This window comes from Eptatretus burgeri, chromosome 11 (genome assembly GCF_056783735.1).
Source record: "Eptatretus burgeri isolate ZD-2024b chromosome 11, Ebu_testis_v1, whole genome shotgun sequence".
Classification (NCBI taxonomy): domain Eukaryota; kingdom Metazoa; phylum Chordata; class Myxini; order Myxiniformes; family Myxinidae; genus Eptatretus; species Eptatretus burgeri.
The window spans coordinates 96453907-96525995 of record NC_140971.1 but is presented as its reverse complement, the minus strand read 5'-3'; the positions used below and the strand labels follow the sequence as shown (position 1 = coordinate 96525995).

At 43.9% G+C, this 72089-nt stretch overlaps 1 protein-coding gene across 1 annotated transcript; it reads left to right on the top strand.

Annotated features, from left to right (window-relative positions):
- Window positions 1–25388: 25388 nt before the first annotated feature.
- Window positions 25389–53246, top strand: GOT2 (glutamic-oxaloacetic transaminase 2). Its single transcript, XM_085847526.1, has 10 exons — window positions 25389–25691; window positions 41088–41244; window positions 41448–41576; window positions 42200–42259; window positions 48055–48216; window positions 48569–48673; window positions 51333–51483; window positions 51905–52070; window positions 52171–52321; window positions 52463–53246. Exons 1-10 carry the CDS (start codon window positions 25618–25620, stop codon window positions 52583–52585), a joined length of 1278 nt encoding a protein of 425 aa, XP_085703652.1. The 5' UTR covers window positions 25389–25617; the 3' UTR covers window positions 52586–53246.
- Window positions 53247–72089: the final 18843 nt, after the last annotated feature.

The window sequence follows — 72089 nt, the reverse complement described above, 5'->3', positions numbered from 1 at the left end:
TTTGGGTCTTCAGGGTCTTTTGGGTATTTTGCATCTTTTGGGTCTTTTATGTCTTTTGGGTCCTTGGTGACTTTTGGGTCTTTTGGGTCCTCAGCAACTTTTGGGTCCTTGTGGACTTTTAGGTCTTTTGGGTCCTCGTGGAGATTTGGTTCTTCGGGTATTTTGGGTCCTGTCTTTTGGATCCTCATCTTTTGGGTCTTCAGGGTCTTTTGGGTCTTTGGGGTTTTTTGGGTGTTCAGAGACTTTTGGATTATCTTGGTCCTTTGGGTCCTTGGGGTCCTTGGGACCCTTTGGGTCTTGAGCATCTTTTGGGTCTTCTTGGTCATCAGGATCTTTTTGGGTATTCAGGGTCTTTTGGCTCATCGGGAACTTTTGAGTCCGCAGTGACTTGTGCTTTCAGGGTCTTTTGGGTCTTCTCAGTCTTTTGGATATTTGGAGCCTTTTGAGTCCTCACAGATTTTTGGGTTATCTGGGTATTTTGGGTCTTTTTCTTGTGGGTTCTCACGGTGTTTTGGGTGTTCGGGGTCTTTTATTGTTGTTTTTTACACTGTCGAGGCTCGTATGAGAGTGAACACACATAAACACAAAACAAGGGGAGCAGGAAACAAGAGGGGAGAGATAGGAAAAAACAGTGGGGAACAGAGACATGAGGAGGTCTGTGGAAGGCAGAGGGATGGAGCGGTGTACACAGGGTAAACTGTTGTTTGTTTTTAAAACCGCCATCCCTAGATCACCCCCTTCTTATTCTTATTTCCTCTGTAATCTGTCTTTAATGTTCTTTTTAGCATTCTGTTGAGCCAACAGGCACATGTTTGGGTGGGAAACCAAAGAACACCACCCCTGACCACAAGGAACCCAGCAGGTGAGGTGGCAAGGTGATTTTTAAAGGTTAAAAAAACATCAATATGGCTGCCGAATCACGTGACCGATGACATTATCAAAAAATATTTTGTGGAATATTTTATCCCTCGATGACCCTCAAAAATTTTCATACTGATCGGATGTAGCGTTCTACATATGAAATTATGACATCATAACGAAGGCTCCTATGACATCATAAAAAAATCACACTCATTCCCCATGAGGAGTACTTGCCATGTGCTAAGTTTCAATTTTTTCCTTGGTGCGGTTTCAGAGAGGTCCAAGGTTTTTCTGTTTTACCAACATGGCTGCCACACTATGTGACCTATGATGTCATAATTATCATTAAACATTTAACACGAGCAGTCGCACCAATGGTAAAAAATTTGCTTCAATCCGCCAAGCGGTTGCAGAGAAGAACATGCAAGTTCCGTGTGGACAAACAAACAAACGGACCCAAACGCAACACCCTCTCCTTCGACGAGGGTAATAACAGGAAAGATGGAAACAAAATAATGTTTCAAATCCATTTTCTACCGGTCGTACTATAAATACCACCCAGAGACAAACACTGCTCGGACATCTCCGGAGATAAACACAGTCCAGAGACAAACACCGCCCGGCGCATCTGGAGCCAAGCTGTCTGGAGACAAACACTGTTCGGACATAAACACTGCCCGGACACATCCAGAGACAAATTTTCGTCAGGACATAAACACCGCCTGGACTCGTCCAGAGAAAAACTCCCGTCTGGACATAAACACCATCCGGAGACAAACTTTCGTCCGGACATAAACACCGCCCAGACGCAAACTCCCCTCCGGACATAAACACTGCCTAGACATGTCTGGAGACAAACTCCCGTCCAGACAAAAACACCGCCTGGACACGTTCAGAGACAAACTTTTGTCAGGACATAAACACCGCCCGGACACATCCGGAGACAAACTCCCGTCCAGACAAAAACACCACCTCGACACGTTCGGAGACGAACACCTCCCGGACACGTCTGGAGCCAAGCTGTCCAGAGAGAAACACCGCTCGGACACATCCGGAGACAAACTCCCATCCGGCCACACCCGGAGACAAACTCCCATCCAGATACATCTGGAGATAAATACCATCCGGACACGTTTGGAGACAAACCCCGCCTGGACATAACCACAGTCCAGACGCAAATAGAGATAACCACCATCCAGACATAACGACCGTCTAGAGAGAGAGAGAGTGAGACAGAGAGAGAGAGAGAGAGAGAGAGAGAGAGAGAGAGAGAGAGAGAGAGAGAAAGAGAGAGAGAGAGAGAGAAAAAAAAAAAATTTCCACAGTGCATAACCATGGTCTACCGACCACCAACCACAGGATGATTATACAGTGATCACATGGATTTTAAACACATTCAAATAAACACCAGTCCTGAAGAGTCTGTTTCTGTCTTGATGAATTTATCAGCAGAATAAAATGTCCAAGATGAAACTTGAAGAAAACATCCCATACCTGTGACCTGAAGCCAAATGAAGACGATGAATGAATAGGTGGTGAAAACTCAAAAATATTTTGGCAGAATTATACATCTTGAGGCATAGCAAAAACGAAAGTGAGAGTAAACACAAAATATATCAAGAGGTTAAAAACACACAAGATCAATCACACAACACCCCTTGACGAGACCCCCACCAACAGCACTCCGTACACACGCACACAATCACCCATCAATGCTCAAACTACCTAAAAGTCCTGCCAACATCCCTCAACCCCTCTATCTCCATAACTTCCAGGTACCTATCTAATTCTAATTTAAACTTATCTACTGTTTCTGCTGCCACAACCTTTCCAGAGAGACTGACCATTCCATGCATCAACTACTCTTTGAGTAAAAGTCCCCTGCCTTACTACCATCTTCACTCTCCTCTCCTCCACTCTCAGGCTATGGCCCCTGGTCCTATTACTGTCGTCTGTTGAATAATTCATCTACATTTATTTTATCTATACCTTTAATTATCTTAAACATCTCTATCATATCTCCTCCTAACCAGCTCCTTTCTCGTGAATAAAGCACTGTCTCCTTCAGCAGCTCCTCATAGCTAAGTCTAGCTAGGCCCGGAATCAATCTAGTGCTCCTGCGCTGAACCCTCTCTGTGGCATCTATGTCCTTCCTTGGTTGTTGTGACCAAAACTGCACACAATATTCAAGATGTGGCCCTCACTAAATTCCTGTACAATGTTAACACCACCTCTTTTGATTTATAATTAATTGATCCCCCTCCGAATACAACCTAAAACCCTATTTGCTTTACCTATAGCTGCCTAAAATTGTGCTGCCTGCTTACCTCCCATATTTATTAACACCCTAGATCATTCTCCTGTGTGACATGCTCCAAAATTACCCCTTACATCCTGTAATCTCTATTTTCATTGTTCTTTCCCATCTCCAACACATTACACTTGCTCAGGTTAAATTCCATCTGCCAATCTTTTGCCCAATCTATGTAAGCATCAATACTTTCCTGAATCTGATAACCACACCCTCTACTATCCACCTTACCTCCAAGCTTTTCTTCATCTGCAAATTTGGAAAGCTTGCTCTTTACCCCTTTATCCAAATCGTTGATGTAAATAATTAATAGTTATGGTCCGAGTACTGATCCCTGAGGTACACCGCTACTTACATCCTCCCAGCAAGACATCCTCCCACTTACAGACACTCATTGCTTCCTACCAGGAGTACCAGGAAGCCAGTTTGCAATCCAATTTGCTACCTGACCAGCCACTCCACAAGCCCTCACTTTGGCTAACAACCTCCGACGTGGTACCTTATCAAATTCCTTCTTAAAGTCTAGATATACTATGTCCACTGCCTTTCCCTCATCCACCCAATCAGACACTGCTTCATCGAACTCTAAAAGATTTGTTTTACAGGAACTACCTTTGGTAAACCCATGCTGATTACCTTTAATTAGTTTGTATTTATTTAAATGGTTCCTCATCTGGCCCTTAATTAATGTCTTCAACACCTTCCCCACAACTGAAGTCAAGCTAACAGGTCTATAGTTTCCCAAGTCTTCTCAGGATCCTTTCTTAAATAATGGTGATACATTTGCTACTCTCCAATCCTCCAGTACCTGTCCTGACTCCAGTGAACTATTGAAAATACCCATTAATATCTCGCTTACCTGCTCAGCCACCTCCCTCAATACTCTCGGGTGCATATTATCTGGACCTGGAGCCTTATCTACTCTTAGATTTCCCAGCTGTTTCTTTACTTCCTCCACTTCAACCTGTATCTTCTGTAAAAGCCCTTCCTCACCTCCTTGATAGATACTCTCAGCTATTGGGAATTCATCTGACTGTTCTTGTGCAAAAGTTGAAGACAAATACCTGTTTAATCAGCCTGCCATCTCACTTTCCTCACTAACCACTCTCCTGGTCCCATTTCTCAATGGGCCCACACTGGTCCTAACCTGTTCTTTTCCCCTGATACACTTAAAGAATGGCTTGCTATTGTGTTTAATATCCTTAGCCGTGTCCTTCTCATACTCTCTTTTGGCTTGCCGAGTTATTTTCTTGACTTGCCTCTGTTTACTCCGATAGTGATATAAATCTAACTCCAGTCCTGTTATTTTAAACCTAATAAATACCTTCTGCTTCTCCTTAATGGCGTTCCTTATCTCACTGCTCAACCACCCTGGTCTTTTTCTGTTTCTAGTTTTACACTTCATTGGAATGTATACACTACACACTCTGCACTCGACACATTTGGTCCTTGAAGGTTTCCAATTTTCGGATGCTGATTGTCGTGTTGTTAGAGTCTCTCAATCCACATCACCCAATTCTCTCCTCATACCCTCAAAGTTTGCCTTCCTGAAATCTAATAACCTTACCCTTCTATCCTGAACTCTAACCCTTAACAGAGTCTTTGCACACAATGTTATGGTCACTTGCTCCAAAGTGCTCCCCTACCTCCATATCCTCCACCATATTGGGATCGTAACTTAAAAGGAGGTCTAACACTGCACTCCCCCTCATGGGCTTATCCACAAACTGGATTAAAAAGCAATCCTGGACTAAAACTAGGAAATCCTAATCTGCTCTGCCCTTTCCCTGTTCCTGCACCCAATCTATCCCTGGCAAGATAAAATCCCCCATAATCAATACTCTTCCCTTACCACATGCCCTTTTGAATTCTTCATGTACTCCTCCTTCCTCCTCTTCCTTCCCACCCAGAGCCCTATAAATGCATCCTACCAGTATGTTGCTGTTTTTAGAATCTTTAATCTCTACCCATACAGAATCTTCTACATTAATTCCCTCCTTAATATCACCTCTTTCTCTTGATGCAATGCTGTCCTTAACCCAGATTGCTCCTCCTCCTCCTCCTCCTCCTCCTCCTCCTCCTCCTCCTCCTCCTCAGAGTCTCTCCATCCTATCACACCGATACACCTTGTAGCCTTCCAATTTTGTCCTCCAGTTACTCTCCTCAAACCATGTCTCACTACCTGCAACTATATCGTACTCCTCGATATCCACTTTGGCTTTGTAGATAGTTTCACAATTTCAGTGCAATTTAGAACATTTATTCACACAGAAGACACATTTAATATGCGTGCATAGCAGGTTCTGAATAGACAAACGCATTCCAGATCTCTCCAATATCAATGGAGAATCTTAGTCTTTATATCGTTTCAGTAAGACACAGTTTTTTTTTTTTAATCATTACTGGCACTGGTGCCAGTTTGTGTGGTCTTGACATCTTCCAGGCGAAGTTTATCTTTGGGTCTCCATACAGCCCCAGCTTGACCTGGTTAAATGGTTGTAACATATATTTCAAATCCAGACATGTTAATCCTTTCTTAATACAACAAAACGCACAGAATGCTAGAATGACGTTGTGGATGCATTTTTAGTATAATGGGTTTGAGGGTCATAAAACAAAGCCGAAGCGACCATAGCAACATTCAATAAATGTTGTAATTGTACTGATGACTTAGAGTTTGCTTCCACAACATCAAACACCAACTCTAATGGTCATTAAAACAGTTTCCATCCTCAAACTGGGAAGATATATTATCTTGAAGCGACTAGAGCTTAGTGAATACATCTGGATACCTTCTTAAATCCACATTCCAACTTGCTTGTGTCTTATATAAGAAATTCCTTTCGATAATTATGAAATGATAGGCAATTCTTCTTATATTCAACTTACTGGCAAAGTTCAACCTGTTTATACTTTTAATATACAGGTGATTTTTCCATACAAAGGAGAAATATAATTATATTTATTCCAAATGGATACATACTTAAAAGAATCATATCATATTTGAGTACATTTTATTTCAGGTTTAATATTTAATTTTAATACCAAGTTTCAACCATCATCAATTTATTTATTTCATCACCTTCAAACCCATTATGATAGAAAATGTATCTACAGCTTCAAACTCTTCCATCTTATTATTTAACGTTCTGGCATTGGTATAGAATACGTTTAACTTTTCCCATCCTGAAATTCTATTTTCTTGCCTCGCCTTACTAATCACAATTACATCATCAGTTCCTTCCATAATACCTCCCCCCACCCTCCACTGACCTAAAAAAAAGCCTGAATTCCTTCCTCAATTCCCACTGCAAACCTTGCTGCCCCTTTCCTATTTAACATATGGCCATCATTCTGGAAACATTCCCTTTGTCTCTGAAATGATTCCCACTGCTTCTTAAATGTAAAAACATTCCTCCCCACACCATTCTTCCAGCCATTAGTTGATGTCTATTGCTCTGCTCATAATTTCTATATTGTTTCCTAATCTTGGGATTATCCCAGAAAACATTCCCTCACAGCCCTTTGCTTTCAGCCGCTTACCCAATATCCTGTATCTATTTTTCAAAACCTCTGAGTAAACTTTCCCTTTATCATTCACTCCTGGGTGTACCACAACCAACTTCTTCCTGGCATGATCCCATACAATATCGTTTACGCATCCTTCAATGTCCCTAACTCTTGCTCCTTCAAAACTACACTTGAATTCTGTGTCTACGATCCTTCCTGCAGAATGAAGAATCTACATATTTAATCTTCTCATCACCCACAAAAGCTGTCTCCCATACCTCATGTCTACCAATTTCTATTGCTGCACATACACCACTCCCTACACCCGCTGTACCACCACTGCCTGCACCCGGTGCACCTCCATCAATGCCTTCACCTGCTGCACCATCACCACTGCCTGCACCTGCTGCACCATCACCACTGCCTGCACCCACTGTGTGGTGAATTGAAGGTCATGACGTGTGATCACATGTTGCCCGGCTCGAGCACAGAAGAGATAAAGCTGAGGTTCGGCTCGGTCGGGGGGATTGTCCCAGGGGCATTGTCGTTTTATGTCGGCGGCTCACTTGGTGCTCATTGAATGGTGAGAATACTGATTTATATATAATACTGATTTATTTTGCGGTGATTAGTTGCGCGTGTATACCTTACTGCTTATATACTCCATGCTGCATCTGTATTTCCTGGTGTGCCCGTAGAAGCGGCTCCAATCAAATGGAATAAAGCCTACACTCTGAAGGTTCTTCTCTCGTCTTCATTTCAATTTATTCCATTTGGTTTTCTCGGCTCTCTCAACCAACGATGGACAAGATCTACAAACCAGAGAGGTTCGACGCAGACCCAAACGCGACTGACTCAGAAATGAAATGGTCGCATTGGTTCCGTTCCTTCTCACACTATCTGACCATCATCGAAGAGGGAGCTGACAAATTGGCCGCCCTCGTGAATCATGTCTCGCCCGGCGTATACAGGCTCTTCTCGGAGTGCGACACTTACGAAGCAGCGATCGACGTGCTGCAGGCGCTCTACGTGAAGCGCAAGAACGAGGTATACATACGACATCTTCTCAACACACGCAAGCAAGCAGCCGGGGAGACAATCGATCAGTTCCTGCAAGCTCTGAAACAGCTGGGAAAAGACGGCAGCTTCCGGGCCGTAAACGCCGAGGAACACCGAAATGAAGCGACCCGGGAGGCATTTATCCAAGGACTTAGATCAGCCCACATACGGCAACGCTTACTAGAGAAAGCGCAACCCACTCTTGAAAAGGTAGTCGATCAGGCTCGAGCGATGGATACGGCTCAGCAGCAATCTGAGTCATTTGGGACACCGATGCTGCTAATGAACGCTGCTACGGTGGGAACTCAAGGAACCCCACTGACACAGACACAGCCAGACACAGGGGATGGAGAAACACCCGAGGAGCCGGATACCCAGACCACGTCAAACTCCTCAGCAACTGCTCCGGTTGGTAAATGCTTCTTTTGTGGGTACAAAAGACACCTCCGCCACAAATGCCCCGCCAGAGATGCCACATGCATGAATTGTGACAAGAAAGGGCATTATGCCAGGGTATGTAAATCTACTCTAAGGAGAAATAAACCCACTTCTGCGGCTCTCTACTCGCAAAAGAAACTAACTGCAGCCTCCCCGGGGAATCTATCCAAGGCTATCATCAACGTACGAATTAACGGGCATATGGCTGAGGTACTGATTGATACCGGTAGCTCTGAAAGTTTCGTCAACAGCTCGCTCGTGAAGGGCAGGAAATGGAAGATCCACCCGACAGACAATACGGTATGCATGGCCGCCACATCACTACAGTCCCGCGTACGAGGGTACTGCAATGTTGAATTGGACGTAAAAGGGTACACGCATCGGGATGTAAGGGTACTGGTGCTTCGTGATTTATGCGCAGATGTAATTCTGGGTCATAATGTCCTCAAGCAGCACACGAACGTCGAAATACCATTTGGAGGAAGCAAACCTCGTCTAATTTTAAATGCCTTGACTACCGCAGAGGTAACGTCCCCCCAGCTGTTCGCTAACTTGTCGCCGGTCTGCAAACCGATAGCGATCAAATCGCGGCGATATACCACTGCTGACATGAATTTCATAGACGAAATATGCCGCGCATAGACGAAATGGTCGAACGCGTGGCCAATTATAAGATATTCAGCACCATCGATTTGCGAAGCGCCTATCATCAAATTCCCATCCGAGAGGAAGACAAACCTTACACCGCATTCCAGGCAGGTAGGCGCCTCTTCCAATTCAGGAGGATTCCATTCGGTGTCACGAATGGAGTCGCTTGCTTCCAACGGGTTATGGACGACATCATCTCAGATGAAAACCTCAAAGACACTTTTGTTTACGTGGACAATGTCACAGTGTGCGGTAGGGATCAGGGGGAACATGACATGAATCTGGACAGATTCTTGAGCATTGCTAGAAAATATAATCTGACTCTCAACTACGAGAAATGCGTATTCTCGGCAAGGTCAATTGACCTTCTCGGCTACACGATAGCCGACGGCACGATTAAGCCTGATCCTGAACGATTGCGCCCACTTCGTGAGCTACCCCCACCTCAGGACTTGCAGACAATGCGCCGGGTGATCGGCATGTTCGCTTACTATGCAAGATGGATTTCGCAATACTCCGAGAAAATACATCCCCTAGTGCATTGCAAAAACTTCCCACCAGATGCCGCTGTTGTAACAGCTTTCCACAACCTCAAAGACGATATCAGTAATTCCGTGGTATTATCGATCGATAGCTCGGTGCCCTTCGTGGTGGAAACAGATGCTTCAGATCACGCGATAGCTGCTACGCTTAATCAGTCTGGGCGACCCGTCGCGTTCTTCTCGAGAACTCTCTCTGGAAGCGAGCAGAGACACTCGGCAATAGAGAAGGAGGCGTACGCCATCGTCGAAGCGCTACGTAAATGGAGACATTATTTACTGGGAAACCACTTCATGCTCGTTATGGACCAACGATCCGTGGCATTCATGTTTGATGGGAAAAATAACGGGAAAATTAAGAATGAAAAAATTATGAGATGGCGGATAGACCTAGCTTGCTATAGTTACGACATAGTCTACCGGCCCGGGAGGGAAAACCCTGCTGCAGACACCTTCTCTCGGGTCTACTGCTCGGCGACAATCAGTCGGGCTTTGCAAGACCTCCATGTGTCTCTGTGCCACCCGGGGGTAACCAGAATGGCACATTTCGTGCGCAGACAGAACCTGCCCTATTCTATTGAAGATATTAAACAAATGAATGCTTCATGCCCTGTTTGTGCTGAACTAAAACCCAGATTCTATGGTGCGGCTTCTGGCAGATTGATCAAGGCCACTTCTCCCTTCGAGAGACTAAACATTGACTTCAAAGGGCCCCTGCCGACCGAGACAGACAACAGATACATATTCACTGTTGTTGATGAGTATTCAAGGTTCCCTTTCGCATTTCCGTGCTCGGATATGACCTCGGGCACTGTCGTGAAATGTCTGTCTGACCTCTTCGCTATGTTTGGGAAACCTTCGTACATACATTCAGACAGAGGGCCGTGTTTCATGTCGGCCGGGCTAAAACAATTCCTATTAGAGCACGGCATAGCAACTAGTCGAACGACGGGTTACAATCCACAGGGTAATGGGCAGGTGGAACGGTATAACGGAGTCATTTGGAAAGCCGTAACTCTGGCGTTGAAATCAAGAGGACTGGGCCCCGAGCGGTGGGAGGTTACCCTTCCCGACGCTCTGAATTCCATACGCTCTTTGCTCTGCACGTCCACCAATGCAACTCCTCACGAACGAATGTTTACTCACCAATGATGTTATGTTGACGGCCAATCGGTGCCCAACTGGCTAACCCATCCCGGAACAGTGTTCATGAAACGCCCGGTACGACAAAGCAAGTATGAACCCATGGTGGAAGAGGTCGAACTCATCGATACTAATCCAGAGTATGCTCATGTCAGGCTCCCGGATGGCAGGGAGACCACTGTGTCGGTTCGCCATTTGGCTCCCTCAGGTACTCCTCCCGCAGGTACACCACCATCTGGCACACCTCCCTCTGACATCCCCTCCCCAGGTGTTCCCCCCCCCCCCCAGGGACTCCACCTGAGAAGGGTGACGACGGAGCTACCGTGTTCCACCCGAGAGCGATCGGGGAGTCATCTCCGGCACGAGTCGAGGCTCACCAAGAGGATCGGAAGCCTTCCTCAAGTGAAACCGCCATCTACTCCCGGAGAGGTCGACGAATAATACCCCCTCGCCGACTCAATCTGTAAAGGGGATTATCGGCATCCTCGATGCTCATGCTCCTATATGCTCGTTACATAATATATCGATGCTCATTACCATGCTCCTACAACTCAAAATAATCCTCACTGCTTGGCATGTATGCTTCTGTAGTTTAGATAGTTCGCATTGTTTGAAATGTATACTCCTGTAGCGCTGAAGTAATCATGGTGCGTTAGCTGAGCCTCTAGTTACATTTTAAAGACGGGGAGAATGTGGTGAATTGAAGGTCGTGACATGTGATCACATGTTGCCCGGCTCGAGCACAGAAGAGATAAAGCTGAGGTTCGGCTCGGTCGGGGGGATTGTCCCAGGGGCATTGTCGTTTTATGTCGGCGGCTCACTTGGTGCTCATTGAATGGTGAGAATACTGATTTATATATAATACTGATTTATTTTGCGGTGATTAGTTGCGCGTGTATACCTTACTGCTTATGTACTCCATGCTGCGTCTGTATTTCTTGGTGTGCCCATAGAAGCGGCTCCAATCAAATGGAATAAAGCCTACACTCTGAAGGTTCTTCTCTCGTCTTCATTTCACACTGTACCATCAACATTGCATGCATCCGCTGCACCTCCACTGCCTGCACCTGCTGCACCGTCACCACTGCATGCACCCGCTGCACCGTCATTACTGCATGCACCCACTGTACCACCACTGCCTGCACCCAGTGCACCTCCACCACTGCCTGCACCCACTGCATCTCCACCACTACCTGGCCCCGCTGCACCGTCACCATTGCCTGTATGTTTCATACAATCCTCAAATTCCTTTTTACTACATAATGTCAAACAATTGCCTCTCCAAAAAATATTTATATCTCTTGAATTTAGCTGTAATAAAATGAAAGTATTGGCATTGTTTCTTATCGAGCGACGAGGGCGTTGAAAGTATGATTGACTAAGATAAATATAATTCCAAGAAGAATGTCTCCCTCTTATGTAGTCGCTATCCATGACTATTTGGATATCAAAGATGATGAGGTTCTTTATTAATTTATCCCAATCTTGAGGTGAAGGTTTTTCATCTGTATTTTCACTGAGAATACAAGTTATGTGTTTTTAATTCTTTTTGACATTTTTGAGTATCACAAAATAGTTGTATTATATCTTCAATGTTGTAATCATTTAGTTTGTTTTGAATTTCAAATAAACCGATAATGTCTTCTTTTTGAAGACCCACCTTAAAACCTTGTGAGAGTAGTTGATACTCAGGTTTAAAGCTTGACTTTGTGAAAATTATTAAATTATCATCATCTAAAACGTTTGGAGTAAGGAACATCTTTAAGAGCAAGCAAGTTTTTCCACATCTGCTTGAAACAACTATAAGGCATCTTAATGAATTTGGTATATTTTTATGGTTGATAAATTTTTATCTTATTTTCCCAAATGGGTAAAAAATGAATCACTTCACTAACACTCATTTATATATTTGTAAAAAAATTTTTACAAGCTATTTTATAAACTCTATGTTTTATCCGAAGTTCTGGTTTAATTTCTAAACAATCCATTAATTTATTTATACAATATCATGTGTTGATATTTCCCTGAAAATGACAATCGTGAATAATAAATAACATCAATCCTTGAAACATTACTCTGATTTTATCAATCTCTTCCATTGTTAGAAAAGGATGTATGAGCACCCTCATACTTGATATTCATTTCTCTTATTAATCTTGTAAAGTCATTCATTTTTGGTGTAATTTTGAAATAGTTATGGGCTTTTTTTTATTGTCATGAATGAGAACATAATCACAGAATATACATTGTTTGTAGGCTTTTTCTGTGTTTAATCCCACTCCATCACACACAGGACAATTCATTGATTTATCATAGGTAGTATTAGGGAATTAAAGAGGCTCAACAGCTGGTATATCATTTGTATTCAACATCTTTTATTTTGTATGTTTGTTTTGCACTTAAAGTAAAATCTTCACAACCACTATTATAATATTCATCATTGGTATAAGCATCATCATAATATCCATCCACATTGGTATAACCATCTTCATTGGTATAAGCATCTTCATCATCTATAAACTACTTTTATAACTATAATTTGAATAGAAGCTCACAAAATCATACTGTCTTCTGTGTTTATAGAGATACTATCATTATCACAATCCCTAAAATTTTCAGCTGTATAACAACTCATTTATTCAAAGAAAAAAAGAGTTGAGAATAGTTTCAGCAAAGATATACTACTAAATATGCTCCGGAAAACCATCTTTTTCGATAAAATATGGTGAATATACCACATTGTGATGTCCATAATGATGATTACAAATATTATTAAAAAAACACCTTCTATCCTACAAACACACATTCAATTGGTTTCAACTAATATCTCCATGAGAGCAAAAAGAAAAAATATGTTGCGATGTCTGCTTAAAGGACTTTTTGAAAGACAGACATAATAAACACCTTCAATCATGCAAACACAAGGAAAATTAAGAAGGGATGCTTGGATACTTAATCGAAAATACTAATGAAGCATTTAAAGGATAGATAAAAATAACAACTTTTCGGTTTAAAGAAGCAGAACCAACATCAATAGCTGAAGCAACTGATATGGTAAAACCAACTATTGAAACTAATTTTAAAAAACCTTGAGAGAAATCAATACTTTTAAGTTTTATATGGGAGTAAAAATTAATATGGAAGGACAAGGTGATGAAAATACAGCTTGTATGAGAACAAATCCTCCTGTCATCATCACATCATTACAAGATTTCTTAGTTTGTGATGTTTATGATAAACTTCAGAGATAGGAAATAGATGTTGATGACAACAAAGAAGTTAGTGGATTAAATATTGGGAATATCATTCTTTTGGATGTACAGCTCTTGAAATCAGACCCTCTTAATGCCTCTTCTTTTTTGATTTACCAAGAGAGACAAAGCTTAAAAAAGTGGTTGTTAATATTCAAAACAAAGATAATAAATGTTTCCTATGGTCTGTTATTGCTCACCTACATCCTCCACAATGGAGCGCAGAAAGAGTATATCATTATAAAAAATATGAGAATACCCTAATTGTTAAAGATTTAAAGTTTCCAATATCATTGACAGTTATTCCTAAATTTGAGAAAAAGAATAATCTATCTGTTAATGTATATGGATTAACAGATACAAACAAAGTTCAGATATTAAAAATTTCAAATAACTACAAAACTGATGAAACACACAATGACCTTCTGTGCTACACTTCGAAAGAAAATTTTCATTATGCCTACATCAAAATTTTTTCAAGATTAACTACTTAAGTAGTCAATAGAACTAATAAAACATATCCCTGCAAGCAATGTCTCAACTTTTTTCATACTAAAAGAAGATTAAACCAACATTTTGGTGTATCACATGTCTTTACTTCTTCGGATTCCTTCTTGGTCTTCCGTGTCATTCAAAAATTGTAGTAGACATAAATCAGCCATAATTAATATGCCAAAAGCAGGTTCAAATGTAGCATTCAAAAAGTAAATAAGTTTTTATAAAGCATCTGCTTGTATTGCACACTTTTTTTGAAAAGTATCCTTGAAAACATAGATACTGTTTCTCTAAATCCAAATCAATCGTACACAAATAAATCCCCAAAACATACTCCCTGTGGTTTCTGTCATATCAAATCGTCTGTTGGTGAAAAATACAAGTTAGAACTCTACAGAGGAGAATATGCTCCACAAGAGTTTGTAAAATGACTGGAAAAAGACTAACTATGATGCGACAAAGGATAGTTCTTACTTGATGACTTACGATGCCAACAATTTGTATGGATGGGCTATGTCTCAATCTTTATGGTATGGAAAACTCAAATGGGTTAAAGAGAAACATCATGAAAGAGTTTTACAGAATATCGTTATCTCTTCTCAAAGGGAATGAGACAAAGCAGAAGTTGGGCATTATTTTGAGGTTTATTTGAAATATCCAGAAGAACTCCACAACAAGCATAAAGACCTGCAAATATGCCCCTGATAAGGAAAGTCCAAGAAAAGAATGGCTCAGTGGTTATCAACAATCATTTCTTACTACAAGCAAACTACCAGAAAAAATACTTACTACGTTATATGATAAAGACAATTATGTTATACTGTACATCAAAGGAAGTTGAGACGATATTTATCTGCTGGGTTGAGAGTGAAGAAATTCATGGAATTTTAAAGTTTCAACATAGTCATTGGTTAAAGGCCTACATTGATTTTAATATGGAAAAGAGAACAGAAGCAAAAACAGATTTTGAGAAGGGACTTTTATAAATGAATGAATAACACCGTGTTTGGAAAGACTATGGAAAATGTAAGAAATAAGCAAAATATAAAACTCACTATTTCTTGGAAACAGGCATCTAAATGAATGACAAAACCAAGCTGTCAAAAAGTGGAGGTGTTTTCTGAAAACTTTTGCACTATTCATATAAATAAAGAGAATATTGAAATAGATAAACCCATTTCTATAGGAACATCAATTATTAATTTGTCAAAGTTGTTAATGAACGACCACTTCTACAACAACCTAAAGAAGAAATATGATGATGGAGTTAATCTACTTCATATGGACTCGTAGATTACCCATCCCATGGACGGGTGGCAGAGGTGGTGGTGGTCACGTGATTTTGTTGTCCTTCATGGTTCAGAGATCTGCAGTCGTGATTTCGTTCCTTTTTCACATGCCATTTTTTCCGAATGAGGCTTTGATTCATGAGTGGCTTTTATGGGGTTGTAATTGAAAATAGTCACACAGAGATACCGAATATGTTGTCACAGCATTTTTTTGAAGATGTATTTCAGTAACAGGTGATAATGAGCGAGTATGTACATTTTCACTTGCGAGCTAAAAAGTATAGCGATCCAGTCATCTATGCGAAGTACAATATAGGTGAGTTTCGTGGACCATTGACGCTTCGTCAAAGAAGAGATAATAAACACTTAGCTCCATTAATAGTGTACATTATGGTGAAAAAAGAACAACCCACCATCACTAGTCTGTTCTGTGGTTGGCACGTGATAGCACTGGACCAATCATGTTCGGTGATGTACCTCGGGCTGCATAGCAAATACTCGGTGGCCTCGGCTTCACTTTTAACCCCCCCAAATGTTTTTGTTATTTATTTTGTAATTAGAATGCCATGCCATGGTTGAAGGACGTATTAAGCTGCTTAATACACCTTAACATGGTGTGCCTTTAAAACATGGTAATTCTAATGGATTTTTTTGTGGTTAATTAGCCTAATCAACTCAGGAGGTCATGACGATCATTTTAGTGTTTCACATTCCACATCAGAACACTATAGTAAAGCACAAAAAGCATGCGTCCGTCCGTCCGTCCGTCCGTCTCTCTCTCTCTCTCTCTCTCTCTCTCTCTCTCTCTCTCTCTCTCTCTCTCTCTCTCTCTCTCTCTCTCTCTCTCTCTCTCTCTCTCTCTCTCTCTCTCTCTCTCTCTCTCTTGCACACACACACACACACACACACACACACACACACACACACACACCTCATCCATTCATAGTGGAGTCTTAATGGGTTTACAGGATCTTAGGGGTCTTTTGGGCCCGCTGGGTCCTTGGGGTCTTATAGGTCTACAGGGCTGTTGAGTCTTTTGGGTCCTCTGGGTCTTTTGGGTCCTTGGGAACTTTTGGGTCTTCTGGATCCACAGAAATTTTTGGGTCTTTGGGGTCTGTTGGGTCCTCAGGTACTTTTGGGTCATCTGGGTCTTTTTGGTCCTCAGGGACTTTTGGGTCTTCTAGGTATTTTGGGTCCTCTCGGTCTTTTGGATCCTCGGGGACTATTGGGTTGTCTATGTCTTTTGTGTCCATGGGGATTTTTGGTCCTCAGAGTCTTTTAGCTCCTCGGCATCTTTTGGGTCTTCTGCATGATTTGGGTATTTTGGGTCGTCCTGGTTTTTTGGCATCCTCTGGGTCTTTTGGGTCTTCTGGGACTTTTGGGTCTTAGTGCTCTTCAAAAAAAATGGCCGCCCATTCAAATGTGTATACAATGATATGCTCACAAATTCCGAAAGAGTGAAGTCATAAGCATTTAAAAGCCATAACTTTTATTCTCCAGCGTTTAATGAACTAGCAAGACTGAAAAAGACGCCAAAATTCATTGCTTAAGTACCACATCGGGAGATCGCTAAATTGCCCTCCTCCTCCTCCTCCTCCTCCTCCTCCTCCTCCTCCTCCTCCTCCTTCTCCTTCTCCTTCTCCTTCTCCTTCTCCTTCTCCTTCTCCTTCTTCTTATTCTTCTTCTTCTTCTTCTTCTTCTTCTTCTTCCCCTCTCAAAACAATGTAAGACCCGACTTACCTCAATAACTGTTGAAGCTATGATGATGATTCCAATGCGAGGAAGTTTCTGTGTCTCTGGGCTAGTGAACACAACTTAAAATTTAAAAATAAATAAAATATTAATCGTTTGATTAGGAAAAGAAATGAAATGTGTAAATGTAAAAGTAGAGGGAGTGGGGGGGGGGCGGAGGGGGAAATGGACACTGGATAGAACAATTCCAAAAGTGATATCCAAACCATCCCCCAAATCAAATGAAACAAATATTAAAACAATTTCATGACATAGATGGATTGAATCCACACCAAAATGACAAAATATATGAAACATTAATAGTGGGGCAACTTAGCATAACAATTGTGCATTTTGTGAGAAAAGCAACAAATTTGGCACACTAGTAGCCTATCATATATTGAACAGATTTGGATATTGGGCCATCTCAAATTCAGCTGCTGATGGCTGTGGCAGCCATTTTCCAAAATGGCCTCTAGCGGTTACTATAATTTCACTCTAACATTGGTTTGAACATTTATTAAAAGCTGAATTAAGAAAAACATAACCTGTAGCCACCTCAAGTTTAAAGATAGCCGCCATTTTGCAAGATGGCTGCTAATTATTTGTTGTACCGGACGACTATCTCACTCATCGAAATTGGTTGTTGAGAATGGTTGCAAACGAATCATGGGCTGCGTCTCATTCATATGAATACCGACATCTCACTCATAGAAATTGATCGAGAGATGTCTGATTTAAATGTTCTGAATCAGTGACACAGTCTGCTCTGTTAATTTTCACTCAATTTTGTGAGCACTCTCCCTCACATACACACACAAAGCTGTGCATTCAAGTGCGGCCTTTTTGCACTTGCAACGCTTCAGACAGCTCTTCTTGCACTTGCACGATATTAGCTCATAGCAGGTGTGGGCTGCTTTGGGTAGCTTCGTCCAGTGTGGCTCGTACACCCCCTCGTCATTCTTGACCCAGCCCCAGCTGGATGGAGGAGGCAGCTCTGGCGTTGGTAGCAGTGTTTGACCCCACACATGGCCGCCTTGGTAGGCCACCCTCTTCACATGCTCCTCCAGAGCTGCCTTGGTTGGCGGGATCAGCTGCACGTTCTTCTTCTTCACGAAGAGTTTCTTCCGGGCCTTGTCGATGTCGTTGCATGTACTGGTTTTGTCATAGAGCAATATGACAAACCACTCGATGGTGTGCATGACATCGTCTGGTATGCCACTTGGTGCAGAGGATAACTTCAGCAGTGCGTCTCTAAGTTCTGGCAGAACGGTCCAGATTGTCCAAGCAGTCTTCTTACCATGTCCAGCAAAGCTAGATAGAGTGTCACACCCAATCAGAGCGTGAAACATTGGGAGTGCCTGTGCCTTCTCTGGTCCTAGGCCAGCTGCTATTTCGTGGGCTGCCAGGTACCAAAAACTCTTCCCAGTGCCAAATGCTAGCCACAGTTCATCTTCTGGTTGCAGTCCCTGAGCCACTGACACAGCCAACACCACAACATCAGTGTCAACTGTCTTGATCAGTATCTTGTGGTGACCATGGTTGGCCGCATGGGATGCATGCAACAACATTCGACTGTCAGCTTCTTCGTGGCTGCATGGGGCGAGCAAGGCCAGGTCTAGCAGCGGTCGCTTGCTCAGGACTGCCTCTCCATCAGTGATAACCAGCTGCTTGTCATCCTGGTCAAACTACCTGAAGATAGCTTCTGATAGGAACTTGAACAACTCGGTCTTGTTGGCGTCCACTCGGAGGAAGTTCTGCCAGTTTCCAGGGAAAACTGCTGCTCCGACCACGCGTCTACGCACTCCTTTTCCACGCTTTGATCTTGCACTGCCTTTCAGTGAATCAGCAACGTTGCGGTCCCAGACCAGGTCCAAGCGTGACACAGTCTGAAGCTTTGTTGACAGGTACAGTATGAAGACATCCTGGGCATAGTCATCAAAGTTATTGGCTACCACAGGCTTCAGCATCTGGACAATGACTGCCCCATCAAGAACTAGGCTGGTGGTATCAGGAACCTCTGATTGGGCATTGGAGAACTCTTCAAAGCATTTGAGGAGATCACTCTTCGTACCTAGACGGAGACTTTCTCCATCGGAGAGAGCTGGAGGACACGCTTGATTCTCATGATGAAAGAACTCTTCAAGGTTTCCATCCCTCGTCTGGCAACTGATGTAGAGCTGTGAGAAAAGTGCCACGTTGTTCCTGAGAGAGGCCAGCTGCTGTTTCCCTTTGCTCACACTTCTCGGGGTGGAAGTGCTAAACACCTTCAGCTTGTTCCGATGAATTGCATCATCAATTGACTTGGTCCTTTCCACCAGGCATTCTCTGGTGAAAGCCTGGAACTGCTCTTGGCCAATCTTCTTCACATTCCTGACATTCTCAACTGCAGCAGGACCTGCAATTTTCTTTGTGTCAAGGACAACCAGATCCATGCTCTCTTCCTCAAAGGGGTTGCCAAGCTCTTCTATGACGCTGACAAGGGCACGGACATCCTTGGCGAAAGAGGTTTGCACACTTGGTGGCTGGTCGTGATGACGTGTGTCCTCTCGCCTCCCCATGGGTTGACGGCCATCTTGGATCTCTTCTATGGCCCTGGCAACTTCTGGCCCAGCAATCATCCAATGCAGCAGGACACTTGGGTTATCAGTGAGGCCGACTGCTCCACCATCTCCTTTGATGCATGCGTTGTTCTCTTCTAGTGCCTGGTCGATTGGGATCGAAGAGAACACGTTCTTCGTCTTCTTACAGTGAAGTTGCCAGCCATAAAATCTCTAGCTACATCTGGGTGCTTCATTGGGAGTGCAATCATGTCCCTCAGGTGAACAGGGACCCACCTGGCATGGTGTGTGTGGTCTAAGGCATGGAACCATGGGACCAGTTCCGTCACAGCATCAAGGTACATCGCGAATGAAGCCTGCCACAGAGAACGCACGTAGACCAGTACCAATATCTCTAGTTCCAGCACAGTTGCCCAGTACTGAAAGTTGGGAATGTCTTCTCCTCTCTGGTGACACCATTCTTCGAACTCAGGCAGGTCTTCTGCATCATCAAAATACGTCATACAGTGGCGTTCATACGCACGGTGTTGCAGGATGTGCAGTGCTGCTGCAGTGATTTGATGAGCTCTTCTTGTGCGGGTGATGTGGGCAGCTCGCAGGAAGGAGTCGGCTGTCCCTGGCGTTGCAATCTCAGCTTGCACCAAGGCTTGTACCCAGCCACTTCTACTACCATGTGCCAAGCCAATAGTGCTATGAATGTTTATCATTGGTTTTCATTCAGAATCTGTGTCGTAATAGGACTAATTAGTCCACTTAAAAAAAAAATTCTCAACCAAATCAAATTGTTACTTTCTTTGACTATTATTGGACCTTTATTAGTAAATAAACTTTCACTATCAACCTGCATTCCTCTCCAGTAAAGCAGATATGTGTCATAACAGTAACCAGTGGCGGCCATTTTGAAAAATGGCTGCCACAGCCATCAGCGGCTGAATTTGAGATGGCCCAATATCTAAATCTGTTCATAATATGATAGGCTACTAGTGTGCCAAATTTGGTGCTTTCCTCACAGAATGCACAATTGTTAAGCTATGTTTAGCATAAGTTGTCCCACTATAAGCATTTTATTACATCGAAAAAATTTGCATAAACAAGAAAAAAAATTTTTTTAAAGAAAAATGTATAAACATCGAGGGATGAAATCTCCAAAAAACAACCAAACAAGGTAGGAACGACACCAGAATAGAACACCACAATACGACAACACACTACGACACCACAATCCTCATGTTTTACCATCATGGAAACTTTTGCCATTTTACTTTTGTTGTGTGATTGTGATGGAACAACATCAAAATATTTTGATGCCAAACCACAAGAGGATTGTGGCGCGTATTGTGTTCTATTGTGGTGTCATTCCTCCCTTGTTTGGTTGTTGTTTTTTATATATTTAATCCCTCTATGTTTTCACATTTTTTTTTTAACCCTCACCAGAGGAGAGGGTATTACATTTGGGTCTGTCTGTCTGTCTGCTTGTTACTTGGCGAAATCTTTGATTTTGTCAAGTATGTTGGTCTGTTCCGTTTGTTTGTTTGTTTGTTTGTTTGTCCGGTCGTCTACAGCCCAAACAGCTGGACCAGTCGTTCTTAAATTTTTACACCTGATAGGCAATCTACCTGAGACGGTCCGCGTCCAAACCCCGTCTTAATCGGACTAAACGTCACGACGTGACGTCACACAACGTGAAAACACATTTTTGGACAAAACTCATTGACTAGAAGTCGTAGCGACTTCCGGTTGACGCCAAATTAAACTTCATTCAAATATCTAAATAATTACTAAATGCATCTTATTACAAATTACGCATAGTTTTCGCAAGCGTATGACGTCAAAGTTTTGCCTATTGACGTCATTTAAAAAAAAAATTTACGCTCGTGTGCAGCCGAAACTACTGAAGCAATCGTTCTCAAATTTTAACATCTGATAGCCAATCTTGCTGAAATAGTCTGGGATCAAATCACGTCATAATCGCACTTAACGTCACGATGTTACATCAAAAAAGGTGAAAACAAGCTTTTGAACATAACTCAGTAACCGTAAGTCGTAGCGACTTCCTGTTGATGCCAAAACAAATTCAATGGAATATCTAAATGTTTTAAAATGCATGTTAGTACAAATTATGCACAGTTGTCGCAAGCGTATGACGTCAAAGTTTTTAGCTATTGGCGTGATTTAAAAAAAATTCTATTCGTTCCACAGGTCACAATTCTTAACCGATTTGGATGAAATTTTAACAGCTGATAGAAATCCACAGTGCAAAAGGATATGTGACTTCTGGTGATGTTCAAGATCAGGATCTGGATTCTGCATCACTTTATATTATCGCCCATTATAAACTAATGGGGAATTTTGTGAATTACACATGGCTATTTCTCAAACAGTTTTGCACTTATTATATTGAAACTTATACTGTCTATTTATACATGTAATATTAACTTGTGTACAAAGTTTGATCGAAATTGACCCAAGGTCAAGGTCAGGGTCACCCAAAACATGAAAAACACACATATAAAATAGATATTTTTTGTTTTACAACACATTTCAAACCTGATAACGGGATCGTAAAGCTGGTTGAAAAGCAATGTTCCTAGGTATTTTCAAATATTCTCTACGATCAGAATGAAGGCAACAAGCACCGATGATAAGTTGTTGAATGTCACATGGTGGCTTTAAATGAGTTGTGAAAATTTTCAATCTGCTGCCGTTACCATGACAACGCGCGCCTGATAATTGTTATTTGTGACGTCACGTCATTTTAAAAATGTACGAACAAATAAACACCACACATTCCATGACATTACAGCTTGCACCACCACACGGAAAGGTCAACTAATTCGCCAAGTGTCATGCTAAGCACGATTTTTCATTTGTTATCTTGCCAAAACGAAGTTTTTGCAAGATATGTTAGTCAGCTTGTATGTTTTTTTGTTTGTTTGTTTGTTTGTTTGTCTGCAATCACGTATAAAAAATTCTGCAGAGCACAGTTATCATTGGAAATTTTTGTTACTTCGCATATCAGAGGCCTATAGAGGTCCCTTTCAGTGCACAAAATTTTGAAGGTCAAGGTCAAAGGTCAAGGTCACTTTGGCGCAAATCAGGGGAGTCGACGAAACCCTTATTTTTTGAGTAATTTTGATCGGATCGTCTTCAAACTTCATGCGAATATAGTTCATGGTCTGGCGCTGAGCTGATTAATTTTGGTGGCGATTGGCCTTGACCTTCATATGTTTTTTTTTTGTCTGTAATCACGTATAAATCACTCTGCAGAGCACAGTTATCATTGGAAATTTTTGTAACTTCGCATATCAGAGGCCTATAGAGGTCCCTTTCAGCGCATAAAATTCTGAAGGTCAAAGGTCAAGGTCACTTTGTCGCAAATCAGGGGAGTCGACGAAACCCTTATTTTTTGAGTAATTTTGATCGGATCGTCTTCAAACTTCATGCGAATATAGTTCATGGTCTGGCGCTCAGCTGATTAATTTTTGGTGGCGATTGGCCTTGACCTTCATGGTTAGCACCTCAGGTCAAACATATTTGACCCCAAGGTCAAATTTTCAAGTTTTAGGAACCATATCGTGTAGTACCTCAAATTGAACACCTCGATGAGTGCGTTCAAGATATGTCAAGCTTGAGACATTATGACGTCATTTGGTGACGTTATGAGGCAAAAGCATATTTTTCATGGTTACTCTGTAAAACGATTCTCATCGGAATCTCATGTAGGCAGATATTCCTCAAGGAGTCGCTCCTGGTGGATAGCAGTTCTGTTCACCTCAGTGTGACCTTAAAGAAGTCACACGTGGTCACCTTTGGGCAAGATACGTTTATTTGTTTGTTCGTTTGTTTGTTTGTCCGCACAGAACTTTCGTGTTTTTCTCTGCAACCGCCTGTCGTATTCAGACGAAATTTTCAGCATTGGTGCGACTACTCATGTAGAATGTTTTAATGACAATTATGACACCATAAGTCACATGGGGTGGCAGGCATATTGGAAAAACAGAAAAACTTAGGACCTCTATTTCTGAAACCGCACCAAGGAAAAAAATAGAAACTTGGCACATAGCAAGTACTCCTCTCATGGGGAATGAGTGATTTTTTTTATGACATAATAGGTGTCCTCGTGATGACGTCATAATTGCACATGTAGAATACCACATCCGATCAGTATGAACATTTTTGAGGGTCATCTTGGGATAAAATGGTCCACAGAAAAAAAATTATTGATGTCATCGGTCACATGATTTGGCAGCCATTTAGGTTTTTTTTTTATTTTTTTTATTTTTTTAAATCTTCTCTGAAGTGGCTGAACAGATTTAGGCAAAACTTTACACATATGACCGACCGCCTGTCCATGAGGAACAAAAGGTTCACACATATGATGCCAATTGTCACAAAGTTTGGTAGCCACATTAGATTTACCTGAAAACCGATGAAAACACACACACACACACACACACACACACACACACACACACACACACACACACACACACACACACACACACACACACACACACACACACACACACACACACACACACACACCACTCAATAGATGTCCTGGTGAGGGTCTGCAATCTCTGATTGCTGTTTTTCTTGTTTTAAATGTTTTTTTCTTCTAATAGTGGATAGATATCTATCTAGTTCCGGTTTAGTAAACCGAACGTACAAACGCACAGCACAGCAGACAGTGCCATCGTTGCTGTCGATGTCGATGTTGATGTTGATGTTGATGTATGTGGGTATCTGACCAACGTCATTTTATTGGTACATGGGATGGGTGTTAGTGGTGGCTGACTGTGCCATTCTTTGGTCTGGTATACGTTACCACGTGCCTGACGAGAAAGTACTAACTTCTTTTACTTGGCCTAACCCATGTGGATGCGTTTTGTTCTTCCTGGGCCTCACAACCGTGACCGTACGAACGTAGATCAGCACGGATAGCTGCATTACACAGTACGATTATGTACCGGGTTCTATTCTAATAATAGGGAGGAAAGAGTCGAGGCGGGGTGGGGTAGGAATGGGATTAAGGAGTGGGAGGGGTGGGGAGGGGTGGGAAGGGGAGAGGAGGGAGGGGAGACGTGCAAGTGGACCACAACGTGTTCGTGCTCACGACGTCAGACACTTCACGTGTTCTCAAATCACAAGGTTCGATTCCGCTTACTATGTTTGTCTCCATCCAAATGAAAGAAAAAGAAAAAGAAAAAGAAAAAGAAAAAGAAAAAGAAAAAGAAAAAGAAAAAGAAAAAGAAAAAGAAAAAGAAAAGAAAAAAAAAAAAAAAAAAAAAAAACCATCTCGACGAGGATTCAATTAATTTGTGCATAATTAATAAAAACGTCAAATTACAATTGTTTATGCAAAAGTACCACAGCAGTAAAATGAGCGTCAGTTGGTGAAGTTGTGCACGACCACCACGGAGTTGTCCGTACGTAGCTCTATAACGTCCACTTGAAGCCGTGTTTTTTTAATGCTTTCTAATCCTGTCAACACCGGACATTCCGTGTCTGTATGACTCGTCACCTTCATACCGGCTCAGTAAGCAATATCGACAATTTGTTACGCTGGGCTTAATGAATTTGTCCGTCACGTGACGGAAACTACCTTTTTATAGTCGTGTGTGAGAAACGCCTTCGATTTTCCGTTCACGTTTGAAGTGTCGTCACGGACAGTATTCTTCTTCTTCTTCTTCTTTTTCCTTCTTCCTCTTCCTCTTCCTTCTCTTCGCCCTTTCTCCCACCTCCCTCTCGGCTCCATTCTTCACGCCCGTACATTTCGCCATGGCTCTGCTCTGTCGCGCTTCTATTCCCGCCATTCTGCTCCCTCGCCGTCCCAGCATCGCCCTGAGAGCGAGGTGAGCCTTCTGGTTTAATTACTGATCGTCCCGGTTTTACTAAACTTCATTGTAACCGATAAACGTGAATCAAGGACGCCACGTGATTCACATTGAATTATTCGAGTGAGAACTTCCACACCCGTTGGTGTAATTACTGTTAGATGTGTCATCAAAATGGCTCGAACAAGTAGTCGATCAACCTAATGATCGGTGAGGCGTGACGACGTGCGTGACGACGTGATGACGTGCGTGACGACGTGATGACGCGCGACGCATCAAAGGTCATTTGGAAAGGTCATGATGACCTCCGATATCTTGGCGATACATTCGTAGTAACCACCACCACCACCACAGCAGCTGTGTGTGTGTGTCACAGTCACAAACACATTCCTGCTGCTGAGTTGTCTATTTTTGGGTTTATCTTTGAAAGGTCAAATCGATCTTTACTCTCGAGCTCTGGAGGTGTAATGAGGGACACCATCCTTCATGGGTCCTGTATGTCCTTCATGTAATTGTCCTTATGTTGAGTAGTATAACATGTGGTCCTGCAAGTCCTTGTCCTTATGTTGAGTGGTATTGTTATGGTGCCAGATATCGGTGGCGAGCATGACCGCTCGAGGGAGCAGTAGAGTCGGCTCCGCCGAACACACCGAAATTGCGGTCGTGCTTTTTGGATAAGTCCGAAAGGCACGGGTCCCTTATTCGACCGCGTGGGGTAGGGTCAATTTCCAAACTTCAAGATACCTAATTGCCCACGCGGACAAAGCTACCGGGGAATTCACACCCTCGACGGACCTCGAGCGGAACGAGCCGTTACCGAGCCCGAACCGTGTGTAACCCGAGTGGAGATTACCAAGGCCCGTCGGACCAAATGAACAATTTACAGCCTCGCTATTCCTCAATACACACACCGTGCCAAGTCAATGAAATAAACTCAGAGATGAGCTGGAACATTTAACAAAAGGGATATTTATTTATAATTGGCAGGGGAACATGCAACAAGGCAGAGTTAACCAAATACTGAAGGAATAGCAATTTTTGTACAAGCACTTTTACAGTTTTACTTGGTAGACTGACACCACAAACACACACACACGTACACCCAAAAAGAAACGGAGCCGTCAGGTCTTTATTGGAGGCCTCCAGCTCGAGGAAAGGCAAGCTGGAGGTCAGAGCCTATTCTTGGACCTTCCCACCTCGTGCGGTCTTCAATGATCCGGTGTGGCAGGACTCGAACCCACCACACAATGCCGCTCCAAGCCCAGGCAGGCGATCCTCACGGGACAGGCTCGCAGGCACACAGGCCACAAGAGAAGACGCTCTGTTGGAGGGACCCCAGGAAGGCGACGACTGGCTTCAGAAGACCACCAGACGCCCGAAGACCAGAAGACAACTCTCAACAACTCTACTCTCGTTTGGCCCACGCGCGCTTCTCTTATCCCACGCTCGCACTCCCTCATTGGGCAGAGAGAACGCTCTATGCCCATATTTGTGGCAAAGCCAGAGCGTAACGCTTGTGCCCATATTTGAGGCGAAACCAGCACACCAACGTCCAGAGAAACCCCGCCTCGCACACTGGACTCCACCCACGTACGTGCTGACATGCACACGTGCAATGGTGCCGGTGGATGATGGTGGAAGGAAGCGAGGGCAGGTGTCGTCGTTGTGGTTGTTGGTAATTTAAATCCAAACTATCAAAATAACTCACAGCGCACGTGCAATTAATCACCCATTAAACATAGGACGGGACCCTAACTAGAAACACATACTTACGGATATAGCTGATTTATAGAACCTTTCTGTTGTGTGCAGTAAGCTTCCAAATTCGCAACAGTATAACACGTAGTCCTGTATGTCCTTCATGTAATTGTCCTCATGGTGAGTGGCATGACAGGTCAGGTCAGGTCAGGTATGGGAGCATGCGCCAGAGCAGCACGTCGCTGCATCCAGTTTCCACCGGTACTCCAGGGGGCCTCTCTCTGGCCATCCCCCAGGCAGATGTGTGGCTCATCCCCATCTGCTTGAAATTCCAATCAACCTGCTGCAACCATGATGCACGTGGTCGGCCTATTGGCCTCCTCCACTCATGAGTCTCCCTCGCTGAGAGAATCTGGTGAGCAGGATCAGCGTCAGGAAAATGAGCCACATGTCCTACAGCTGCAGCTGACACTCACAGACAATGCAGGTAACAAATCTCATTTGAGTCTCTCTCAGCAACCGCTCGTTGGACACAAAGTCTGACCAGCGATAGCCAAGGATTCTCCGAAGAGACCTGGTACCAAAGGAATGAAGTCTCTGTCTCAGATTCCTGGTCAGAATCCAAGTCTCGCATCCATAGAGCAAGACTGGAAGCACCAAGGACCTGAAGACTCGGACTTTTTTCCTCCCGCACAGATACCGGCAGCGCCACACCCCATGATCAAGTGAATCCATGACTCCCCAGGCCTGACCCAGACGTCTGTTGACCTCAGGCTCACAGATGGCAGAGACATGAATATCACTGCCAACCTCAGTGAACCTCTTTGTGACATCAACATCCTCACTACAAACAGGTACAGACAAGACACCAGCATCCAACATGTCATTGAAAGCCTGGATCTTAGTTTTGACCCAGGAAACCCGTAATCCCAGTGGCTCCGACTCCTCATTCACGCTCACGGACTATGCAGATCAGTGGCCTCTCTGTCTTGTACGACCAAATCTGGTCTTGTACCTTCTGCTTTTTCTGTGCTTTGTCCCCCTTCCCCTCCCCCCAACAGCCCCCTCAGGTTTCTGCAAAATACACACGGTCCACCTTCAACCCCTTTCTGGTGAAACAACCTCAATCCAGGATCACTGCTCATCTCCACTCATTCGCTCCTCTTTTCCCCACCTGTGAAGTGAATCTTTCCACTACCTCAACATGCTCACCACAAACGGGCACATACAGGACAGCGACATCCAAGATGTCATTGTAAGCCTGGATCTTAGTTTTGACCCAGGAAACCCGTAATCCCAGTGGCTCCGACTCCTCATTCAGCACCTCGAGGGCCCCCAAAAGGATATCTAAAGTCTCCGCAAAGATGACCGCATCATCTGCGAAATCAAGATCAGAGATCTTGACATTCCCAAAGGATGCACCGCAGCTTGATCTCCCCGACATCCTCCCAAGAATCCAGTCCATACAAGTGCTGAAAAGTGTGGGGGCCAGGACACACCCCTGACGAACTCCAGTGACAACTGGAAATAAGTCGGAGATGGTACCACCACATCTCGCAGCAGTCTCAGTACCAGAGTAGACTTCAGACATCAGATTGATCAGTATTGGTGGCACCCCACGAAGAAGACCAAGAATCCTCCAGAGGACATCCCGATTCACTGAATTGAACACTTTACAGAGATCAACATAGGCTGCAAGCAGCCCCTGCCGAAACTCTCGTCTGCATTCGGTGAAGAACCGAAGAGCAAGGATAAGGTCAATCGTTGACCTCTTTGGTGAAAAGCCTGACTGCTCTGGACGCTGGTGCTCAAGCAGACGGTGGCAAACCCTATCAAGAATTATCTGAGCAAAGACCTTGCCCGGCACTGAGAGCAGCGTCACCCCTCGGTAGTTGTCGCAGTCTTGGGGATCACCCTTCCCTTTCCAGAGAAGGACAACAAGGCCCCTCTTTCAGTCAGTTGGGATGATGCCTGTGTTCCAGGCAGAGCACAGAACTGCATGCAACGACACGAGTGTGCACTCACGCACAGCATTTCGTGGACGTCCGTGCACAGCATGCTGCACAGCATTTCTACCAGCCTTGAGAAGTTCAGCATGGATGCCACAGATCCCTGGAACTTTACCCCATTTCAACCGGTTCACCGTAGCCTGTGTTTCCACAAGCGAAGGTGGACCACAGCAGATTGGAGGGTCATCAACAGGAATTGTAACACCCCTGATGTGCAACTCGACAGCTGGTGGATCAGCCTGGTACAACCGCTCAAAGTAACCGTCCCAGCGGGCCTTCACTTCGAACTCCTCTGTCAAGAGACTACCACCCTCTGCTCTCACTGCAGTACACCAAGGGATGGGCTTGGATGAACGCAATGCGCGAATTCCCCTGGAAGCAGGGCGAGAATCCCTTGACCACAGGTGATGCTCTACCCCCTCACAGATTCCTCGCACATAGGCCTCCTTGTCCACCCTTGGCACGCGTACAATTTTATGCCTCAGCTCCCTGAACAGCTCAGCTCTGCCATTCAGCCTGGCCCTGCGACTCTGGTAAATGGTATCCAGTGTCCCTTGAGAGACAAAATTCTTCTTTGCCCGATGGTGAGTTCCAAGACATCCACCGGCAACATCAAGGACGTTGGTCTTGAAGGCACTCCACAACTCTTCAGGACCTCCCAAAGCACCCAGACTCCTCAAATATCCACTCAGCCTGTTCTCAACTCCTCAGCTACCCTCTCATCTTTGAGCTTGCCAACATCCAGCCTAGGCTGGGATGGTACCATTCTCCTGGATTTAAGGTGCAACTTCAGAGTTGCTACAACAAGCCGGTGGTCAGTATTGAGGAACTGAGCACTCTGGTAGACCCTGCAGTTCTGGATCATCCTCCAGCGACCATCAACAAGGACATGGTCAATCTCCTTTGCCACACCGCCAGCGTTGGAATACCAAGTCCAGTGATGAGCTTGTGGGCGCTGAAACCATGAACTGGCCACCCTAAGTCCATGACTTCTTGCAAAGTCAAGGAACTTAGTGTTATTCTGGTTCATAGTTCCTGACCCATGGGGACCAACACACATCTCGTAACCATCCCTTTCAGTTCCATTCGATGCATTGAAATCCCCCAAGACTATAAGTGTATCTCGTCTGGGGCACTGATCAAACACAGACTCGAGCGTGGCGTAGAATGCGTCCTTCACGGTGAGATCGCTCGCTTCACTCAGAGCATCAATGGAGACCAGGGAAATGACACCCAAGGAGTGACGAATCCTTTGTCTCATAATACGCTCGTTGACCGGTGTTACCACAATTATCATTGGAGTCATCTTATTGGACACAGCCACAGCAACTCCTTGGGAATGGTAACCATCAGAGTGACCAGACCAATAGTAGGTGTTACCACCCACCATGATCTCGCGCAATCCGGTCTCCGAACCTCAGAGAGTGCTGCAATACCGATGTTCAAACACTTGAGCTCAGATGATAACAGAGACAGGTGATCATCCTCTCTTGGAGATAGGACATTCCAGGCACCCACCCAAAGGGACAGCCTCAGGTTAACCCAAGGAGACCACCGTCTCGTAGACGACACCTCAGCACCACTACGACACACTCTCCCGCAATCTGACCCGGGAATGTTACCCCGTGGTTTCCCTCCTATCATCAAAGAGTGGGGGTCCCGAAGGATTTTCCCCAATCCCGTCATCCGGTGAGTTGCCTTGTGAAGGGAAGCTGCACAGGAGGTACTCCCACAGAGTGGGCTTTCAATTTTCTTTACAGTTTTGTGTTTTGTGGTATGAAGGGTTTTACGGTAGCTGGAGTGCAAATCCTGCCACCAACTTCCTAATCAGAAGTAACCCAACTGTGGGAGTACATCCGCAGACACAGTTGGGCACTAGATATGGATGGCCGTTGGCTCACAAGGAGCTCCTCCGCCATTTGACAGGTTTTGTTTTTAATCCTGCTGGGTGTCCATATCCAAACACCCTCCTCACCAAAAAACATGGTCGGGGAGAAGGTTTAGTCACTGACAACCCGACCATGGATCAGGTTAGTACAGGTTTACATGATACGTGTGGCAAGTCACAGATCTAATCTGGCCTGACCTGACACCATGACATGGCCTGACCTGGCATGACACGTGGTCCTGTATGTCCTTCATGTCCTTGTCTTTATGTTGAGTGGCATGACACGTGGTTCTGTATGTCCTTCATGTCCTTGTCCTTGTGTTGAATGGTATAACATGTGGTCCTGTATGTCCTTCATGTCCTTGTCTTTATGTTGAGTGGCATGACACGTGGTTCTGTATGTCCTTCATGTCCTTGTGTTGAATGGTATAACATGTGGTCCTGTATGTCCTTCATGTCCTTGTCCTTGATGTCAAGGACGGTGGTCTTGAAGGCCCGCCACAACTCTTCAGGACCTCCCAAAGCAAATCCTGAAATCACCAAATTTAAGAAAATGTTCCCAGTTGACCCCCTCAGATTTCCTTTAAACTTTCATAAAATAGTTCCCAGGTATCAAAATGAAGCTGCGTAAAATTTTAGGTCCATAGATGCGGTCAACTCAGAGATATTGAGGGTTGAAAATGTGGTTGTGGCCCTATTTTTATGGTCGTTGCGAGCATCACAAAATGAACGGCTACTTTTAATCTCCCACAACTTTTTTTAATATTAATGCTAGAGCCTTGAAATTTTCAGAGATTATTCTTCTATAACTGCTCTGTAGGAAAGAAACATAAAACTGAGTATACCTCTGTTAAATTTTATGACCTGATCAGTTTAAATCCAGAAAATAAATGTTGGTTTTGTATGAAGATCCAACTTTGAGAGCCCATATATTTTTATTAACCCATCCCAGAAGCTTGAAATTTTTTCATGTAATAACTGTATGGTAGTGGTATTCAAATACATGTTTACTTTTCTTAATCAGTCAAATATAATACAGTCATGATCCCTCAAAAATTGAAATTTTTCATTTTCCCCTGAAATTCAGGTGAGGATTGTTAAATATATGACATGGTATACCACTTCAAATTGTTCACCATTGGAAAGAGCAGATTCAAGAGTACAAAAGTGTCAAATATCAAAGTGGTATATTTAAAAATATATATTTTCTATATTTTTAAAAACTGTTGTTAACACAGTAGTCCGGGGGCTGAGGGGGGTCCTGTGTGCAATCATATGTCCCCGAATTTTGACTCTTGATCCTTGTAGGGGACTTGAGCTCGAAGAATAAAATTGTGTTCTAATATGGGTTTTAGGGGTCAAGGATTTCACTCAGACCAATCAATTTGCAGAAGCAACAATGGATAATTGTTAATTCCAGTACAGGGGCTCTAATTGACCAGGACACAAGTCCCCTACAAGGATCAAGAGTCGAAATTAGGGGACATATGATTGCACACAGGACCCCCCTCAGGACTATACGTGGAATAAATAAGAAACGTGTTTTACATTGAATGAGACTTTAGTAACATTTAAATTTATACGAATAAATCCCGAGCACCGTTATTTACCATGCACAATGCAGTACACATAATTCATGAATCCAAAACTGTTTAAAGAACTCGATCAGTTTGGTAGACAGTGGGCATCAAACCTCCGACTATTACGTTGCTTATAAAGCACTTAGAAGTGCTTAGTTGGAATAACCCCATTAGGGTTTTTGCATTGGCTGCTCTGATTGTTTGCCTGGCATTTACAGAATATGCAGCATCGAACTTTTCTTTGTCTACAAGGACAGAAGCGAGTGGCACATTTCACACAGTTACATTTTAAAGCTACTTCTTCAGACGAATTACGATGGTATTTCACTGTTACGAGACATTCGTTTTCCATCATAAACCCATAGTCTTGTGGGTTTAGCGAAAAATCTCCGAAACACTTGACTTGCATATAAGTCATATATAATGCCCTATGAATATGACCTTCCGTAGCATAGCTGGTTGGGGGAAGGTCAATAATTGTCATCGACTTTCTGTGATGGTTCATGTTGCAACGTAAACAATCCATCGTTTCAATGCCATGATTTCTATCAGGTATCCATATCAGGTGGTGGCCACATATTGTCCAGATTTAAACATTTAACTCATTTAACCATTCAGTAATTGCATTAACCAGGTGCCTGGATTCAAACCATTGTCCTGGCTGCTTCAAATTGTGTCTCCAAACCTTTTGCCAGAGCGCTTCTGCAGGCTATTGTTTATTCCAGCGCGGAGTGTCAACAAACGGCTGGAGAACTTTGTTCTGGCTGATTCACCCGAGGGCCGTAGGGAGGGGTGGAAAGCCGACTTGCCAAATTGTTTCTTCTTTGTATTATTTTCTCCGCCCTGTAATAGGTTTTATATATATGCATTTTGGAGAATGATTCTTCAGAGTGTGTGTGATTCTGAGGTTTGACCACTGTTGGTTCGAGTCCGGCACCACTTTCCGCATGCGTGTGTCCCATATAAACCGCACATTCGAGTATCCTCAGTTGACTAGCCTCAATTCTTGGCCGGGATTGAAGGGTCTTCACAATTTCCTCCTTTTAACACTTGGACCAGGTATTTCTCGGCATTGTGCACACAGTCCTGCACATTCGTCTGTGCCCTTCCAAAGTCCTTTCGGTACAGAACAGGTTCTGCCTTGATACCAGCAGCTTTTGTGCCAAATTTGCTAGTAATGTCAGAGCCAGTTAGTGCATGCATCGCGGGAAGGACTTCACACATTGGTCTTCCAACCTTGTCAGCTATTACATGGAGAGGGATAAATCTTGTCCTGCCTCCAACTCCCCCTCTGAGCCAAAGTTCATGGAGTCCATTTGCTGCGAAAATATGATAGAAATACATTGCAACTACGAACACTTCAGCATCGCTAGAGAGAATTACAATCCGTGTGCAATTACTTCTGACGGCATGAAAAGCATGTGGGATGATACGGATATCAGCCTCTTCATGGTCCAAGTCCAGTTCTGGGTGTTGGCTTGCTATCCCATTCCTGATCGACTGGGTTTGTGTTGAGGTTTCGTCTCCCACTATCCGACTCTCTACAATGTGAACATCTACGGATTCTGCAGTAAAGTGTCCAATCAGCCATACTTTCATGAGCTGTTCTAGTTTGGCTTTGTTTGCTGCAGATGACCAGAAACTATCCATATCTCTTGGTAACTTGCTTTCTCGTGTGATGTTACTGTACAAGACTGGGGGGTTTCTGAGTTCGTCTGAGTCGTTCACTTTCTTTCACTGATCCTTCCACGTACGAATCGAAGATTAAGTCAATACGGGAAGCATTTTTTGCAAACCCCAAGGATCATGCTCAGCAATTGCTTGCACAATTGACCGAAGGTGTTCATGAAGGAAGTTTTCAGCTTTCGCACATAAGCCATAACGTCGACAATGTATCCGGTTGGCATATCCGTCCAATGCGTAGGAGCTATGTACTCACCTGCTGTAATATTTGATTCAAGTTCTTTCACAAGCTCATGTTTTATCGGTTTTTTTTTTTTCATGAGTCCATCCTCATCACTAAATAAGTAACTAGTTTTGACCAGATCATACGTGAAAACCTCTTGGGCATCATACCCACGGACCCTGGCAATGTCCAGTTGCTTCTGCGCAAAACCTAACTCCTTCTTATCCCTGCTTCTGTTTCCTTTTTGGGGCTGATGCTTTCTTTCCCTCGGCACTTGCGAACGTCTTAACATTGTTCCTGTTGATTGTGTCACTCATTCGTTTTGTCTTCTCCACCAGGCGCTCCTTTCTGAACGTGTTGTCTCAATTCAGACCGGTTTCTTGAACAGACAATAGACTATCTTGAATCTCGTCTGGCATGATAGCTCTGGTGAGAAAGTTATGCAGTTTCAGTTGAGTTGTTTGCTTTACCTCGGATCGATTTTTTTCATAGTTCAAGATGTACGCGATCATCTTGTCTACTTTGCATTCATTTTCTTGTGTTTGCCGACGACTGGATGAATGATTGACAGTAAGTTCTGTATTGTTCAACTGTGCACCTGTGACTTCACGAAAGGTTTGATTTACCGCCATCAATTCATGGTGAATGATGTTCCATCTTGTTACGAATTCTTTCCGTTTCGTATTGCCAATGCTTCCCCCACTTGTCTTAGATGAGCGGTTGATTGTCTGTTCCAGACACATGTCGGCAGCAACAGCAGAGAATGCGATGGAAGAACGTTTCACTACAAAACACCCAGCCATGAAATTGTCATGGACAACTGGTGCGTTCTCTGGTAGTTTTTTCATGTCCTCCAGGTAGAGAGAACACCACCGCAGATAGTTGATAGAGTCAAAGACCGCGAAATATGGCAATACTGCTTCAACCGATTGCAGGCGCAGATGCCAGTCGCCTTCTCTGTCAGCCCTCACAAGGTCATGTGCAAACCGAACCATTTCAATAAACCGAACCCAGTAGAAGAATGTTTTGCTTTCTGCCTTTGTTTCCCTTTTAAACTCCTCGAAATCCTCGAACAGGTCTCTCGATAGTCCAAGGAAAGAGTTAAGGAGCTCCTTACTTCTCGACTTATTCTTTGCAGACACCTCTTGCTTAATTTCTCTAAGCAACTCGAGCGGCTTCCACATATTTCTCTACGCCATGCTTCTCAAAGAATGCACTCCATTGGAGTCTCTCCATAGCCTCTGAAAGGAGAGTCGTGCCTTCTCGAGATCGAACATAATGTGAACCTCCCAAGACGGCCTGGGTCGTATTTGGACCAAATATTTCATTTTCAATCCATATACTCTCAGCACCACTACCATGAAGATACTTTCCTATGCAACCAAGGTAAATCTTAAGTAAATGAAACGATCCTAGGCAAAGAGTCAAGTCCTTGAATTCTCCTTGGCGCCACAACATGATCTATCATGCGATTCTGGAGACACCTTCATCGCATGCTATAGCCAAGTGGTTCTGACTTAGCTGTCCCAAGACGTTCTGAAAATTTTTAAGAGCGGTATACACTTTGTTGTATTCTGTGACCGGGTGTGGTAGAATTGGCAAGAAGCCTACGATTCTTTCAGGAAGTTTCTCATCAGTGACAACTGAGTCGAAGGCACTCCAGCATGGCATTTGTTGTTCGTCGCAGTCCTGTTTGATTTAGCCTTCTTCTATATTTGACAAATTCATCCGGGCTCGTGACCAAGCAAGATCTTTTCCTTCCGTACTACATCCTTCACTTAATGTCGAGTTACTTACTAAATAGTCACTGGGTATCTCTCCCTTCTTTGTTGGTTTGAAGAAGTCCTTTAGCTCTTGACATTTTAGCGTCTTCTGAAATGACTTTGGACCATGAACTACACCAGTTTCCGAAATTCGTGGCTTCCTTTGAACACCATCTGATTTGTCCTGATATAAAACCGAAACGGTGTCATGAGTACCACCCAGACCCGATAGCGTCGCCTCCTCGTGATCAAAATTATCAAATTGCGGCAGTGGTGAATTTCTCTGGATCAACGGATCAACGGAATCGCAAAACTTGTCTTGCAAATCAAAATTAAAGTCCAAAAGAGCATGCCTAATAGTTGATGCGCATTGAGTGATGGGATTGCTTGACCGAATGACGTCAGCCATGTCTGCAGGACTGGCGTTTAAGAAAACCATGGCACACTTATTTGCTTCTGTCGGCCTGGAAATGTTCAAGTCTTGGCCATAGTAGTGACTTTCAAGAAAAAGTCGAATGTCTCTGTTCGAAAACGTTTCCTGGGAATCGCTGAATCCATGAACATTGTTACGGAGGTCGCTTAAGGCGAAACCTTGTCCACCTTTCAATGCGAAATCAATGTTCTCTAACAACCTTGCAAAACATTAATTTTTTTTGCTAAACTATTGGAATGGTGCGTCACATTTACTTTTCGTACCGTCGTACCTAATAAGATAATTTCGGATGCAGTTTTTGTGACAATATATATCTGACCCAAAGACGGAGTGGACATCTTGCAGGTCACTTGTCCGATAGTATACTTCATCTTGAAAGAATACCACAGGCTTTAGTAACTTTTCTGCGCGTACATCTTCACAAATCCTGAATTTATGTCGGTCTCCTTTTATCTTTACATTGGCACACACCGTACATTTCCTTTCAGAAGCCGGTATATCAGTAGATGGAGGAGCTCGTGGTGCAATTCTGGCTCGGGTTGCTCGGCTCACAGATGGGTTTGGGACCAGTCAACTCCTTCCGGTTCTTCCGGCTCTTCCACCGCTTTGGACGGCTCTTCTTCAAGTTTAATCGGTGTCTTTTTTGAGGGTGTACGATTTATAACATTTGTTGTTCACATGATAGACAAAATGTTCATGATCGACTTGCTCTAGCCTCCTTGCAACCAAGTCGTTACGTATTCTAGCAGCCTCTTGGACTTTCATCCGAGCCTCTGCGTTGCTGCATGTTGATTCTTTGGTGTCAATCTGACAAATAATACACTTCTTGATGTCGACATCAGCGAATTCTGAGCGGCGCCTATCCAGTGGAATCCCTTCCATTTCATTCAATGCCTGAAAAAGAGAGGTAAATATTGGTTTATCTGTTACGAATGAAATGTGACTAGACACCAGTCAACTTCTCAGGCACTCTCTCTTATCCAGTTGCATCATTTTACGAATTGTTGGATAATCAATTAGAGCCCATGTACTGAAATTAACAATGATCCATTGTTTTTTTTATGCAAATTTATTCGTTTGAGTGAAATGCTTGAGCCCTAAAACCCATATAAAGACACCAAATTTATTCCTATACCTCAATTCTGAACCCTGACAGGCGAGATGAAAGGACGCGGCGGCCATAATGGTGGCCATTTTGGATTTCACCGTGAGCCCGTACTTTTTTAACCCTGCAAATGATTTTAATGGATTCCTTGACCCCAAAAACCTAGGTAAAGACACAAAATTTATCACTCTAGGACAATTCCACATGGAGTTATACTGGTTATAATGACGCGGCGACCATCTTGGACGCCACCTTGAATTGCACCTTTCTGCCCCACATCTGGAATGTCTACCCAAGTTTTTAAAAAAAAATAGAAAATATATATTTTTTAAATATACCACTTTGATAATTGACACTTTTGTAAACTTTAATATGCTCTTTCCAATGGTGAACAATTTGAAGTGGTATACCTTGTCATATATTTGCAATCCTCACCTGAATTTTAGGGAAAAATGAAAATTTTCAATTTTTGAGGGATCATGACTGTATTATATATGACTGATTAAGAAAAGTAAACATGTATTTGAATACCACTACCATACAGTTATTACATGAAAAAATTTCAAGCTTCTGGGATGGGTCAATAAAAATATATGGGGTCTCAAAGTTGAGTCTTCATACAAAACCCAACATTTTTTTTTCTGGATTTCAACTGATCAGGTCATAAAATTTAATAGAGGTATACTCCGTTTTATGTTTGTTTCTTACAGAGCAGTTAGAGAAGAATAATCTCTGAAAATTTCAAGGCTCTAGCATTAATATTTAAAAAGTTGTGGGAGTTTAAAAGTAGCCGTTCATTTTGTGATGCTCGCAAAGACCATAAAAATAGGGCCACAACCACATTTTCAACCCTCAATATCTCGGAGTTGACCGCATCTACGGACCTAAAATTTTACGCAGCTTCATTTTGATACCTGGGAACTATTTTAAATCTAAGGTTTAAAGTTCTAAGGGAACTATTTAATCTAACTATTTTAAATCTATTTTAAATAAAAAATTAAAGTAAATCTAAGGGGGTCAACTGGGAGGCTTCCGGTGATATGAGGTGGGATGACTCTGGTGTAACACGTGGTCCTGAATGTCCTTCATGTCCTTGTCCTTATGTTGAGTGGTGTAACACGTGGTCCTGTATGTCCTTCATGTCCTTGTCCTTATGTTGAGTGGTGTAACACGTGGTCCTGTATGTCCTTCCTGTCTTTTGGTTCAGGTCCGGATGCAGATCCGTCCTATCGGTGGGATACAAATGGGAACCTGCTCAGCCTGGTGGGACGTACGCGTTCTGCCGAGTGTCGTTCTACATTGGCGTTCATACGTCATTTTGAATGTCCTGTCTTGTTAAAGGGGAACCCAAACGCAAATAACTTTTTTTTTCTTCTTCTTAAAACCAATGAGAATCATTAATCATGTCTAATTTGAAGGGGGAAAAATCATCAGCAACTCTGAAGGTTCTCAGAATGTTGAAACTGATCAATGTGATTTTGAAGGAACTGTTGGATATATAATTAGTGATAGAAACGCTTTCCGTGGGATTGTGGAGCTGAATCGTTTCGAGCATGAGCGATTCAGAGGAAGAAGGTGGAGGTGTTGGTGAAGATGAAAACGCTGGTCACATGATCACTTCAGCTCGGTAGGGTTTGATTTTCCGTTCAACTAACGGTTTATAAGGGAGGGATTTTGTGTCGATTGATAAATCTGTTTACGTTTTGCTCGAGCAGAAATACCTGTCATCACCTGACAGCACGGGCAGACACGGACATCGTGGACAAAATTGGGTCCGGGGAACCGAAAGCTTGGTCCCACCGTCTTCGGCTGATCAGGTGTCTTTTATGTTACGGGCGATGGCTGTTCCTTCCGCTTCATCGTGGGTGTGACATCCTCTCTCGATCGTGACAGATAACCACAAGATGTAGCCATCTCTGTTGGTTCGTAACGGTGCTCTGTAACGTGTTCCGAGCACAAAAGCGACCATTTTCTCGGCCGATCCACACTCTGGTGTTTTGGACAAATCTAGTCCAATTTCTGGTAAACTTAGGGTCTTTCGACCATTGATGTCGTATATACACAGAACACACAGAACATATAACAGGACAGGAGATAAGAGAGGTGGGTGGGAGGGAAGCACAAAACAGTGGGGAACAGAGACATGAGGAGATCTGTGGAAGGGAGAGGGATGGGGCGAGGGGGGTAAACAAGATGGACACTACAGGAACTTTCGGGAAGGAAAGCAGGGAATTTTAAGGAGGTGGGTTTGGGGTGGATGAATAGGGGTAGTAAAGATCGTGGTTTTTGGATGGGGGATGATACGAGATGGTGGTGAACAGCTGTTTTGAAGACCTGGAGGGAAGAGTGGGATTGAAGAGAGTGTGGGAGTTTGTTCCCAAGGCGGGGAAAAGAGGAATGAAAGAGTGAAGGTGAGCAGCGATTCTTGATTTTGGCAGTTTTACTAGAACGTATTCTCTGGTGGTTGGTGGATCGAGAGCGCCCTGCAGAAATATAGGGAGGATAGATCACAGACAGAGCAAGGTGGGGGGGGGGCACGAGACCGGAGAGGAGACGGTAGAAGATGGAAAGACCACGACCTGCCTCCGGTGAGAGAGACAGAGACAGAGACAGAGAGATACCCAAAGACTCAGCTTCATCGCAGAAGATAACAATGATCCGAAAAGCCTTGGTTTCCGCAGCGTGAAGCCGAGCTAGCTGTGAGGCAGGAGCACCACCTTGAAGGGGGGAGCAGTACTCCATCAGGCTGCGGATGAAGGGGTTCCCCTTTCAGTCGTAATTGATGAATAGATTGTTGGTAAAATATGGAGACTTTGCAAATAGTGTCTGAATGTTTTCATTGCATTGATTGATGAATGTAACATGTAGAAAGCTCGTATGGAATTTGAGGGAAGTGATTCTTGCATTTCGTAAAGTAAATGCCTGAGCAGCATGTTGACTCGATTGGTGTGTGTGTGTGTGTGTGTGTGTGTGTGTGTGTGTGTGTGTGTGTGTGTGTGTGTGTGTGTGTGTGTGTGTGTGTGTCCGTCCAGCTCATGGTGGAGCAATGTGGAACTCGGACCACCAGATCCCATATTGGGAGTAACCGAAGCATTCAAGCGGGACGAACACCCGAAGAAGATGAACCTCGGTGTTGGTGCTTATCGTGACGATGCTGGTCGACCGTATGTACTGCCTTCTGTCAAAAAGGTGGAACTTCCTGAAGGTTTTTCAATCCAGGATCACTACTCGTCGTTGTATTCCAAATTGTTATTTTTGGGAGAGAGTGCTTCTGGTGTCCCATACAAATGAAGTTTGAAATTGACATCAATTTTTTTTTTCCCCTCGTTTATGGAGCCTCGTAATTCGGGGAATGTGATTTCTTAATTTATTTTTGATGTGTTTGTTCACAGGCAGAAGCAGCAATGATTGCTAAGAATTTGGACAAGGAGTACCTGGGTATTGCAGGCATGGCTGAATTCACACGAGCCTCGGCGCAGCTTGCGTTCGGAGCAGACAGCGCGGTGTTCCCTGATGGCAGAGTAAGGCAAAGGAAAATAATGGGATATGTCGTAAAAGGCAGCGTGGTAATTGGCTGTGGAAGAGATGAAAGGAGGGAAGCTTGCAGGGCTTGAAGGACAAGCGTTTGATTTTAAAGTATCTATTTTGTGAGAAGTGCTTTTGATTTAGGAGGGTTGCTGTACGTTTGAAAACAAAACTTCCAACGTCCTATCTAACAATCAAACAACCACCACTTATTATCCCCACACTTTTTGAAAAACAACAACGACAAAAACTGCGGGGATATTGGAATCGGCTCTGTCCTCCTGTCACGCTAACTCCTCCTGAAGGGTTGTGCAGAAATTTACCAAACTTGGTAGTTGTGATCACCACGTGGCACGAAGGTGCGAGAACAGTAGCATTTTGGCCCCGCCCCATGAGGTGCCCCCAATTGTCATGTGGTCCACCAAGCTTTGTCCATTATGTTTGATGCCCTTGTAGATATTTGTATCTGTTACTATCGCAACAGATGTAGGGAAGTGGTATGCCTGCCATCATGCATAAGTGGGCCCAAAAGCCTGTACAGGTACTTGCATTCAATTTTTCTCTCCTTTTAAGTGTACTTTGATGGTTTCACTTGCTTCACTTTCGTGTGTGATTGCAGAGCACAACGGTGCAGTCAATCTCTGGCACAGGAGCACTTCGCATTGGAGCTGCCTTTTTGGTAAGTCCTTTCCTTTTGTTTTATCGTCGCACACATTGCTGTTCTGTCTCAAATCAACACTGCATAAAGGGAGTGAGTGTAAAGAGGTCATGAAATCTTCAATGTCTTGTTCAGCCTCAGAAAAGGGCCATGCCACCAACGGTTTCAGTCTTGCTGGCCTGCTGGATGCACAGATGCGAGTTCCCTTCAAGGAACTTCAATGCAGGAGGAGGCCAATTGGCCCCGTCAAGTCTGCAGTACATTACGGATGCCAACCAATGGTTTTGTTCGTGCTCTATCCTTTTTAGCTGCTGAGCATCAAGCAAGGAAGCAGCACTTACCATTTTTAGCTTATCTGGAATTTAAATCCAGCTGGATTTTAAATCCAGATAAGGTATTATCATCGCACACTGTTTGTCCATCCATCCATAGGGATCAAACTCTGCGCAGAGCGTTGGTGCTGCCTAAGCAGTCTCCTTGGCTATTGAACGCAATCCTGGACGGGTCGCCACTCCGAAAACAGGATACCAGCAAGCTGGCACTCATTTTGCCGACCTCAGAAGGGTGATAGGCAGAGTCAACCCCACCTGGTATTAATTGAACAGCAAAGTTGGCGAGCAATATGCTCTGTTAGCTAGCAATATGTAACCTTTTGATTGTCTCGAACACAAACTATCCCTTTTGTGCTTGTGCTGTGTGTGCTTTCAGAGACTCGCTTTCACTAATCGGGGCACTTTTAGCCTGCCGTTGCAAGGGCATAATCGTTAATTCAAAGGGTCTTTTAAACAATTCTCTGCATCCAAACAAAAGAGTCAAACTGAGGGCAATTCCTAATGGTGAACCATAATCGTTTTCTTGGATGCAAATTGGATTCACGAAAATATGAGAAATATCCTTGGATGAGAGGTGTGTCGTGTTCCTATCAATTCCTGTTGACAACAATGAGCGGCCGCAGTGAATGAGAGTATGACAGTCCAATGACTGGCGACCTACACGCAACTCAAGGGTGTGCGCATCCGTCACTTTGTTGTACTAAACACGGATGTAAGTGGGAAGAAAACGCTCCGTCTTGGAATCACCGAAATCTTGAACTCTTCCCGTGGAACGATTGGAGTCCCGTAGATAAACCGCAGCAAGTTAAACGTATTCCTAATAAGGTTCAAGACGGCAAAGAAATCTCACGTAAGTATCTGGTCAATTTGCTGAAGAACGAGTGACCTTTCGCAACGCTTCGCTACTGGCCGAGTCGATCAATGCCGTTGGCGGATCATTGTAATGCTATGGGGAGGGACCATTGATGTATTTCCATGACTTGCCATGGCCTGAAGAAGAAGTTGATTTGGAGCAGCCCACAAATAATCAGAGGGTTAGAGGTTAGAAAATTAGCCATGTTCTTTTTATTGGGTGGTCGCTAGACTAACGTTATTCTCAGGTTTTCCGTCTGTCTGTATGTATGTAATGGACAGCTCTGGAGACCAGAGGAGTCAACTGATTTTGATGAAACTTGACTGGTAGGTTCATACCAGGATCTAGTTGTATGCTTTTGAGCACCGTTGCTATGGACGCCACCGTTGCCTCTCAACGGGACTTTTAAATTTTTGAAAAAATCCGAAAAATATTTATATATATATATATTTTTTTTTTTCGAAAATCAAAAATCGGCTTCCACGCTTTTATGCGCACTATAATCAACCTCTGTCAAAAATTTTCAGCCCGATCCGTCAAAAACTATGACTAGTAGGCAGTTATGTAGCGACCACCCATGTTGCCTACCAGCTTGTCATTGTATCTTTCCTTTCAGTAATGGATACAGGCCGATTGTACTTCCGTTGTACATACACAGTCTCGAGAAAGTCTACACCCCCTTTCAAAATTTTCACCTTTTGTTGCCTTACAGCTGGGAATTAAATTGCATTACACCAGGCTTTTTTTTTCCCACCTTTATTTACACATTGTAACTCACAACTTCAAATTGAAAAACAAATTCTACAAATGACAGAAAATTAATTAAAAATACAAAACTAGAATATCTTGGTTGGATAAGTGTCTAACAGCAATTGTAAACGAGCTCAGGTGTAACCAATCACCTTCAATATCACACATCAAGTTAATTGGCCTCCACCTGTGTTAAATTGTAGTGATTCTGATTATTTCAGAATAAAATCAGCTTTTCCTGTCGATTTCCTCGAAGACTCAACCATGAGCACGAAGGAGCTTTCAAAAGACCTCTGGTCAGGATTGAAGGGAAAATTGATGGAGTAAAATACAGAAAAATCCTTCAGGAAAACCTGCTGTCCTGTGTAAGAAAGCTGAAATTGGGACGGAAGTTCACCTTTCAGCATGACGACGACCGGAAGTACACAGCCAAAGCTACACTTCAGTGGTTCAGGAAGAAAAAGATAAATGTCCTTGAGTGGCTCAGTCAGAACCCCGGCCAAAATCCAATCAAATATCTGTGGCATGACTTAAAGGTTGCTGTCCATCAACGCTCCCCATGCAACTTAACTGAGCTTGAACAGTTTTGTTCAGAAGAATGTGCAAATATTCCCCAATCAAGGTGTGTAAAGTTGGTGGAGACCTATCGCAACAGACTCCCAGCTGTAATTGCTGTCAAAGGTGCTTCCACCAAGTATTAACTCAGTGGGATGGACACTTATCCAACCAAGATATTCTAGTTTTGTATTTTTAATTAATTTTCTGTCATTTGTAGAATTTGTTTTTCAATTTGAAGTTGTGAGTGACGATGTGGAAAAAGTCTGATTTAATGAAACTTAATTCCAGGTTATAAGGCAACAAAAGGTGAAAATTTTGAAAGGGGGTGGAGACTTTCTCGAGACACTGTGCATGTATGTATGTATGTATGTATGTATGTATGTATGTATATGAAACACACACACACACACACACACACACACACACACACACACACACACACACACACACACACACACACACACAGTGAGAAATAGCAGACTCTCCACACTTTGAGTAGCATGTCTCATTTGCATAAAACATAAGCGGAAGAAGTAAAATGAGTTATGGACGTTGTTATAATCTGCAGACTGTCATGTTACATCAGCACTGTGAGCTTATGGTTGTTCGCACTGCTGCTTTATGACAACTGTACTGGGATTATCGAACCAGTCAATGCGGCCCCTTGGTGGTTACCAAAAAATAGTCGGGAGGACTGTGTATCTGTGTGGACCTTCGTGCAGTAAACAGGGCTGTCATCCCAGACAAATACCCACCACCCACATCTGAGGAACTGATCACCCAGTTCTATGGCTCCATGGTGTTTTCTAAGCTGTACCTTCACCAGGGCTATCTCCAAGTGCCCCTCCACCTTAATAGAAGGGACCTGACTGCGTTTGTCACCCATGCTGGAGCGTTCCACTACACCAGGATGCCTTTTGGGCTCGGCTCCAAGCTGCTTTCAGGAAGTGACGTCCTCTGTCCTAGCAGGGATTTCAGGAATGGCCGTTTACCTTGACGACATCGTCGTACACGGGTCTGACGGATCTGTCCATGATGAGTACCTGCACAGGGTGTTTGCAGTGCTCCCCAAACACAACCTCTCCTTGAATGGTGAAAAGTGTGTTTCTGTGCCAGATATTGAGTTCAGGGGATCTCGCCTGTTGGCTCAAGGCATCTCCCCACTTCAATCCACCATCGAGGCAATCCATCGCATTCCAGAGCCCACCTCAGCAGCCCACGTTGCTTCTTTCCTGGGCGTGATGGCATATTACCTGTGGTTCCTGCCCCGATACTCCACCACGAGAGCACCGCTCCGCCAGCTGCTCAGAAAGGACGAGCCCTGGGTTTGGACACCGGCCTGCGCTGAGGCTGTCTGCCTCTTGAAATCTCAGATTACCACATCACCCATCCTGGCTCACTTCAACCTGGCCAGCCCCAACCTCGTCACATGCGATGCGTCGGCCGCTGCTATGGGAGCTGTGATTTCGCAGATTCAGGATGGCATGGAGGAGCCCATCGCCTTTGCTTCCCAGGCCCTGACCGCTATGGAACAGAGGTAGTCTGTGGGTGAATGTGGGGCGCTGGCTTGCGTCTGGGCGTGTGAGTGGTAGCAGATGTATTTGTATGGCCGTGCGTTCACCCTCCAGACTAACCACCAAGCACTCACAACTGTGCTGTCTACCTCGGGCACAGGCCACAAACCGCTCCTACTGCATCGGTAGTCCGAGTGCCTCTATCAGTAAAACTTTCAGCTCCAGTTTACGCCTGGCAGGGACAACGTGGTGGCAGACCGACTCTCCCGCTCTGTTGACACCGTAGCCTTTATGAGCTGCTCTGACAGTGGGGGCATGACCTCATTCAGTTGCTTCATGCCTCTTTCCAAGCCACTGTGTCCCTACGGGAGCTCCAGCAGGCCTCTGAACAGGATTCAACCCTCTCAACACACTGCACCTACATCATGACTGGATGGCCATCCCATGTGCCTGAGGAGCTGATGCTGTTACCTTGTGTGAGAGGACCTATCCTGCTGGAATGACACCTGTGTGGCCCATAGGCTCTGCACTGTGGTCCCAAGGCTTTGCGTGCGCCTCTTTTGGGGATGGCGCATGAAGGTCGCTTGGGCATAGAGAAGCTTAAACGGAGGTGCCGGTACTTGATGTGGTGGCCGGGGATCGACCGGGACATCGAAGCCATGGTGAAGGACTGCGCCGCCTGCCTGGTCAGTGGCAAAACCGGCCCTCCGGCCCCGCCTCCCTTGCAGCTGCTCGTTTGGCCAACCAGGCCGTGGGAACATGTCCAATTAGACATATGTGGTGAAATCCATGGCGTTCCCCCACCCTGGGCTCCCTGGAGAAAAATCCGGCCACTCGGGTACATGGAGGTTTCGATAGCGGCCGGTAAACCGGCCTCTTGGGGAGATGGAAACTCAACTATCAGCTGGTAAAACGGCCACCAGGGTTCAAAGGGTTAAACTTCCTGATAACATTGCGTACGGTGGACACAGGAATGCCAAGGTCTCTGGAGATGGACTTGTCGCCTTGAGATTGTCCATGCTCGGTTACAATCTTGTGTCTGACCTCAGACAATTCTCTGTTTTCCTTTCTTTTCTCCATGCTCATTGCGTGACACACAGTGACACAAAACAGCAGAACGACTCCTTTTCTCTATTCAAACTGGTTGAATGGGTGATTTTTTTTTTATATTGCAGGTACCTGTAACTCACCACAGGTGAGTTCAATTCCAAAGTTACGGAGAATCACCTGCTTGAAATCTAATGATTTCTAACAACTTCTAAAAGGTGCCAATAATATTGTCCGGGCCGTTTTATGATTTCTGTGTGGAATAAGCGAAGATTAAGTAATTCTTATCAGCTTTTTTGTTTGTTTGTTTTGTTCCACTGCGAACCAAATAAATAAATACATCTGTGGATAACATAATATTTTTTTAATTTCAACAATTTTTCTGGAAGAAATGTTGCATCGTTTGTTTGAAATTTAAAAAAAAAAAAGTGCAAGTGTGCCAATACTTTAGGCCACAACAGTGTGATCACGATTTGTGTCGCTGATCCAAATTCCCTCATTGTGACGCGTTTGCGTGCAAAGATGAATTTCGGAATGACAGATCAAATGCGTGACACCACGTAATGTTTGCCGAACATTTGTTTTCCCCAATTTTCTCTTCATTTGGAGCAGTGAGAAAATGTTGTTCTCATTTTACAATATTTGAAGCATACTGGATAAATGTTTAAAAAAAAACAAAAAAAAAACAATTGCCATCGCCGGTGCCCGTCTCTCCGTAAGCTTTCCCCGGTAATGCCAGACTCTTCTTGGTTTGTGTTCCAGGCCCGGTTTCACAAGGCAAGCAATGCGATGTACTTGCCCAAGCCCTCGTGGGGTAACCATACTCCGATTATGCGTGATGCTGGTTTGAATGTACAAGCTTACCGTTATTATGACCCGAGTACCTGCGGCTTTGACTGTGCCGGTGCTCTGGAGGACATTGCGGTGAGTTTTGAGGCACAAAGCTTGGCCTGGCTTTTTCAGGACTATTTTTCCAGTGAGCAAATGGACATAATTGATTAAAATTGTGGAGCTACAAGAAAATAATTGCTTACATGTCCAAACACTTGGAAATCAATTTTTGGAGGTTTGTTGAGGAGGGTGAGGGGGATTGGGGGTGAGGGGAGGATGGGGCCAGAAAGTGAGCTTTCAAGGCTATATTTGATAGCACAACAAAGGAGACCATTGAGGGGGAATTATTCTCGAACGTTGAGGACGTAAGATGTACTAATATTATGTGAATGGATGTGCTGTCGGAGGAAGGTTGAAATTTGAAAACGTATTGTGGGTTTTTCAGAAAATACCTGAGAAAAGTATGATTCTTCTGCACGCCTGTGCTCACAACCCCACGGGCGTCGATCCTCGTCCGGAACAGTGGAAGGAGATCTGCGAGATTGCCAAGGCTCGTTTCCTCGTGCATCACATATTCACACGTCGTGACAGGACAATGCAGTTTGACTTGTGGTGCAAATTAATGTTAATAATGCAGTAACGTATCGTATAACTGCAGGTATCCTTCGATTTACGAAATGGATGTGTTCCTGGACAACGTTATGTAAATCAAAAAAATGCTTTTCCTATTATTATTTTTTTTTTAAAGGTGAACTATTACAGCACGCGGGGGAGTGCGCATACCTCCACCAAGATGAACAATTTACATTTTGTACCTACTGATAGGCCGGATCTGCATCGAGATCTTAACCAAAATTTAATTAGCTTGTTCTTGTCGCCGATCCAACTCATCCAAGTTTTGTTATCTGTCCACAACTTTATGAAAAATCATGCTATGTATTGTTTTAGCCTGATCTCTCAAGGGTGAAGAATCACTTAAAAAAAAAAAAATTTTTTTAATTCTCAGATCTGGATCCAAATCTATGGAGCTGCACCAAAATTTCATCAATTCGTCATCACACACCTGACCTGCCCACCAAATTTCATCCGAATCTGTCCATAACTTTTTGAGATATCCTATGCGCAGACAAACAGGGCTGAAAACAAAAGTAGGGGATGTGTTCCTGACCGAAAATTTTCGGCCTCCCTCGCGTAATATTTTATTTTACGATAACACAAAGTAAACGCTGTTAAAGCTCGAAGGGCACCCGGTAGAGCGCAATCCTCCACCTCGTAATGCCTGATTCACGAGAACATATCGGGTCCAATACATTTTTGAAATATCATTCTATATAATCGTTTTTGGCCCAATCGAAAGTGAAGAATGACTTTAAAAATTAAATAATCTGGAGAAATAATTCTCCAGATCCGCACTCGCATCTTCACCAAAATCGAATCAATTCATCGTGGTCCACAACTTTTCTGAGATATCGTGCGATGTATTAGTTTAGCCGTTTCTTTCAATGGTGAAGAATCACTTTAAAAAGTCTAGTAGTCAGATCTGGATGTTCACCAAACTCTAATCAGTTCGTCCTTGTCACACACCGAATCTGTCCACCAAATTTCATCCGGATCTGTCCACAACCTTTTGAGATATCCTGCACACAAACAAACAAACCGAGAGAAAAGGATGAAAACATAACCTCCTTCACTTTCGGTGGTGGAGGTAAATAACACCAACAAAAACCTGAAAGACCTTGTCATAATGAAATCCCACTTGATGCTAAATAAATATGAAATCTTTCACCTCTTTAAGGTGGATGTACTCAACACGAACTGGCAATGATTGTGAGTTTCTCGCCCTTGTCATGACGTTTTACTATGCCCATCTTCATGTCCAGTGTTATCGGAGGAGGAGATCGGGACCATACTCTGTTCAGAGCGTCAGTGCTGCCAAAGCGGTCTCCATGGCTATTGGGCACAATCCTGGACGGGTCGCCACACCGACACAGTACACCATCAAGCTGGCACTCATTTTGCCGACCTCGGAAGGATGACAGGCAGAGTTAACCCCACCTGGTATTAATTCAACAGCCAAGCAGGAATTGAACTCGGGACCCTGTGATCCAAAGCCCACCACCCTAACCATTAAGCCAACAACAGTGTTATAGTCTGGCGAGAACGTTTCCCTGTGGCAGTAGTTGAGCTTGAGGAAGGTTTCTTGCTTGACATCTTCAGGGATGAGCAACATTACAGCCGATTTAAAAAAAAAAAAAAAAAAAAATTTCTTTTTTAAATGACTGAGCACTTCACAATGAGAGGCACAAGATGACGAACAAAGGTAGACTGACGCTTGACGTGTCGTATGCGTGGCTGTGACCGTGGCTCTAAAGGAGTGGAGTAGTGTTTCAAATTTCCTCCATGGGGCCCAACTGTGTGTACCGCACACTGTATTAGAATTTCCTTGCAATGAAAAAATGCAAATTCAAATCGGAAAAATGTGCCGTAAAAAGTCGGTTTTGTCGTCCGTCTATAATTCCAGCAATGTGTTTGTGTGTGTGTGTGAGCGAGTGACCGCTGTTTCTCGACAACCGCTGGTCCGATCTAATTGAAACTTGCCAGGAATATTGCTGGGACCTGAGAATGTGCCTTTTCAAGGTTTGATATTAATCAGACAAGTGGTTCCCAAGTTATGGCCATTTATTTACCAAACCAATGACAGGAAACGTTTCTGCGAAGGCGTGGCCGACGGGGAAGAGATCCTCAGCCGCGTTTCCCATTATGGGTTACAACGTACGGACTTCCGGAGAGTGATGACACTGTACAGTATTCTAATAATTTCTCGATTTCTTATGCGCATTTATAGATAAACACAATGCCTCATTCCAGTGGTCGTTTACGAGAGTGAAGAAACGGGCTGTGTGGTTGTTTGAAATTTTATTTTTTTTTAGCACGTACGGCCACGGGAGAGCGAAGGAACGGTTGTTGTTTCTGGCACGCGGTTTGAAAGTTTTTTTTTTTTTTTTTTTTGCACGTACGGGCACGTACTCGTAATGAAAAAACGTAAACCGAGGGATACCTGTGCTGTAATGTTAATACAATAAGATTCTTCCAGTTTTTTTTTTTTGGGGCTCAGGGCATTTCTCCACATTTTGTTTTCTTGCTCACACACTTAAATAGTCTTTTTGACATTTTCAAATTGAAACGTCACCTCTTTCCTTCTCATGCAGAAGAGACAACTGTTTGTGTTCTTTGATATGGCATACCAAGGCTTCGCCAGTGGCGACAGTGATCGCGACGCATGGGCTGTGCGCCACTTTGTGGAAAATGGACACAATGTAGCACTCTGCCAATCCTACGCCAAAAACATGGGCCTCTATGGTAAGAACTTTTGGCCAGCCAATTAATTGCTCACAAGGTTCAGTATTTGAATGTGGTGATAACCAGGTGTTTAAATCCTTTGATTAATTATTTCACTAAGTTCTCTTGACTCTCGCATGAGCTTCTTGTTTGTGTTTCATTGCGCAAGTGTGATGCAGTGTCCATGCTTAGAAGAATTATGTGAGTTGGAGGATAACCAGTTGGTGGATTTTTGTGAGGAATGTTAAAAAAAAAATAAGAAATATTTATTTGTTTCTGCAGTCCATTAAAGGAAGAAGAAGAAAGTGGATCAACCATACAATGAGCTTTGCAATCAAGATGCCAAGAATCGATAGACTTTTTGCAGACAGACTTTTCATGAGGTCCTGCTTCTTTGCGTTGTGATATGACACTTGTAAATGATCGTTGGTATGTGTGACAGGTGAACGCGTTGGAGCCTTCACGATGATATGTGCAGACGCGGACGAGATGAAACGCGTCGAATCGCAGCTCAAGATCCTCATTCGGCCCATGTACTCAAATCCACCGTTGCATGGCGCTCGTATCGCCAGCATGATCCTCACAACCCCCGAACTCCACCAGCAGTGGTGTGTAAACCCGGCCGTTGTCCCTATTCCAGTGATGAGCGCTTGAGGACATTACCCGGGCGACATGTGCTGAGAGGCGAGCCGTCGTGCTGTCGTGCAGGTTGGTGGAGTTGAAGGGCATGGCGGACAGAATCATCGGCATGCGAGAGCAATTGGTGCAAAATCTGCGAAAAGAAGGATCATCTCGGGACTGGAAGCACATCACGGAGCAGATCGGAATGTTCTGCTTCACCGGTCTAAAACCAGATCAGGTAACTGTCGCTTCTTTTGCTCCCTTCCCCAAATGAGCACCTATTTCAGTTTGCTTAAAAAAAAAAAAAAAAAAATCTATATATATAAACTGGATTGATTCAAAAGAAAACAACAAACTCTTGGAGCCTCTGTCTCCACAGGTTGATCGAATCATAAAAGATTTCTCCATCTACATGACTCGCGATGGCCGTATTTCGGTTGCTGGAGTGTCATCCAACAACGTGGCTTACCTGGCGCATGGTATCCATGAGGTGACGAAGTAAAAACGAGTTGAGACTCAACCTAAAATAGTCTTACGTGGCACATCCCCATTTCTCACGGTTATTCTTTCCACACCCAACACCTTGCACTATTATTTATGGTAGACAGCATGAGCAAAGTAGAAAAACATGTGGTTTTTCAAGCCAGTTAAGCTCATCGTTTGAAACTGCAGTCATTAAGAGACGTGACTTTGCTTGAAAATGTCTTTTCAAATGACTTTCAGTATACCCGTCCCGAGGATTTATTCCACTTTACCTGCAGAACAGTGATGCCAATTTGCCACAATGTATTGTCCTTTTAGTTTTGATACTTCATGTTGATCATGTTCACTCTCATCATGTCTGTGCTTCTGTTCAACCCCCAAAAACCAATACATTTTTACTGTGCAAGTTTGATATTTGTTCGATTCATTCTTCAGTTTTGAGCTTGTCATCTCTAAAAGTAGTTTTGGAAAAACTTTCCACGTTATATTTTAACATCGGATGTCGTGTACTTCTTGATATGACCTTTTAAAGATGGATGCATTGTTAAATGTGCTGCTCTACTCTTCCCCCTTTAAATCGGCATATCTTAGACTCCCTCGATTTATGAAAGTGAAATCTCACATTTTTGGAAGGTGTGCAAGCTGTACCTTCATAAAGCCTTTTGGGACCTCAGACCTGACCTCACCTGCCTTTGAAATGTTTTTTAAGATTCTTTCTTTTGGAAGTTTATTGCCCCTACTCCATAATCATATAAAAATAGTGTGCATCAAAAAAACCCTCATTAAACACTCCCCAATAAACAACCTTCATCAGCACATGTACATTTACATCCCCAATGCTTTTCTCCTTTGGGAATTTCTTCTGTTCGTTCCTCCAGGGCATCTCCCAAGGTACCTTTTTCCTACCATTTCTCAATTTGAATACTGTATCACCAATTCCGACTTGATTCAGTAACAGCCACTCACACGTGCATAAACTTGATTTGTTCCTCAAACTAACCGCTCCACTCATTCTACCCTCCCTTTGTTACTTACGAAATCTAAAGATATCGTAAGTATATTGATGACTTCCGTCCTCTGTTTGTGTGTTTGTTTGTAGGCACGATAACTCGAGAACGGAAGAAGCTACCAATGTCAAATTACAACACGTGATTCAGGAGGGAGGGTGATGGCGAGCGCTGATTAGATTTTGGTCAAAATCGGTCAAAGGTCAAGGTCACAGTGAGGTCAAACATTCTATTTTTGATGGTTTGGTACAGAATCATCGTAGAAACTTCTGGTTTGCGTCGCTACCTTCTCCAGAGACAGCTTTTATTAGACAAGGTCAGAGGTCAAGTTGACGATTTTGTAAGTACCAGTCAATGACTGCTTGTTTTTACATTTTGAGAATGTATTTTGGTCTGGAAGAAGTCCTTTCAAGCTTCTGGGTCTCACTATTTGCCATGATCTTTCATGGGAAAGCTGCATTTCCAACCTGGCCTCTAAAGCCGGTCGCCGAATGGGCATCCTCTGTCGTGTGAAGTCCTTCCTCGGCCCACCTGAGCTCCTGACCCCATTCAGAGCTTTTGTCCGCAGTCTGATGGAGTAGTGCTCTGCACTGTGGAATGGTGCTCCTGCCTCTCACCTTCATGCTGTGGAATCCAAGGCATTTAGGATCATTGGTGTCTCCAGCAGTGAGGCTGAGCCTTTGGGTCTCTTACTCTCTCTCACCACAGGCAGGTCAGTGGTCTTTGTCTTTTTCTGTCTCCTCTCTGGTCTCACCCCCCCCTCCCCCATTGTTCTATCTGCGATTATGCCCCCCTTCCCATATTTCCGCAGCACGCTCAAGATCCACCAGCAACCCCCTTCTGGTAAAACTACCAAAATCACAACTCTGCTCACCTTCACTCTTTCATTCCTCTTTTTCCCACCTTTGGAATAAACTCTCACACTCTCTTCAATCCCATTCTTCCCTCCAAGTCTTCAAAACAGTTGTTCACCACCAATCTCTTATCATCCCCCATCCAAATCCTCGATTTTTTTTCCCCCCATTAATCCACCCCAACCCACCTCCTTCAAATTCCCTGCTTTCCTTCCCAAAAGTTCCCTGTTGTGTAAGGTCCTGAAAGTCCCTCTCGTGTCCTTGTTAACCTCCGCCATCGAAGATGGATGGAGGTTACTGTTTTCACCCCTTTGTTTGTTTGTGAACAGTATTACGGAAAAACTCAACGGATTTCGACGTAACTTGGTGGGGGGGGTTAGGTCTGGTCCAAGGATCATGCCATTAGATTTTGGACTTTGTCCAAAATCCAATATGGCCGCTATGGCGGCCAATTTCTAAAAAAATTTTTTTTTGCATTTCCACATGTTTTAAGTGATTTCCAACCCCCCTCCCCCCAAAAAAAAATTGTTCGAGAAAAAAAATTATTTTGCAAATTTTTTTCAACAAAATTTCGATTTTTTTTTTTTTGCATTTCTAATGTTATAAGTGATTTCCAACAAAAAAATGCCAAAATTATAATTGCGGCTGATTTTGGAACTTCAAGTGGATATACTCACGTAAAATCAATTTCTGTCTCAAGGTATCTAGTTATGACGAATGAATTGAGTATGTAAAAGGTCAGGTCAGGTATGGGAGCATGTGCCAGAACAGCGCGTCGCTGCGTCCACTTTCCGCCGGTACTCCAGGGGCCTCCGTCTGGCCATCCCCCAGGCAGATGCCAGGCCCATCCCCATCTCCTTGAGATGATGGTCAACCATGAGGCACGTGGTCGGCCCACTGGCCTCCTCCACTCATGAGACTCCCTCGCTGAGAGAATCTGGTGAGCAGGATCAGCGTCAGGAAAACGAGCCACATGTCCATACAGCCGCAGCTGACGCTCACGGACTATGCAGGTAACAAATCTCATCCGAGTCTCTCTCAGCAACCGCTCGTTGGACACAAAATCCGACCAGCGATAGCCAAAGATTCTCCGAAGAGACCTGGTACCAAAGGAATTAAGTCTCCGTCTCAGATCCTTGGTCAAAGTCCAAGTCTCGCACCCATAGAGCAAGACTGGAAGTACCAAGGACCTGAAGACTCGGACTTTCGTCCTCCCGCACAGGTACCGGCAGCGCCACACCCCATGATCCAGTGAATCCATGACTCCCCAGGCCCGACCCAGACGTCTATTGACCTCCGGCTTACAACCTGCGGAGACATGAATATCACTGCCAAGGTAAGTGAATCTATCCATGACCTCAACATCCTCACCACAAACAGACACAGACAGGACAGCAGCATCCAAGATGTCACCGAAAGCCTAGATCTTAGTTTTGACCCAAGAAATCCGTAATCCCAACGGCTCCGACTCCTCATTCAGCACCTCGAGGGCCCCCAAGAGGATGTCTAAAGTCTCCGGAAAGATGACTGCATCATCTGCAAAATCAAGGTCCGAGATCTTGACATTGCCAAACGATGCACCGCAACTTGATCTCTCCGACATCCTCCCAAAAATCCAGTCCATACAAGTGCTGAAAAGTGTGGGGGCAAGTACACATCCCTGACGAACTCCAGTAACAACTGGAAATAAGTCAGAGATGGTACCACCACACTTCACAGCACTCTCAGTACCAGAGTAGAGTTCAGACATCAGATCGATCAGTTTCGGTGGCACCCCACGAAGACCAAGAATCCTCCAGAGGACATCCCGATTCACTGAATCGAACGCTTTACAGAGATCAACATAGGCTGCAAGCAGCCCCTGCCAAAACTCTCGTCTGCGTTCGATGAGGACACGAAGTGCAAGGATACGGTCAATCGTTGACCTCTTTGGTGTAAAGCCTGACTGCTCTGGACACTGGTGCTCAAGCAGATGGTGGCGAACCCTATCAAGAATTATCCGAGCAAAGACCTTGCCCGGCACTGAGAGCAGCGTCACCCCTCGGTAGTTGTTGCAGTCTTGGCGATCACCCTTCCCTTTCCAGAGAGGGACAACAAGGCCCCTCTTCCAGTCAGTTGGGATGATGCCTGTGTTCCAGGCAGAGCACAAAACTGCATGCAACGACACGAGTGCAGCATTTCCACCAGCCTTGAGAAGTTCAGCATGGATGCCACAGATCCCTGGAGCTTTGCCCCGTTTCAACTGGTTCACCGCACATGTAAAATGTAAAAGGGAAAGTTGCAAACTATAACTCTTTGAGCACTGTTTGTCAAATTGAATGAATAGGATATCAGGTTCACTTGAGTGACCCTTCAGTATTGGCGGCGGAGGTTTTGCACTCTACAGAGTGCTCCCCCTCTAGTTTACCCTGTGTTCCCTCTGCCCCATCCCTCTCCCTTCCACAGATCTCCTAATCTCTGTTCCCCATTGTTTTATCCTTCCCTCTCCCACCCCTCTTGTCTCATACCCCTCTTGTCTCATACCCCCTCCCCCCTTGCTGTGCGTTGTTAGCCCTCATCCGAGCCTCGACAATGTATACAAATTTTTTTTTTAAAAATGCAAGATCCATTGCTTCGCTGATGGGAATACCAATCCTTCAAAAACAGTTGTTAATAGGGGGGGGAGGGAAATACAACCAGCCTCACTATAACTTGGGGAGGGAAGAGGGGGAGAGTGGTCATGAGATATTCATCACAGCCTTTTTAGATTCTGAATAATATACAACACATTAAGAGGAAGATCGATCGGGCGTAGTGGCATGTGCCTGTAATCCGGCTACTTGGAGGATCGCTTGAGGACGGGAACTCTGCGCTGGGCTGTGCTATGAGAGGGTGTAGGGCAGCCCGGAATCATAGCGAAACCCAATCCTTATCCCTGTGTCGTAAGAGGCGACCAGGGTTGCGTCAGGAAGGGCATCTGGCATAAAACCTATGCCAAATCAGTATGCGGATCATAACGGATGATCCGCTGTGGCGACCCCTAACAGGAGCAGCTGAAAGACGAACAACAACAAGAACATTAAGAGGAAGATCAGAAAAGAAAAAAAATTCTCACCCTCTCCCTTTTTTGATCAAACTATCTGGGGTACATATTAGAAAACAAACTCTTGTGTGTGAATGTGGAGCTTGTTATATGTGTGTGTGTTGCCGGTATCTCCTGTTTTATCTGCAATGGGACAATGGCCAGACACGTGCAGGCATGCTGAGACTGAGCTTCTTTTATATATTAGATACAAACTAGCTGAAGGGACAGTTTCTGACGGGCAGTCCAGTACTGCTCTTCTAACAGCTCATATAACCGTAATGTGATTACCACAGTACGAAAAGTGGGCTTTAGCAATTGGTTCACTTGTGTCTGTTTACAAACATTAGTTTATGATTGAGGAACAACTTGATTTCAATTGAATTGGAAAATGAACCTGTAATTTACCAATACTTCGGCTCTGAATTGCCACCGTTTACTAAAAAAAAAACCCAAAGATTATGCTCGACAAAGGATCAAATCATGTAAATATACAACCCTGTGCTCCCTGTCTAATACAGGGTATTTCAATTAAAATTTTTTTTGAAAATGCAACCCAAAGTTATTCTTTTTTAATTTTCCATTGAAGAAACATGAAACTTACAAAATAATTTTTGTAATAGATGGAGAATAAAGTAAACACAAAAATAGGGGCAATACCCCTGGGCACTCACCTGGAAGCAGCTAAGATAACGAGGGAACCACTTGTACGTGTGGATGCCCCATAAAATATGTAATGGAGAAGCAAACATGTTTTGGGGGGGGGGTACCCCCCCCATAAACTCCCTTTGTTGACCTCTTCAAACCCAATTTTTTTGTGAATGCCGTGAACAAACTTTGGTACGTACCGGGTGATGAAGGTTGTGGTCAAGTTTCATCAAAATCTTATGTAGTTTCAGAAAAGTTGCAATTGTTGATGGATGGACGGATGATGCAGCATCCCATAAACTCCCTGAAACTACATTCCAAGTGAGCTAAAAATGAAAGGGATTTCAGAACAGTTTACAAAACATGTTTGAAATGGCTGCCCTGCTGCAGAAGGCATAAATGGATCTCCTGGTGGTCAATAACTGCTTTCCTGAACCAGAATAACTTTATGTTGGTCGCATTTGCATTTTTCAAGTCAACTGTCTGAGGTCTTCTGTGGTAAATTCTATCCTTCAGGTAACCTCAAAGATTGTCAGGTGGGGGTTGAGGTCCAGAGAATGGGGCACCCTTTTAACATCTGTCCTTGAGATGATTTGATCACCAAATTTCTGTTGTAACCACTTAGTGTATGCGATGCAGGTGCATTATAGCTCCTGCTTCAAAATTATTAGTGTGCTGCACTTGAAAAAGATGAGTTCAATTCTTGAGATCGACGATGCAGCAATTTCCAGGGGCTTCTCAAAACTGCTTGATCTTGCAGTCCTTGGGTGACCAGAGTTTGAAAAATTAAGATTTTGTACTATTCCCTGGGACTTAAACCTCTGTCAATGAAAATAAGATTTATCAGGGGCTAATCTGGTCTGGAACCTTTCTGAATTGTGTTTAACTGACTCTTGCACAAAGTAAAACTCCACAATAAAGATCCTTTGTTCAATTATTCATGCCATCTTCAAAATTAACAGGATGACTGTTTGCAACAATTCCAACAAACCTGCAGGTTTTTTTTTGTAAAAAAAAAAAACACCCTGCAGTACAAAGTGTTTTATGTTTATGTACAACCTTTGTTTTTATAGAAGCCAAGCTGTGCACAAGGAACATAAATGTCATACTTTACCCTTACTTATTAACTCGCCTGCACTTTAATCCAGTGTCCTCAAGTCGGTCTGTCCATAAACACTTAAACTAAACAGGATTTCGATGAAACTTAAGCATCAAATATAAAGCTTGTGGCCAACAAAGCTGTATTGACATAAAAATTGGTTCTTGTTAAGGGGTCTGCGGGGAGGGAGTAGAGTTGGTTTCTCCCCGAAAAATCGGCATTTGCTCTCAAACTACAAATGATTTCAAGAAACTTCACAACCTTCACCACCCATGTACCAAAATTTCACAGCCTGTAATCAAAAATAAAAAAATAATCCATGGTCTAAAGGGGGTTTACATAAAACCTTCTCCTGATCTAGGTGAGTTTCAAGAGTTTTTTTTTTTTGTTCCACTCCCATACCTTCAGCCAATATAGTGGAGCAGATAACAAGATCAATCGTTCAAATGATACAAGCATGAAACTTGGCAGGAATATTTATTTTATGTCACTTTGAGAAAAAAGTGCGAGCCACTTGAAATTCCAACATGGCCGCCATTTTCCAAGATGGCCACCAGACGACCACCAAAAATAAGAACAGATAATAACAATCGTTCAAAGAATGATACAAGCATGAAATATTTATTTTAGGTCACTTTATGAGATACAACTGCTAGCCACTTAAAATTCAATATGGCCACCATTTTCCAAGATGGCCACCATGTTTTTCTGCCCTGCAATGTTCATTGTTCTGATTAGGTCTGACAAGAACAACTGCATAGTGGGGTACAACTTAGTAACGATAGCATTTGCACCTTCCACTACATTGGGTCTTGCATCCACATTTCGTTAACTCCTGGCAGCTTTGAGCTATGGGAGCAAGGGCAGTCCAGAAGACCTTCCATGAGTCATCTTCTTTGAACCAATCCCACTCGGACGGACACTGAGCTTCTGGCTGGCGGACTATTGCCTGGCTCCAAATGTGTCCTGCTTGATATGCAGCTCGCTTGGCATGTTCCGTGAGTGATCCTTGTGATGGTGGAATTAAATCGTACTAGTACGTGCCCGTACGTGCGTGGCCGAACGTGCAAAAAAAAAAAAAAAAAATTCACACCGTGAGCCAGAAACAACAACCACACAGGCCGTTCCTTCACTCTCGCGTGCCCGTACGGGCCTGGCCCGGAAGTTCGCATATCGCAATTACAATTATTCGCAATTTAGTTTTAATGGCCAATTATTCAATTTGCGCCAACGTATTTTGCCTTTTCGCAAAGTCATCGCAAGGAAAAACACAGATAAGAGAAGAGAGAAAAAAAACGTACGTGCAAAAAAAAACTTTCAAACAACTACACAGGCCGTTCCTTCGCTCTCATAAATGACACACACAGAGATTGCTGTAATTATAGATAGATGTACAGTTAACTACTTTCTCTGCAGTGATGCCATATTCTGGGGGGGGGGGGGGGGGCAAAGTACCAAAACAGCCACAAAAAACATCTAAAAGGTACCAAAAAAACACCTGTTTAAATTTTGTCTCCTACTTGCTTATTTTCGATCGCAAGTTACATGTTTAAAATTTACTTCCTGGTTTGGAGCATACCAGCTCACTGATGTTACTGAAATTTATGCACCGTCTAATATGAAAACGATCATAACTTGGGGCATTGTGTTTGTCTATAAATGTACATAATAAATCGAGAAATTATTAGAATACACGAAGTCATCACTCTCCGGAAGCCCGTACGTTGTAACCCGTAATGGGGAACGCGGCTGAGATTCTCTTCCCCATCGGCCACGCCTATGCAGCAACGTGTCCTGTCATTGGTTGGTAAATAAATGGCCATAACTTGTGAAGCTCTTGTCCGATTAATATCAAACCTTTAAAAGGCACATACTCAGGTCCCCAGCAATGTAGTTGGCAAGTTTCAATGAGATCGGACCAGTGGTTGTCGAGAAACGGCGGTGTCTCACTCACACACACACACACACCTGGAATTATAGATAGTTGACCTCTGCTTTCGTGCAAAGAGAGCAAGCCACACCCCATTCACTGACGCAACTGAACTTGATCTGTCATACATCAGGACCACAAATTTCTCCAGGATTTCTAGATCAGATTCCTCAATCTTTGATGGGCACTGACTGAGTTTTGTGAAGATTACTGACACTTCATCACATACATTCCATGTCTGCCCTGCTGTCCACAACTTTGGGCGGGGCACGTACTCCTCTGTTATCCGAACTTGGATGCTGGAACATTGAAATGCTTGTACCATGAAAGGATGTACTAGCTGTGGTTGCTGTTGGATTGTGATCAATATTGTCAATAGCAGAGGTGGTGAAAATTCACTTACGTAGAACTGGTGGACACACAACTCCTTCTTCCACATACTGGTTTACAACAGATTTGCCTAACTGGGCAGATGTTTCTAATACCCTGTCATACGAAAATGCTGATACCATTCTCATGAAGCTCGTCAATAAGTTGTCGTTTCTCATCTTGGTAAACACTATCATCCCAATGTATACAGCAAATGGTGTCTCATGGTATTTAGAATGCCGGTGGATTGCTGATCCTTCTCTGAACTTTGTGTAGCAGTTGTACTGCAACAGTTATGCAATAGCTAAGTCTGATTTTACTACACCATGTTTCAGATGTGCCTTAATATCGACACCGTGTTCGCTATTACACACAAACTGGAGAAGTGATGGAGGAATTGATTCTTCACCAGATCCTTCCTCGAACTGATCGTTGAATTTTGTCTTGTGATTAAGCATCTCTTTACGTATGATATCAGCAGCTTTAGCTAAGTGAATAGCTTCACCATATTTACTTGCATCAGCAAGAACTGAGCCTGTCATTTTTGAATGCTATCAGGACATCGCGTCCTTTCTGATGCGCTTCAAGCTCGGGAATACGCGAGAGTAACTGTTCCTTTAACCTTGTTGAGTGGACATCAGGAGAGTCCACACCGAGTTGCTCTAATCTCTGCTTGTACAGTGAAGCTAAATCTGCCAGCCTAAATATTACTGGATCTGTTCCCTCGGTGGCAGTTCTGGTGTCAGTGATGTAGATGATAAGTTCTGAAAAAGCAATGGGGTATAACTCTTTACCTGGCTTTTTGCAGCTCTGTTCTTGCTTAATCAAATTATGATGGGCTCGTTGTCGATTGTATACAGCTACCAGGCAAGCAGGATGATATTTCAACTCCAGCGCAATAGCATTGCCGGCACTGAGCTTTGCGAGGAGCTTTTCATCATTCAGAGTCCTGGCACACTCATTGAGTCTTTCATTCAATTGCATTGTCATTACTTGTCGTACAGTTGATGTTTTGGCCTTTTCTTCACACAAAAAGCATACTGATGAAGGTTTTGGTGGATCTGATGTTCTTTGCCTCTTACTGCGGTTTTCTTCTCTGCATGTAGAAGTACTTGCAGTCGCTCTCTTCTGTGCCCTTTTTCGCTTTGTGTTATTGAACAACAATCTACAGCTTTGGTGATATTTTGCTCTGTTTCGCACCAGTGTGTCTTCTATACCATCACCTTCATCGAGTCTGGCTGGATTAAGTGGAATCGGCATATCATTGATGGCATGAAACAATGGCACATTGTTTGCAATGTTGGTATAACCAGCATAGTCCTGTTCCCTTTGGAATGAACTTTGTGGTGACATTAACTTTTCCTCTGTGTTCTTCTGACAGAGGCAACATTTCCTCCAGTTTGTTTGTGGTTTTGATTTTGCTCGAGTATCCATAATTTGTGACAAGCAATGGCAAGGTCGAGGGTTTATCCTTTTACCACCTTGCCTTCGTGCACTTTGATGTATGGGATACAGCTAGGTTCATGCGTTTGCCCTACACCTAGCCCGATCGTTCATCCAATGCCATTTAAATCCCATGCGATCTGTACACCATCCGGATAACTACATGTAAAACCCCCGTTATCCTTGGCTCGGCTCTCCCGCGCTGGCACATCCTGTCGGTTCAGGTGCGGCTATCTAACATCTGAGGGGGTTCATTAGATAGCATTTGGGATACTAAACCCACGGTTTAGCTGACATTGAACCCCATGCTGAGTTGCACAGCAGTGTATGCCACCAGTGTGCCCTGGTAGTGCATGACATACACTCTTTTTTTTGTGTTTAGTCGATATTGGCTGATGTCCACCACCATTGATGGTTACAATGTGTCAGGGTCCTATAGATCCTTGTGGCTGCATTTCGGTCACAAGTGGTTTTATTTCAGTTTTCCATCTCCTAATGAGCTTCATCTGCCCAGAGCTGTCTGGTTTTCAGGTGCCAGAGATTCACCTTTTGCACCACCACTATTTGTGGAAACACCCCCACCACGAGAAGGCGAGAGTTGGAGCTTGACTGCCAGAGGCTTTGTTTCGCTTGCCATTTCATAGGCAAAGAGAGCTCGTCCTCTTTGCCACGCCAGCATTAGCAGTCCTTTGGAGGGGCAATAACTATTTTGAGCAATTAAAATACAAGTTCTGTTCAAGATCTCCAACAATTGTAACAGTCCCAGTCTATAACGCGATGAGAACCAATTTACTTGTATTCGAAGCTTGCACAATAGTTGTCATTTGACTTCTTTATTGTTACGTAAGTCCTAAAATAGATTTATTGGTTCATGAAATCAATCAATACTCAATCAGCTCCAGCAAGGACAAAAAGCTATAAATCGGACATCTGTGGCGATTTTTATGGTTTAAAGTTGTTTTTTTTTCCATACTTTGGTGGCTATGTTAGAAAAAATAGCCACCTTGTTGCAAATCCACGTGGCAAGCTTTTTTCTTGCAGAGTGACCCTGAAGGAACGTTCGTACCAAATTTCATGCTCGTATCACCATTTGAATGATTCTGCCCAAAAAAAAAAAAAAAATCACTTTGCTCCATTAATGTACGAAATCTTCCTGAAATACAAGATGTATATACACAGGGTATGTCAAAAGAAGTTTTTAAAAATTATTGCAGAAAAATTACAAAAGGTTACATTGATGGAAAGCAGACACCATGCCATTTTCAAATCACTCACACTGCTTGGAATTGACATTTTCAATATGTGCTCAACCTCTGTTCAAAATGGGCTTTGATCCTGACTCATTCTCCACAACTCATCTGCAAGTGGTAGCCTGATGGTAGTCCACCTTTTGGTTCAGGACAGCCAGGGTTCACACTTGACCTTCAGCAACACCCCAAAAGAAAAATCCAAACAGGGAAAGGGGGGAGGGGAGGGGGCATTCACTCCTGCACTGCACCCAGGCTGACATTTCCAAACAGTTGGTGGAGCAAGCAAGGGAAGCCTGGTGTTGGCTTGGGATCCTAAGGTCCTGAGTTCAAATCCTGTTTGTCTGCCAAATTAACACCAGGGGGTTGACTCAGCTTATTATATTTGAGGTCGACAAAACGAGTATCAGTGTAGCAGCCAAAAAGGCTGCACACGAAGGGGAGGGGCATCAACAGATTGATTAAATCTGGTATTGGTGTGGTGCAGGCATGATGGGTTGAAAGGCCTCTTCCTGCGCCTTAATTAAAAATTAAAAATACACCCGTGCGGGAGTTACGGTCATTTCTGCGAGAAAATATATAGCCTCCTGAAGGTAGGGCAGTTTTTGCAAACTTTGAAGTCACGTGACGCGAAAACAAAAGCGAAATTCGAAAATCCGTCCTGACCAAATTTAGATATTGTCCCATAGATTCATATGCCACAATCTAATTCAAGATTGCTTGAGAAATGGAGGAGGAGAGAGATTTTGAAAATCGTCATTTTCGCATTTTTTTGCCAACTTTGAAGTCACGTTGACAAGAAAATCGAAAATCTGGCCCGACCAAATTTAGATATTGTCCCATAGATTCATATGCCACAATCAAATTCAAGATCGCTTGAGAAATGTAGGGAGATAGATTTTGAAAATCGTCATTTTCGCCAACTTTGAAGTCACGCGACACGAAAACGAATATCGAAAATCCGGCCCGACCAAAATTTAGATATTGTCCCATAGATTCATATGCTACAATCAAATTCAAGATCGCTTGAGAAATGGCAGAGGAGATAGAATTTGAAAATCGTCATTTTCACAACTTCAAAGGCCTCGTGACCTTGACCTTGAAAGTCATACCATCGTGTACGTCTCATCGACCTCTATCAGGATCACTAATGACCAGATCTCCTGCTTCAACTTCATTGTGAACGGACGGACAGACCCATATTACCCTTTCTCTCACCAATATTGTCATTGGAAATAACCTAAAAAGGTCAATGGTTTCGCCTGCAGTGTGCGGAGGGACACCGTTCTGCATGGACCATGCAAGGGTGAGTTATTTTGGAGACAGTAGTCAAATGAGATCAGCATGGAATCAGTACAAGACCTCATGGTACTACTCACCATTGGCATCCTCAATCCAATACGGTCTCAACACACCCCATCTGGCATTCAACACAGAAGCAAGTGAACTTAAGGCCCTTGCGAAACATCTGACACCTCAGAAGATACTGTTGTGATTGGTGATGGCCCCATTCAAATGGAAGTGTGCTTAATCACAGAGCCATAAGGAGTTGATCCAATCGCACATTGTTACTTGGCTTTCCATGTCATTCAGAGCAAGTTTATGCCCGAGATATGATGTCGGGATGGAGCTCAAGTTCAGAAGTGAGAATGTACCACACAGATGAGAGATCGCCAGTTCTTGGGACTTTCAATAGCAGAACCTCTCGAGATCAATGTTCCATTGGTCCTTTGTTACGCTTAGTGGGTGGCGACACCGTTTCCTTGGTTTTGATTTTTCACACTTCCATGTGCTTGGAAGTGCCGCACAAGCTGAATATTCCCATTGGAAGGTCCATTACGGGTGTGAACATTAATACTGACAGTATTGTCAGTGCACATACACGTAGGATTTTGTCTCAAACCAGTCACGTTTTTCTTTTTTGTTCCACCATGAACACCGTGGTTGACAGTCCCAACAATTACTTGTTATAAATGGAACACCACCACCACAACAACCTGCGAGAGAAGGGTTTAGCGTTAGAAACAGAATATCAGGCTCCTCAAATAATCAACTTCCTTGTTTTTATTTTTTTTTATAAACAACCTGTACATACAGTGTCTGGAAATGGATATACCAAAAGAACATTGAATAATTGAGATACTGACAAATTTGATTATGAATGAAAATAATACTTCCAAACTTTGTCCATGACAAAATGGGTAACAGTTCCACAATATTGTCCCCTTCCCACCCACATGTTATAGTGTTGCGGCTTTGGAAAACATACCCCAGTAAGTCCTACATGGACATGTCGGTGACCGGTTAGTTATTTGAATAGTCTATGTAGATAGTCCTTGGTCCCTTGTCAAAGGGTTGTTCGGTGGGGGCATGCAATGGTTGGTTGTATTTCCCTGGTGTAATGTCTGCCCACCACAATCCCCCCGTTCCCCTTCCCTTTTTTTGTCTGCATTGTTGAGGCTCATATGAGAGCCACCAACGCACGGGGGGCGGGGGGGGAGAGAGACAAGAAGGGTGGGAGAGGGAAGGACAAAACAGTGGGGAACAGAGACACTCAGAGATCTGTGGAAGGGGGAGGGATTGGGTAAACAAGATGGACACATGGACTTTCAGGACCTTACACGACAGGGAACTTTGGGGAAGGAAAGCAGGGAATTTGAAGGAGGTGGGTTGGGATGGATTAACGGGGATAGAAAAGATCATGATTTTGGATAGGTGGTGAAGACAAGAGGTGGTGGTGAACAGCTGCTTTGAAGATCTGGAGGGAAGAATGCGATTGAACAGTGCGTGGGAGTTTATTCCAAAGGTGGGGGGGTGGAAAGACGAATGAAAGTGAAGGTGAGCAGCGATTAATGATTTTGGTAGTTTTACCAGAAGGGGGTTGCTGGCGGACCTTGAGCGCCCTGCAGAAATATGGGGGGGAGGGGAGGGGGGACAAAGCACAGAAAAAGCAGAAGGTACAAGACCAGATTTGGTTGTTCTGCTGATCTGCATAGTCCGTGAGCGTGAATGAGTCGTCGGAGCCACTGGGATTACGGGTTTCTTGGGTCAAAACTAAGATCCAGGCTTGCATAATCCATAATCGCAGATAGAACAGGGGGGGGGGGCGAGACCAGAGAGGAGACTGTAGAAGACAGAAAGACCACCAACCTGCCTGCAGTGAGAGTGTGAGACCCCCAAAGATTCAGCCTCACTGCTGGAGACACCAATGATCCTAAATGCCTTGGATTCCACAGCATGAAGGTGAGAGGCAGGAGCACCATTCCAGAGGGAAGAGCAGTACTCAATCAGGCTGTGGACAAAAGCTTTGAAAGTGGTCAAGAGCTCAGGTGGGCCGAGGAAGGACTTTGCACAATGGAGGATGCCCAGTCGGCGACTGGCTTTGGAGGCCAGGTTGAAAATGTGGCTTTCCCAGGAAAGATTAGGGCAGATGGTGAGACCCAAAAGTTTGAATGAAAGGACTTCTTCCAGAGGATTGAGAAATTGGATTGGGGGGTTTTCCAAACAGTCCTTTCGGAGAAACAGTGAGAGCGTGAGATTTGTCAGGAATGAAAGACATGTTCTAAGTGTTGACCAGCTTGTGATTTTATCCATATCTGCAGAGGGTGAAGAAGCTGCTGCTTGCTGATCGAAGGGATGACAAATGGTACGGCAGAGGGTGGAGTCATCAGCAAAGAGAAATAGACGATTTTCCAGAGAGTCGGAGAGATCATTGAGGAAAACCAGAAAAAGAACAGGGTCCAGAACGCTACCTTGAGGAACTCCAGTCTGGACAGGAAGAGGAGATGAAAGAACTCCATGAAGAGATACACGTTGGCTGTGACAAGAGATAAGTCTGCGAGCCCTGAGTGGACATGGTCTTGGATACCATAGGAAGTATTTAGTGAGCAGGGCAGGGTGCCAAGACCATGTCAAAAGCACACGATACGTCTCGGGATATAGAACTGATTTCATGTCCGGCATTGAGGATCTCCATCTATTGTTGGGAGGGCAGAAGCAGCATTTCCAGGGGTAGAGTGATTTGGTCTGAAATCAAGTCATTGGAGAAGAGGAAATATTTAATGTCTGAAGCGATGGATTCCATAACCTTGCTTTTGATTGGCAGAAGGCTGATTGGACTGTAATTTCAGGGATCTGTTTTTGCACATTTTTTATGCAGAGCGGTAATGTTTTCTGATTTCCCAGCAGATGGCAGATGACCTTAAGCAAATGAGAGGGTGAATAGAACAGAGAGGGTGAGCAAGAGCAGAGGAGCAGGTTTTTAGGACACGTGGGCTGATGCTGTCTGGACCGGTTGCAGAATGAGTCGAGGTTTGACAGCAAGCTCTCCACTTTGTCAGAAGAAAAGGACAGTCCAGGGACAGTTGGGTGCGACTGGGTAAGGTGGTGGGTCCAGAAAGCAATGGGTTACGGACACAAGATTTCTATGCAAACACCGAGTTTTGGCATTCAGAACATGCACCAGAAACAGATTTGTTTCGATGCCACCAGAATTTGTAGGAGGGAGAGAGGTTTGAGAGTTGACTTTAGATTAGAAAGATGTTGTTTTCTGGCTTTCCTCAGGGTAGACAATTGTTCTAAGCTTTATGGAAGGAAATGAGATTACCCTCAGTTGGATTTGCTTTCCATGACAGTAGTTTCAGGACAACTGCCTCGCTACAAGCTTCAGTAAACCATGGGTGGGAGGAAGGGTAGGACAACTGAAGACGAGAGGGGATAAATCTGTGCATGAGGGAGAGCAAGTTTCTTTGAAAGAATTCCCAGGATGAGTTGATGTTGGAGAAGGTGGCGAGAGGAGACCAGTCCATAAGTTTGATGGCTGCTTGAAGATCCTGCCAGTCGGCTTGAGTGAAATGCCAGACTCTTCGGCGGTGAGGTGGTTCTTTGATAATAGCCAGAGATGTCCACTTTGACAAGGACGTGGTCAGAAGAACCGATTGGAGCGGAGGAAGAGCGGCAGATATTTTCAGGGAAATTTGTGAAAGTCAGCTTCAGAAGAGATGGAGTACCATTGGTTGAGATCTGGGTCGGGATGTTGACCGATTGAGTCAGTCCCAACGAGTCGCAGAAGTCTTTTGCTGAAGTACCATGGCAGGTGAGAGGTACCCACATCCAGCCAAATGTCATGATGACAATTGAAGTCACCACATATGAGGACGAGAGACAGAGACAGAGACAGATCGGATGAAAGCATAGAAGTTGGTCCATGTTTTCAGATAGTGGTGTAAATGGAGTTATCACTGTTCGGTGGACGGTACAACACACCTTTCAACATGGTAGGAGTGGAGGGGAAACCGTAGCCAGAGATAAGCTGGGGATGTGGGGGAGTGAGGGCAGTGCATGGAGAGTGAAGAATAGTCTGATGAGAGCAATTCCTCCACCAGGACAAGGCTCAGGTCTGTCATACCGGAGGAGGGAGTAACCAGGGAGAGATACTCTGGAGTCAGAGACATCTTGTGGGAGGAAAGTTTGAGGCAGATTATGTCTGGTTTGTCAGTGGCAACCTGAATGGAAAGATCTATCGGGTTTGAGCGAAGGCCCCGGATGTTCGAGGTCCACACTGTTAAGGAAGAGGAGGGGAGGAGGCTTTGGGTGCAGGGGAGGACGAGGGATGAGGTAAGGAGAGTTGTTGAAAGAATGAGGGATTGCAGAAGAGCTTGGGGAGGGGCTGGATGAAGAGGAGAAAAGGCTCTGTGGTGCTGGGTTGATGTCCAGTGGGGAGTCATAAGAAGGGACAGAAGGCAGTTGAGGAGAGGGCATGGGAAGGAGGCAACTTTGAGGAAGGCGAGTGAGGGGTGATTGGGGAGAGTTGAAGGAGAAAGATGTTGGGGGGGGGGGCGTTTGAGAAAGGTGAGAGGGAAACTTCAGAGAGAAGAGGGAAGCTCACCGTTGATGGGTGGAAGTGTGACAGTTGCTTTGAGAGGGAGGGTGAGGGTTGAATTGGCACTGAAGTTGGGGGGGGGGGAGACAATTGAAGGAAAACTAACATTTTTCACAAACTGTTTTTTTTTTAATTTTTAGGTCAGAAATGCAACTAGATATTTGAGGGATGCAATAAAGTCGAATTAAGAGAACGAGTACGTGCCTGTACTTGCAAAAAAAAAAAAAAAAGTTCAAACCGCGTGCTAGAAACAACCACACAGGCCGTTTATTCGCGCTCGCGTGCCAGTTCGTGCGTGGCCGTATGTGCAAGCCCCCCCAAGAAAACAACAACTTTCAAACAACCACACAGACCGTTCCTTCGCTCTCGTAAACGACCACTGGATTGGGGCATTGTTTATCTATAAATGTGCATAAGAAAGAGAAATTATTAGAATACAGTAAGTAATCACTATCTGGAAGTCCGTACGTTGTAACCCGTAATGGGGAACGCGGCTGGGATCTCTTCCCCATCTCCCACGCAGCAACGTGTCCTGTCATTGGTCACTAAATGGCGCATCGGCCACGCCTATGCAGCAACGAGTCTTGTCATTGGTTTGGTAAATAAATGGCTATAACTTGGGAACCACTTGTCCGATTAATATCAAACCTTGAAAAGGCACATCCTCAGGTCCCCAGCAATATATCTGGCAAGTTTCAATTCGATAGGACCAGAGGTTGTCGAGAAACAGCGGTCACAGACACAAACACATTGCTGGAATTATAGATAGATGGAGAGAAGAAACGTTGTAACAGTTGAATTTTTTTTTTGACAAGGTATGAAAGAAAGATCGAATTGAGAGCAGCCTGTTGAAATCGAATAGTGAATTCTGATAGTCTTGAGAACCACATGTGTGAAAGAGGAGGATGAAGCATTATCAGAGACCGTTTTTATTCTTATTCTCTTTGATAAAGATTGCATAGGATGGGGTAAAGGAAAAGTTGAAGAAAAATCGTGAGGAGATTGGTGAATTTGGATCCGTAAATGCAGAGTGAAACTGATGGGTCGATGAAAAGTAACAGGAAGAGGGAGGGGTAGAGAAAGAGACACGTGGTTACAGGTGTATAGTTAAAAAGGATACAAGGATTTTTTTTTGATGTATTTTTGAAGGTTAGGGAGTGGTTGGTTGTACGAAGAAATCATGAAGGTAATGGTGAGTGGGTCACAGCTCATATAGAAGGAAGATGGTGTGACGGCAGGAGGAAGGAGGAGGATCGGTACTCGGGGGGGGGGGGGGTATGGAGGGAGAAAGGGATTTTGTTTTATTTCTTTAATTTTAAGACAGAGGGTGAAGTTGAGAGGGATAGACTGGGGGGGGGGGGGATATGAACTGATGGTAAATCGGGAGAAAATACAAATAAAGACGATCGTACGGGAAAGACGGGTAGGCCTCAAAGAAACCTGATAAGACAAGATCGACGAAAACTCACAAAATAGAACTCTGAACACACAGTAAACATGTCGGTACGAAAATAAACAGTTAAAACGTGACAAATAACGACCGGAAACCTAACTTTGAGAAAGTCAGCAGAGACCCCAAGAGAAACAGCAGTCACCTCAAAACCCAGAACTGGCTGAAACCTTCCCTTTCCCCATCCACAAATAACCTCCCCTTCAGCAAACATCCTTTCGACAATCTCTCCACACCATCGGTCGAACCTTCAACCCCATGGCTGTTCGGTCATCCCTCTGTTTTCGCTCCTTTCTCATGTGCATGTTCGTGGCACTTCTCGCAGACGTGATACAGTGCAGTTGGTGTGGGGAGGGGCTGATGAGGGCTCCTTTGACGGTGTTGGGTGTGTGAAGGGAAGGGCGGGGGCTGTACCGAGCGTTCCCTTATGACCTGGCATTTTCCACAAGCTATATCGTTACGAATTTGGAAGCCTGGTGCACAGACAGACAGACAGCCGTCCCCTATAGCTCAGTTATTCCGATAAGTACGTGT

Coding starts and splice junctions, on each gene's coding strand:
- GOT2 (XM_085847526.1), top strand. CDS start 25,618: ATGGCTCTGCTCTGTCGCGCTTCTATTCCCGCCATTCTGCTCCCTCGC. Junction 25,692..41,087: donor AGCATCGCCCTGAGAGCGAG/GTGAGCCTTCTG, acceptor GTGTCCGTCCAG/CTCATGGTGGAGCAATGTGG. Junction 41,245..41,447: donor TACTGCCTTCTGTCAAAAAG/GTGGAACTTCCT, acceptor GTTTGTTCACAG/GCAGAAGCAGCAATGATTGC.